The 71,434-nt window shown below is 44.9% G+C and overlaps 1 protein-coding gene across 4 annotated transcripts; it reads left to right on the top strand.

Annotated features, from left to right (window-relative positions):
* Window positions 1-12,199: 12,199 nt before the first annotated feature.
* On the top strand, window positions 12,200-47,961 carry C17H12orf75 (chromosome 17 C12orf75 homolog). Of its 4 annotated transcripts, XR_006776495.2 has the most exons (7): window positions 12,295-12,466; window positions 25,294-25,318; window positions 42,656-42,691; window positions 43,504-43,583; window positions 44,393-44,427; window positions 44,660-44,683; window positions 47,063-47,961. XR_006776495.2 is itself a non-coding variant. In XM_045779800.2 (6 exons), the coding sequence occupies exons 1-5, from the start codon at window positions 12,421-12,423 to the stop codon at window positions 44,395-44,397; spliced, it is 192 nt and encodes a 63-aa protein (XP_045635756.1). In that variant the 5' UTR covers window positions 12,296-12,420; the 3' UTR covers window positions 44,398-44,427; window positions 47,063-47,961. The 4 variants fall into 4 exon arrangements, 3 of the variants coding, with proteins under 3 accessions (XP_087724916.1, XP_045635756.1, XP_087724915.1); XM_045779800.2 differs by lacking the exon at window positions 44,660-44,683 and having other exon boundaries at window positions 12,296-12,466; XM_087868790.1 differs by lacking the exons at window positions 44,393-44,427; window positions 44,660-44,683; window positions 47,063-47,961 and adding an exon at window positions 43,866-44,385 and having other exon boundaries at window positions 12,200-12,466.
* Window positions 47,962-71,434: the final 23,473 nt, after the last annotated feature.

Below are 71,434 nucleotides of genomic sequence, written 5' to 3'. Positions count from 1 at the left end.
GACCTTGTGGAATTTGTATTTGGGGGGGGCGGGGGGAGGGGGAATAAGCAAGACATAATGATACAAGGCGGTGAAGAGTATGTCTAAGGTATAGAGGGAGGAGGAATTATTTCTTCCTGGGAAGACAGGAGAAGATTTGCCAAGGAGGTGACATTTGATGGGCCTTGAAGGTGCGGTGTGAAGGAGCAGGCTGGGGGGTGGAGGAGGGGGAGGAAGGAGTGCCATACAGGGGCAGCTGTGCGAGCCCAGGTGAGCTGTTGAAAGCTGGAGTGGAGTGCTCAGAACACAGTGCTCACGAAGAGGGGTGGCTGCAGATGGGTTTACAAAGCAGCTAGGGGCAGATGACAAAAAGGCTTTGTTCGAATGCCCACTAGAGAGCTTAGCCTTTGTCTCCTTGGCAGTGAGCGGATGGGGCGTGCTGGGAGAGAGCGACCCCCTGGCGGCAGTGTGGGTGCGGCTGCTTCCTCTCCTGGAAAGCCCCTTGACTTCTCCATCTGGCTGGCACTGTTCGAGTTTAAAGATTCAGCTCCAGGGTCCTCTCCTGTAGGGAGCCCTCCCTGATCTCCCTGCTCCAGACGGAACACGGATCATAGCACCCGAGGCACCAGAATCGCACGCTGGTTGCTGGGAAGCGGCCTCCGGCCTCTGCTTCTCCATGTGGTCAGCAGCCGGCACAGTCCCCAGCCTTTCACAGTTACTCGCTGGAAATGTTTACTCCCAAATGAAAGAGAATGAGCATCCCTGCCTTTGTAATTTCTGAAGCAGTAATAGATAGTAAGTACGATTGATTGAATACTTACTCTTGGTCAGGCACTTGGTGATCTCCTTCAATTCCCATACAATTATTTGGTAACAGTGACAATAACATTTCCGTTAGGACTGATCTTATCACCACCACTACTACTACTCCTACTCCTACTCCTACTCCTGCTACTACTACTACTGAAATCACTATGGCTCTTACCATGTACCAAATACTGCTCTGATTTACATACAGTAACTCATTTGATTCTCATAGCAACCTTCTGATGCAGGTACCATTATTCCTCCCCCGCCCTTTATTTTTACAAATAAGGAAACTGAGACAGAGAGTGAGTAAGTAACTGGCTAGTAAGTGATCAATTAGATTTGGACCCAGCCAGTCCGACTCTAGAATCTGGCTGCTGTCTGTTGTTTAGATTGCATACATAGCACAGGTTTGAAGAAGTTAGGGGACTTCAGGCTATTCAGTGATAAATGTCAGGAATCGACCCCATACCAGTCTGGCTCCAGAGTCCTAAGGCTTCAATTCCCTGCCTTGTACCACCGCAGACATAATATGAGTGTTCACCAGGGTTATCACAAAGACATCCAGAAAATTGACTGTCTGCAGTATTAAACAAAGCATTGTGGGGAGAAGTCTGATTCATAGTGGGATTAGAAGCAGTCACTTGTGGGGGCGGCTGGGCAAACTCAAGGTAGGTGGATGGAGAGTCGGTAAGAAATCAGGATTCCGAATGCAGTTTTGATCTGGAAGTTTCCAGCATGAGGCACTGTATCTGAAATCTCAGTTTAAGATCTTCAAGCTAGGAACCACTATATTAGTTTAATAAAAAAAATTTTTTTTGTCTTCTGTTGAAGCATTTAAGATCAGAAAGTGATGTCCTCATTATCTCTCTGTGTCCTGGCAGATTTTTCTCTACTAAAAGAGCTTGAATTTGCAAATCACTTCCTTTAGAAATCCCTTTGAGTCCAGACACAGGAGTCCAAATTCCATGTGCTTTAGCTAATGATTAAATGCCTCCTTTTCACCTTCCAGTTCCCTCTCCCTTTTCCAAGCAATTTAATCTTAACCATCCACGTACACTGTTTAGTTAGTCATGGCAACGAGGCCATCTGATGGACCAATTAACAACTACATGTAGACAGGATATTGACCGTCCCGCTGTGTTGGCCACAGTTTTGAGATCCTAGCATAAGGGTTTGACTGACCTTCATGATGTGACAATGCACTTGGAAATGGTGTGGTAACCAAAGAAGTTTCCTTGGCATATTAGAATACATCATTTTGGCTTTCAAATATATGTGTAAGGCAATTACGGAGAGTGAAAATGTAGCTCGTCTCGTTTCAGTGAAAGCAGTTTATGAAAAACATAATCCAGAGGGGAGAGGAATTCCTCTTGAAGAAAATGACTTTTCAAGAAAGATGTAGATTTCAGACTTTCAATATCAAGCTCCGTTTTATTTTCCTGTTTAGAGAAACAAATATGTAATTGTTAAAATCCCATTTTTAAAATTGAATTTATAAATGATAGTCTGTTGCAATGAAGACTTCATATATACACATCTAAACCATCACTCCTGGTTTTCCCTAAGACTTGATTGTATTTCATCATTTAAAATATGTGATCTTAAGTATAATTTAAGTGAAGGAGCATTTACAAGTTTAACATTAAATTTGAAAATGAATATATAACATTGAAAGGGGCTTTCAAGCCATCAAAGATTATTCAGCCCTGTTTCAAATCTTCAAAAATAATATGTTAAAAAAATACAAAGGGGCACCTGGATGGCTCAGTCGGTTAAGCGTGTGCCTTCGGCTCAGGTCATGATCCCAGGGTCCTGGGATTGAGCCCTGCGTTGGGCCCCCTGCTCAATGGGGAGTCTGCTTCTCCCTCTGTCTACCACTACCCTGCTTCTGTTCTCTCTCTCACACTCTCTCTCTCTCTGCAAATAAATACATAAACTCTTTTTTAAAAATACACAAAGACAATTTCAGGCAAATCATTTCCTGCTCTTTGTTTGAATTCCCAATTGAGCTCTCGCCAATTCATCATCCACTCCACACAGGCCAATAGATGTCTTTCACATTCTGAATGTTCACATATCCAAGGAAAATGCTCTCAGTTGCCCCAAGGAAATGAGGATATTTTAATAATTTGCTTCAGAGAAAAGGACACGACATTATTGCTTCTACATGTGCATTCGACTTTCATCACGGTGCTGATTAGGGACCAAGCAACAGGTATGTCACTTGCCTGCTGTAAATCTTTTCCTGGTTCCTCCTCATTAGTGTAAATAACCACTGACTTCTGAGTAAAGCCTTTTATCCTAGATCTCGGTTAGAACTAGTTAGTCTCTAAGTTCACGGGAGCACACAACAAGGTACAAGCTTTAATACTGTAAAAATACTCTGGAAGAAGCCCCAATTTAAAATGCAGCAACCTCTCATTTGTATGAAATATCCAGAATAGGCCCATACACAGAGACAGGAAGCAGATTAGCGGTTGCCAGGGGCTGGGCACGAGGGTAGGGCATGGGGAGGGACTGCTCACCCATGCAGGGTTTCCTTCTGGGGTCAGGAGAACGAACGGCTTGGAACGAGCTCGTGGGGATGGAAAGACTAAATGCCACCGAATTGAACAGTTTAAAATGGCTTATTTGTGCTATGTGAATTTTACATCATTTTTTAAAAAAACTTAAAGACATCGAGTTGTGAGAGGTAGCAGTGATGAGTGGTGAGGGAAAAGGGTGCTTTACAAGGAGATTGAAGTCACACGCCTACTTTTGGCTTCCATCCCACCACCTCCCTGTGCAAGCAGCAAACTAATTAGATGCCAGTCTGGAGAAAAGGAAGTGGATACATTGTGGGAGCCCTACCATGGGGTCCCACCTGCAGGGCACCGGGCCACATTTCCTGGGGTCCATTCTTGTTCTGAAATCCTAGGAAATGTGCTGAGCACACTTTTCTCTCCACTCTCGGGGGCTCTGCAGTTTCCTTGGTTCCAAGCCCTGAGTCTTGGTGCCCTGAGGTGGCCATGTGTGAGTGAATCACAAGCCAGAAACTTAAGAGTCCAGATCCTTCCTTTCCTTGGGTGTCACCTTAAACGTCACCATGACCACCTAGGTAGCTTCTCTACTTGTGTTTTTAACCTCGACCTGTTGTGTGGATGAATAGCTTCATTTACTCCAAATGGTAATTTTGGGGCATCTTTTTGATTTGGTGATTTTCTTTTTCTTTTTTTTTTAAGTTTGTCTCCTTTCTCGAAGGTCAGCTCCACAGTGGCATGGTTGGACACTCACATGTATTCCTGGGGCCCTGCTTTGGTCCAAACACTGAGTGAAGTGCTGGAGAAGCAATGATGAAGCCAAACCAGGCCTGGTCTCTATGCTAATGAACAAATTCTAGTGAGAGAGACAGATGTTAAGCCAGGAATCACATAGAAACCTAAAGCTGCAACTGTCACACTGTTTGGAGGACCCAGAGGTTCTGTAACAGGGACATTTAACCCTGTCAGGGAGGTGAGGTAGGCTTCTCTGAAGTAATGCTTGAGTAAATCTTGAAAGCCAAGAAGAATTAATTAGGCAGAGAGGAGAGAGACCATTCCAGGCAGTGAGAACAGCTAGTGCAAAGGCCCCGTGGCCGAGGGACAGGAGGAGAACAAGAAAACAAAGAAGGCCATGAATGGAGAACAGAAGCAGGAGAAGTGGATAAAGGTCAGACCAGGCGAGGCCTTGCAGGCCAGATTTAGGATTTTTTGTCTTTATCCTGAGAGTAGTGGGAAGCTCTCAAAGATTCTAAGGAAGATGGGAGGGGTTGACTTGATCAGATTTACATTCTGAAAGGACTCTAGTGCAAGGAATGGAGAGGGAAGAGAAGCTGCCTTGATGCCCAACTATGGCCTGGCCTGGCCTTTCCTCACTCTTAGCCCCACAGTCTGGACAGAGAGATGGGGGTGGAGCAGGCCTGGCCAATCAAACTGTCGCACCCTTTTGTCCTCAATGACTGGTTCATGGAGGAGCAGAGGATGGAAAGCTAGCTCAGTCACTGTGACTATGGGGCATTTAGCAGGAATTACTATGGGCTTTCTCTTTGGCCTTGAACCTAAGCACTCAGGAAGGATGCTACAGCTCTCTTGCCACTGTGACGTGAAGAGTCCGAGGCCACCAGGGCTGCCAAATGGGACCTGAGAGTGAGGCCACGCTGAGAGATGGTGAGAAGCCGAGTCCTGCTGGCTTTCAGTATCTTGTCGAAACATGGTTGAAGTTGTCCTTGCTTATGCACTTTTCAGTTGCGTGAGCCAATGTTTCCCGTTTTGCTTTTGCCACCATCCATCCAAAGAGGGAGAGGGCCGATGGGCCGTTAGGGGAGCATGGAAGCAGTCTCCATGTGCACATGCCCATCTCCTGCTTTAGGCCTGTGGGAGATACAGGAACTCCCGATTCAACTACTCCTATCAAGCAGAGGGGGCATCTGAGGGGGAGCAGGAGAGAAATGGCCCCCTTGCCTGGGAAGATGTATTTTTGGGTATCTGAAATTCTAATCTAGTTAGGATAGTTTGTGTAAATTTACCCTTCCCTGTGCTGGAAAGAGTACTTTTGGCCCTAGAGTTCCTAGTAAAGTTCCGTTTGGAAGCTTGGGTCTACTCTGGCTGGTAAAGGGGAAAGGGAGGGAGCCAGGGAACCAGAATGGTCAGAAAGCCCTGGAAGCTGCAGGGTGGAGAAGGAGGGGTGTGTCAGCCACTGAGGCCAAGCTTCATCTGCAGGAAGATGGGCCTGTGGCCGTGCCCAGGGAGATGCGATCATCCTTCTCTCCCACCCAGGATGGGGGTACCGTGCTAAGTACCTTCCAGAACTGCCTCCCCAGCCAGCAACTCTGGGCTTCTCAGCCCACTCTCTAGGTTTCCAGAGCCAAAGCCACCTCCCAAATCAGATGGTTATTTGAGACCCAAAGCTTGGCCTTCCTCAATCTCTCCTTCTTCCAAAGGAAAAAGGGTATCTGCAAGGGAGGAGGACAGTCGGGGAGAGGCCGTTGGCTCAGTCTGCCTTTCAGGATAAAAGAGGCAGAATGGTATCATCGAGAGAGTGGAACAGGAAATGAAAGTTCTGACTCTGATAACTAATAACAGAATGAATGGGGAGCTGGGCCTCTCTGCTCTGTTTCCTCACTCTCGAATGAAAACATCGGGTGAAGTGTCCTTAAATCAAATGCTAAACATGTTACAGTGGATCACTGCCTTTAAACAACTCAGGAAGTGAACCCTCTCTCAAGTTTTGGGGAGATCCCCTGCTGTTTTCATTCACGATGGGAAGCAGAGCTCCCCATTTCTCTCTCAGCTGAAAAGAGGACAGCTTATTTCTATCTCTGACGCTACATAGCATTTGACCTTGGATCTTCCCTCCTGGGGCTTTGGGTCTCAACAGAGGGGCCCGCGGTACAGCGAGGGTGGGGTTGGGTTTGGGACAGCAGCGGCAGTGGGTAGAGGCAGTGGCAGATACGATGGTGCTCGTGGACAGATGCCACACCCTGCGGCTGCATTGTCCCCAGTGCACAGTCTCCCTGCTTCCTGACCGCCTCCCAGGTGTGGCTCCCAGCCTTCATATTAAGTCTGCAAACCATGCAACAGAACCGACGCCCAGGAGATTTTATGAGGATTAAATGAGATAATTCATCAAAAGAGTCAGCATTGTGCCTGACTCATGGGAAGAGCTCAAAACATTCATTATTATTGTTTTCAGAAAGATGATGCAAATTGTCTTGAAAAACCAGCCCTGGGATTAATAATGGTTGTTGAGCTAAAAAATGATTTTATGATTCTGTCTCTTACTTCTCTCTGTTTATACTCACACAAAGACATTCACCTGCTCTCCTAGTGCAGTGGGGAAGCAGAGTGTAGGACACCATCCCTGTCCTCAGGGAGCTACATTCAATCAGATGGGTAACGACTTATACGTATACAACGTTGTCTGTTTAAAAACATCATTTGCAGGCTGAATAATAGCACGTGCCAGAAGAAAACGTGCTGAAACATGTTCAAACGTCAAACATGGAGAATGGCAGGGGAAGTCCCAATGCATTTCAGAACATCACTTTCACGGTAACTCTCTCCAAGAGCAATCAACATCAGTAGTAAAAACATGGATACATTTTATTTTATTTTTAAAAAAGACTTTATTTATTTATTTGCAGAGAGAGAGAGAAATCAAGAGAGAGAGAGAGAACAAGAGAGAGCACAAGCAGGGGAAGTGGCAGGCAGAGAGAGAAGGAGACTCCCCGCTGAGCAAGGAGCCCAATGCGGGACTCAATCCCAGAATCCTGGGATCATGACTGGAGCCAAAGGCAGAAGCCTGACTGACTGAGCCACAGGGGTGTCCCAAAATATGGATACATTTTAAAAAGAAATTCATTTGGTAACAAAAAAGTTCTCAATGATTCATGGATTAATAGGTAACGGAAGTTACAAAGTATTTATAGCTGAACAACAGTAAAATTAATGAAATACCAAAACTCTTGGATGCAACATAAACAGTATTGAGAAGAAAAGAAAGAAAGAAAGACAGAAAGACTTAAAATAATTTGGTGTTTAACTTAAGAAATTATACAAGTAAGAGAGTAATCTTAAAGAAATTAGAAGAAAATAATAAAGACAAGGGCTGAAAATAAACAAATAGAACACAAGGGGCGCCTGGGTGGCACAGCGGTTGGGCGTCTGCCTTCGGCTCAGGGCGTGATCCCAGCGTTATGGGATCGAGCCCCACATCGAGCCCCACATCGGGCTCCTCCGCTAGGAGCCTGCTTCTTCCTCTCCCACTCCCCCTGCTTGTGTTCCCTCTCTCGCTGGCTGTCTCTATCTCTGTCGAATAAATAAATAAAATCTTAAAAAAAAATTTAAAAAAAAACCAAAAAACCAAATAGAACACAAAACAAAAAGAGATGTTCAAAAAAATTAAACGTGAATTCCGAAATGCCAATAAAATGGACAAATCTATAGCAAAGCTAATCAAGAAAGAAAACATGCAAATAAACACTACGGGAAGGCAGAAGGGGGCACAACCACAGATAGGAAAGAGATAAAAATCACCACGAGTAAATACTGTGGTCAATTTGATGGCATTTGAAATTAAATTAACATTAAAAATGTCTGTTGTGGCAGACACAGGTAGCTGCCACCTCTGTGTTCTGAGCCATCGTGAAAGCTGTGCTCTGCTTTTATATGTTATGGTGTCTATGACAACACCACCCTCACATCTCAGCGGCTTCCACACAATGAAAGGTTCTTTTGTCTTCACGCTTGAGGGCTGCGGTGACTTAGGGATCCAGGCTGATGGAAGATGCAACTTCTCATGTACTTCCAGGTTCCTGGAAACTGGAGAATCTAGAACTTTCAGTCAAGAGGTTCTTCTTGGGCAGAGGGCTTGGTGACACACCCCTCAGATCTCCCTTCGAGAGAACCTTCTATGAGGAGTGGAGTTGGCTGACGGCCCCCAGCTGTTGGCACTTGGGTTCTGCTGCTGTGTTCCAGCTGGGTCCCAGCTCGCGCTGGGCAGCTCACAGGCCAGCCACGTTACGAGGGCCTGGCCATCTCTGCCCAACAAGGGGCGACCCCACAAGCAATCCGCATTTGAAGTTCTCCTTGGCCTTGGCCAAGACTTCTTCACAGCGGCCTTATAGTCTGAGCGTCTTCCTACCCAGTCCTCTTTATATAACCCTTTTCTTATTTCTCCCCTGGGTGTCAGACCTGCAAGGCAGCCTGAAGGCTTTCCCTGCCTACTGCTGATCCCGCTCCCCCTGGATCTTCCAGGCAGTACCCCTAACAAATCTCTTGTACGCCTATCTCCTAACTCCCAGCAGAAACTCACAGAGCCTCTGAGGCATATTTCACTTTTGTTCACATTTCACTGGCCAAAGCCAGTCATATGTCTGTGCCCATCTCCACGGGGGCAGGAAGCCTAATCCAGGAGAGAACTAATCCAGAAGAGAGAATACAAAGGGGCACATAGGTACTATGACTGACTAGCTGGTTAAACAGCTATTAATTACCCCCTTTTCCTCCCAGTGCAGAACCCCAATTTTGTTCAGGTGTCTATCCTGCACTCCCTGTCATGACTCATGGGTAAATTGTAACTTACCAGAGCTGATTACAGCTTTCCTATTTACCTTCCCAGTGGTTGAATCTCGAAAAGTCCTATGATCTAAATCCTGGCCAAAGAAATGGGAGAGGAAGTGTTCCTAGTGCCTCTCAGCTTTAAAAAGGGACACCCGAAGGGTGGGGGGGAAATCCCCCTTTTGTTGCTGAGTTCTGCTGTGTGTGGATGAGCTTCCCAGAGCTGAGGCAGCCATCTTGCAGCATGTCAACAGGGAAAAGGAAAAAAACAAAAATAAAACTCGGGCTGCCAAACTTTTTGTGGGGAACCCTTTATGGAAGAAAAACCATGAAAGCTGAGACTTATTTAGCTCCGTGTTCTCCTGTGTCTTGCTTTCTTTTCCCTGCCAGATCAATTTCAGTCATGCATATCTTCTCCCTCCCTCACACCACATCAGTTCTTGTCTGAAGAATGAGAACAACAGCTCAATGGTGTGATTTAACTGGCACAGAGAAAGAAGCCAAACTGACCAGTCAGGAAATGAGACATGCATTAATGATTTTCTTTTGACTCACTGTTTTTGAAAACACCCAAATGCAATTAACTGTTGTTTATAAAAATAAAATGAATTCCTAAAAAGGAAAAAGGAGATGCCAGACTTCCTTCACTCCACATTAGGGAGAGGACCGACATTTATGGAGCACTGACTAGGAAGTTTATTAGGAACTTTGCATACATTGTCTCATCAAATGACTTTGCATTGCCCCTTGAATAAAATTTTAACTCCTCACAAAGCCCATCGTACCCAGTGTTATCTGGGTTATCTCCCCAACTATCCTCCTCCATCTTTGCTCTAGTCCTGCCATCCTGGACTTTTTTTTCTGTTTATGAAACACACTCAGCATGTTCCTGCCTCAGGACTCTTGCACTTGTTGTTTCCTCTGCCCGGGATGCTCTTTGCTTGGCCTTCACCTCTTCGATTTCTTCTCATCGATCACATCTCAGCTAAAATATCCATTCTTCAGAGAGGTCCTTCTTGATGCTCCTACCTAGAAGAGCACCTCTCCCTCTACCCCTCCTCACCTATTTCAGTGCCCTGCTTTATTTTGTTTCCATCACGCTTATAGTATCTAAAATTATTTTTTTATTTGATTTTGATCAACTTCTCCCAGTAGATTTTTCCTCTGCTCCTTGCTCACTGCCCCATCTCAAGCATTTAGAAGAGAGGTTAGCTCAAAGAAACACTCAATGGTGTTTGTTGAAAGAATGAATAGATAACACAGCCTATAACCTTATAAGGCAGAGTACATATCATTTATAAGGGTCAACGTCCTGCCACCAAAGACCACCAGGAACATGCTGGTAGTTGAGCAAGTTGGGTTTATTGCTTTTGCAGTGAAAGAGAATGCACACCACAGAGACCCATGAGGTATCTCAGTAACGGGGTGTTAGAAAAGATTCTATAGGATTTGGGTTCAAGTTAGGTGGTTATGGCTGGTGTTTCAGAAAGCAGGACTTCTTTTTTCCTGGCTTGGGTGTTGTCCGGAAGCAGGGACAATTCTATGGTGGGATATTCTTAATAAATTTCATCTATGAGGCAGAAAGTCGGATGGGGACAAAACTTTTTTTACCGTAACTGGTAAAAAAAGTAGCAGATCATTCATGTTAGCCAGGATTGAGTGAGGCTGTGTTTGTGGTTTGCCAGTGACCCCGTTTTTGTCATACTCAGACAAGAGTTCTGAGTGGTCTTGTTTTTGGTCTGACTTCCTCAGAGTTAGCAAGGGGCCTTGTCTGAGATTGGTGTTCTGTGTAACCGTTTAACAGAAGAACTCAAAGGCCTCACGGTGTCGGGCCGCTGACTGGATGTCAGGGTCTGTTTTTCTCTTTCCTCCAACTGTCCTAGGGCTGGAGTCCAGCAACAGCACAGAAATAAACCAGAGTATTTTCCTTGTGTACTTGATAGTCTTATTCTCCCTGCCAATTCTGGATTTGTAAGGAAGGAGCTACTGAACAAAGATGGTGGAGGCCAACGTAGAGAAGCAGGGCTTCTAGAAGTCAGCCCAATTCAGAAACACCCTCATTTGCTCAAGAATTAATTCCCATCTCAGGACATGCCCAGGTATATCTAATTTTCGAAGGAGGAATGGGGAATCCTGAATGAGAAAATTACCCCATGCTCCCCATTGCCTCAAAGGTCATGTTCAACAGTCCACCAAGGCCTCCGTTCTAGCTCAAGGTTTTCTCTAAATACAATTGTTCTGTTTTAGAGAAATCTTCTAACCAGGATCCCAGATCCTCTGGGCTCCCATAGCACCCTGTATTCCTTTGTTAACATCCCCACTATATTGTAATTAATTTGTTTATAATCTGTCTGCCTGGTTAGACTGTCTCCTACATGTTTGTATCACTGGAACTTAATTTTAACAAAGGACTTGGCACAGGCTAGGCTCTCTATAAATATTAAATGGATTTAAAATGGAGATTTAATTCCTGGCTTCAATTCATCTCACAAAACACTTACTGAGTCTGTACTACGAGCCAGGAGGACGCTATGAGAAATCAGTCCTTACCTTCAGGGAATTAGTATTCAAATCTAATGGGACTTAAGACCAAGAATAGCTGACGTTTATCTGGGATCAGGCACTGTCTTAGGTGTTCATACACGTGCCTGAGTTATTACGGCCACGTTACAGGTAAAACAACTGACACACTAACGGGTTAAGTAACTTCGCTGAGGTCACACAACTATTAAGGGGCAGAGCACGGATTGTAAATCAGACAGTTTGACTCCAGTAACACTTGCCCAAATGTTAGGTTGAAAGGTGCCAAGTGAATTCACAGTTCGGTCAGTAAGTGAGCGAACGTCCTGCAGGCTATCGAAATCACAGCAAACACAATTAAAGGGGAGGAGGCTAATGGGACCGACCTGGGGAAGACTTTATGCTCTTTCCTAGTCCAAGTGTATTGGGGAACAGAGCTGCATTAGTTTTCTGTTAAAGAAGAAATGGATTTCGGTGTTGTCTTCAGCCCTGAATATCATTCAGTAACATTTATTGGGCGCCCACTGTATGCAAAATAGGTGTGTCTGCCACTTCCCCTCCTGCCCACATCCTGAAGCAGGGAGGGGAAGAAAAGGCAAAGAGGGCGTGGAGGTGAGTAGGTGGGCATCCCCGGCCCCGCCGCCTCACCCCCGGCCCGCGCCGGCCACGCCCCCAGCTTCGCCCTCGCCCCCAAACCCACTTTAAACTCCCGCCCCCTCTTCACGACGACCAATGCCCGGCCGGAGAGTCCGAAGGAGGCCGGGGATTGGGCGTCGCCGCGGTTGCCGAGGTGACGGGTGGGTCCGGCGGGGACCCCGACCGCTGCTAGGGAGAGGGGTGCCGGGCGGTTTCCGCCCCAGCCCGCGCCCTGGCCCGCACCCCTCTGTGGCGGGAGGGGGAGGTCCCGCGCGCCCACCCGGCCCCGCGCGCCCCCCGCCGGCCTCCGGTTCGGGGCGCGCCGCCCTCCGCCTCCATCTCCGCCCCCAGGACCGGCGGCCGCCAGCTCCCGAGCGCTGCTTCCCGGGCCAGCGGCGCGATGGGCTGCGGGAACTCCACCGCCACCAGCGCGGGCGCCGGCCGAGGTGAGTGGGGGCGCGGGCCGGGGACTCGGGGGCGGCGGGGAGGTCTGCCGGGCGGGCCGCCGTTGCGGGAGAGGCCGGGGAAGAGGCGGCGGGGCGCAGCGGGGACCGGGGGGAGGGAGGGCACGCAACCCCCTCTCCCCTCCCCATTTTCGGGACGGGGTGGGGGGAAGGGCCAGACCTCCCGCTTTTGGAGGGACGCGAAGCGGGGCATTTCCCCCGCGCGGGGGCGGTCGCACCCGGACGAGGGGAGCCTGCGGGGCGATCCTGCGGAGGGTGCGCGGGGAGGACGCGCGGTGGGGCTCCCCTGCAGCGGGTAGCCCGGTGCCTTTCGAGGGGAGAGGATTCCTGGCCGCGGTCCGCATCCGCTCCTTCCCCTCCCACGCTTGCCCCGCAGACCTCACCGCCAGCCCCTCGCAACCCTGACGCTGCAACAGGAAAGTGCGGCAGTGCAATTCAGTACTTTTTTGGTGGTGGTGGTGGTGGTGCGAGTGGGGTTGGGAAAACTGCTAGCCGGGCTCTGAAAATTCATCTGAGTCTGTACTGATGCCTGAGAGCGGCTGGGCGGCTCGTAGGATTTCTTCGAGAAGCTGCAGTGTTAAGGATGTTTTAGATAAGTGTGACAGAGCAGTGATCTGTTCATATATTTTTCATTAGAAAAATATATTGAAACTTCTTTTACACACTTCGTTTTGTTGATTGGCAGGAGAGATCTCCTAGATTTTCCCCGTCAGCCAGGCTTTGTGTCAAGTGAATTATTCCAAAACTCACCCTTCCCTTTTAACCCAGCTAGTGTCTCCCGATTTAAGAATCTGAATCTGTTTTGAGTAGTATCTGGGGGCCTCTTTTAGTATCCTTTTGGATAAAGCACTCCTATCTCCTCCAATTGCGATCAATCAGATGCCACATCCTATCCTCACCAGCAAATGCAAGCAGCAATCTGATGCTGCAGTATTTCCTAGCAGACTGGCGTGGATGCCCTCTCAATAACTTCGTGACCTTGGGCCTGTCACTTCCCTTAACCCAGACATCAGTGGAAGATGGAGCTTAAGATTCAAGCCTTATTCGTTTAATATTTTAAAGTTTATTTTGATGTTTACTTAGTGGGATCAGGTGTGGAAATCCGCTCTATGAATTGGCCAAGTTTGTGTTTCCTCTTTGTCCGTAACCACACATGGAGTATTCTGTTTTCCCCGAGAAGACACTAAAATGTGGGATTCTAGTCCTAGAGCTGTGAATGAACCCAGGTAATGATTCACCGAAAAGTTGATCTCTTACAGATAACCTTTACCATCTTGAATGAAACTCTCCTCCCACCAGAGAACAAATCTCTGCCGTTCATATAACAGTGAGACGGGTTAGTTATCCTAGTTGGCGTCTTATGCCAACAAGGGCAAACGAGATTCTGAGAGTGGCCAGAAAGCTCTGCATGGAAACCTGGAACAGCATCCAGGCCGCATCCTATACCAGGCGCTGGGGTCTTATGCAGTCCACTGCATGCGCAACCTCTCTTTCAAAAGCCTAAGAACAGTTATCTACACTAAAAAAAAAAAAGAAATCATAGGAAGGATTTGTAACATTTCCTTTCAGTGGAGCTAGGTTAGTTCATTTACATTTTTATTTATTAATGAGCTGTTTGTCAGATTTGGGGATAGGAGGGAGGGCACCGTTGCTAAATCCGAGTGATGATAAGGTAATTTGGATATGGTAATGTCAGAAAATGGGAACATCTGATTGTCCTTACAGATATTTGGTTGACCTCTTTTTTTTCAAGGTGCACATCCCTTTTTACAGAAAAGGAGATATAGTTGTGTTGAAAAAACCACTCCAAGTGCACGCCTTCTTGTCGAGTAGTCTGGGTTTTGTTTATGAAGGACAGTTCACGGAAGAGCACGTTGTTGTCTCCTCTAGCTTGCTCTTTGCTAAAAATTGCTTTTTGTTCAGGGAAATGCAAGATAGTGCAGACTGGAAAACATTAAGGAGAGAACATGACGAGTAGGGACTTATCGCATCAGCTCTTTGATGGATCTGCCCTGGTCTCTGAGAAGTCATTCCCCAAACCTGTCCTTGCTAGAGTCCAGCTGACTGGCTTTGGGATTTGGTCGTCGTTATTTTGAAGTTTTTCGGTCCAATGGTCATAGGACTTTAGTTTCAGAAAGGAAATGTGTAAGATGAAGAAAACTAAACCACCGGGCAAAGGTATTTGAATATTTTTCGGTTGTGAACGTTGACATCAGCATCAGACACGCTGTTGACCAAGTTGCGCACTTGTTGTCCTGAACCCAAGTGGGAAATAAATGCATTAAATAGATGTTGTCCCGGGGCGCCTGGGTGACTCAGTTGGTTAAGCATCTGACTCTTGGTTTTGGCTCAGGTCATGATCTCAGGGTCCTGGGATTAAGCCCCGCATTGGGCTCCATGCTCAGTGTGGGGTCTGCTTGTCCCTCTCCCTCTGCTCCTCCCCCTGCTCCCCCTTTCTCTCTCTTTCATAAATAAATTAAAAATCTTAAAAAAAGAAAAAGATGTTGTTCCTGTCCTCCAGGTACTTAAAATGGGACTTCTGAAATGTCCCAGGATCATACAATTCAATAGTTATCCTTAAGCTTTTCAGCAATCAATCAGTCCACCCAGCCAGCCAGCCATAGATACATAAATAACAAAGTACAGAGAGGAGGTGGGAAGGGCGCTGAACTTGGAGCCTGGAGAGTGAGGCTCAAGCTTGACTTTGGCTCTGTGCTGGTTGCGTTGCTATGGGCATTTCGTTTCACATTTCTGAGTTACAGAGTGAAAGCACTGTGTAAACCGTAATTATCATAGAGTAGTGGAATATTACCATGTTGAAGGTGAAATGGCTTTCCCTGATCATTTTTCTACAAGAATATGGCAAATCACCTTCCAAAGGGTGCATTAGCACATTATAATAATACCCTTAAACCTGAAATCTCCATTCTGAGCCCTGTTCTACTCCGTAAGTGGTTCAGGTAGAACGAGGTAATTGTTTGTCCTCTCCTGGAGCTGTCTGAACAACTGCCTTTCTTGGCTTTTGTCTAGAGAAATTGGTTAATATGACAAATTGATTTTTACTAGTGTGCTGGAGTACATTTGATTCCGTATGTCCAGTTGGTGGGGAAACTGACCTGCAGTAAAATGATCAAACAGCCATAAGAAATCAGCCCCTAGACCACTCAGGCCCTACATAATTCTGGTAAGATTTCTCCTAAAGATTTCTTCCCTTAGTCAGCTTAAACGCACCCAGTCCGCCTTTCCATGCAGAGCACTGCACTTTCCTGGGAACTTGTAAGGCAGGGCTTGGGCAGCCAGCCGTGGGTGGTTGAACGAAATCAAACTTTCATGCTCTTGAGAAGCTGATAGTCTAGGTAGATTAACCCATTGGAGAATAGCAAAGCAAACTATGGTAGAAGACACATGGGACATCCAAGTGCCTAGGAGATGTTGAATAATACAGTTTAATCACTGGAGGCTTTGGGGAGGAGTGGAGCTGTCGGTCCAGATGGGGGTCTTGAGAACCCTTTCGATTGCATGAGAGCGCTCTCCATTTTCATGTATTAGTAAGATCACTCTCTCCATGCAGGAATTTGATTTTCCCCTACCTAGAACTGTAGTAGGACTTCTTATATTTTCCACTAAGTGAAGATTCAGTATATTCGTCCTGCATAGCCTGGAGTCCAGCCCCTAAACTGTAGAGAAACATCTGGATTAAATAATCCATTTTAAAAGTGTTGCATTTTCTATAAGGCAGGGAGCTCTTGCTCTGTTTCTCTCTGCTCTCCAGCCCCAGCTCTCTCTCTCAGCCGTCAGATTCTCTGTCCCCTTGTTTTTCCTTGAACATTGTAAGTAGGCAGAGAAATGAGCAGCCCTGCATTTGAGCTAATGATCGAAACAGGTGGGCCATTCCCTTTTGTACACTCATACATATAGATGGGTAAGCAAGTCTGCGATGTAAGCCAGGCAGTTTCTTTTCAGGTAAACCAGAAAATCCCTTAAAAAGTTTGGATGGTTCCAAATATCTACAATAACTTGTGTCAGTGCAGGCTGTAGAAATTCTTTGCAGTGGAGGACTTATTTCAGAAGTATTCTGCTCATGATAGCTGATTGAATTTTTTAGCTGTAGTTTTTCTACCGAAGGTATGTAACTGGCAACTGTCTGATCATAACTCCGTGGCAGTTTATTATCCGAATGTTTCTGTAATGGTTCTTCTGCTATTTTTAGAACAATAGTCTGAAGAGGAGGAGTTTAATAATTATTTATCCTATTTTGTCAGTGTACCCGGGGAGTTAATGCAATCCTTTTGGGTCCAATTGTTTAGATTAGTTTTCTCTTCATCCTCAATTAGCTAGATAATTGCATTCTCTTCTTTTGATGTAGCTCTGTGGTCCAGCCTTAATTTACATCTATAAATGGTTTGGTAGGACTGAGATGTTGCCCTTGTGCTTAGCATGAGCCCAGGTCGCATCGGGGAAAGAATATAAAATTTTGTTGATAGCATCCGAGAGGTCACTTATGACTCCTGCTACTTCCCTGCCGTTGCCCCCGACCCCAACCCCACCATCCTTCTTTCAATTCCTTAAACAGTCTTATTTGTTTATTTATGTATTTATTTGACAGAGAGAGACAGCCAGCGAGAGAGGGAATGCAAGCAGGGGGAGTGGGAGAGGAAGAAGCAGGCTTCCCAGCGGAGCAGGGAGCCTGATGCAGGGCTCGATCCCAGGACCCTGGGATCAGGCCCTGAGCCCAAGGCAGACGCTTAATGACTGAGCCACCCAGGCGCTCCTCAATTCCTTAAACATTCTGAACTGACTTTTGTTGTTTTCTCTTTCCTGGAGAGCTGATATTTTGTTTATTTATTTATTGCCTCTTCTGTTCCCTTCCTCCAAATGTAGGCCTCATGAGAGCCTCCTGTATCTTGTTCCCAGCTGTACCCTCAGCCTCTAGACTAGGACCCAAACTTTCAATGGGATTTTTGGCTCTCAAAGAAATTTTGTTGTTGTTGTTGTTGAATGAAGAACATATTGGGGAAACAAAGAAGATGCAAAATTAAGTCCTAAATTGTGTGACTGATATTGCGATTGAGAGAATAAAATAAAACCTCAAGTAGTCAGGGTAGCCTGCTTGCAAGAAGTGGCACTTGATTTGGTTCTGAAGAATAGGTAATGTTTGGATAAGCAGATAATGGAAGGGAGGGCATTCTTAGTGCTGTGTGAAATCATAGGGACAGAAATGGGCTCCGTGCATTTCAGGGCAGTAAGTCTGGCTTGACTGGCTTTAGTAGTTCGCATTGGTTATAGGGTTTTGAGAAGGAAGAGTGGTTAGAATGGAGGGTGAGGAGGACAGACAGGCAGGAAAGCCAAGCCTCAGAGTTGAGGGTGGGCTCTGGTACCAAAAAGCCCAAGTTTGAATCCTGCTTTTGTCATTTATCAGCTGCGTGACCTTGGGCAATTCTCTTAAACTATACCTTGGTTTTCTCAACTGTAAAATGGGGGAGTAAGAATAGAACCGACTCCAACATAAAATGAGTTAATGTAAGTAAAGTGCTTAGAACAGTGCCTTGTATGTTGTGAGTACCCACTATGCTATTTATTACGAATATAGGGAAAGACTTTTGTAATTGGTGTAGAAGGAGAGAGGGGGCATACAGCAGTGGCTGTCTGGAGTCAGGGCAGTGAGAAGGGCCTGGAGACATTGATGCCAGAAACCCCTGGGACAGCCAGGCTGAGGATGGGCTGCATGGGGAGGAGAAAAAACATGAACCCAAACTAATGCTGGGTAACTAGAAGATTCTACTACCTCTAAAGGGAAGGTAGGAAGGTGCAGGTGATCGGTACACTCTTGGAGGTTCCATGTTGGAAGTGATGGTGCATGATGGGAGAGATGTGGAAATACCTCTGTCCAGGCACTTACCACCGGTGCGACGGACTCAGGACATTCATGCGCTGCAGCTCCCTGGAAGTGACCTTGTGGCCATGTGCAGGGGTTGTGAAGGTGGCCTCAGTGAGGTATTCAGTTCTGCCACAAGCTGCTTACCGCTCAGTATAGACATGGCTTTAGTTACAATATAGCAGCCCGATGTCACTGCCTTACCTTACGTCTGTCCTTCTGTGGCTGTCTTTATTTATTAATCTTTAGTTCCCTAACGTGTAGTGCTCAGCAAGGACAACCTGCAAACGAAGAGACTTTCTGCAAGACCTTCCATATTCGTGAACAGAATTTTATATTTCTAGAAGACATTGGCCTGAATTTTTTTCTCCTTTATTGAAAAAAATGACTTACGAATCTAGTTCTTTTATTGGCTTCTTGAAAAATAACATTGTTTTGGATGAACTAAGAGCTGTTGTTCTACTACTTTTGGCCAAACTAAGACTATGACATAGTTTTGGAACTATTACGGGTCAGAGGAGACATCACGAGCTGTCAAAATTAAAGAGAATTTTGTTTATTTTTCTGCAGTGATGTTTATACAGTTCTCAGAGGGCCGTTTCTTTTCTTTTATAAAACAAAGAATAAGACATTCCTGCATATTTTTATTATTTCCCACAAGAGCCGCAATCATTTATGTTTCTGATCATTTAGGCTGAGAGAAGAGTGATTTGAAAATCTTTAGTGCTTTTTAGAAATTCTTCGTGTTCACAATTTTATTTTTTGGCACGTGTGTTTAAATTGTCACCACTAAGTCGGAAGATAGAAATACGATTTAATATGTAACTTAGCAATTCATTTACTTGTGACTATTTCCAGTCTATGACATAAATTCTATAGAGTGCAATAGGACCGTGATGAAAAAAGGTGTCAGGAGGCTAGTTTTTCAAATGTAGACACGTATGTGGCCTTTCTTTTAAGAAATAGTCTTTTCTTTATGTTAAAATTTGGCACGTGGGAGGAAACTCAAAATGGTAAATGTACCAACCTGAACAATGTTGAAAAGCATACTGGGCATTACAGCTCACTCTTCTTAATTTGTACGAACGATTAGATGGGAAAGGAGCATCTGTCTATAGAAACCAAGATGTTCTGTCTACCTACCTTAAACTCGTGGGCCTGTGTGGTGTCTTGCCGCTGGCTGGCTTTACAGTTGCCTGCATTTGTGGGATGTATGACGTTACATTAAATTTAATCCCTCTCCCCCCAATCTTAATTTTGCTATGCATTTCTTTCCAAAAGAAAATTTCTGGTTTTGGAGGGACGGGAGAGGACAGGGATAAGAAGGTAGAGTGGGTTGAATGGTGGCCTCTAAAAAGATGTCCCTGTCCTAATCCTTGGAATGTGTGAATGTTATCTTCCTTGGAAAAAGGGTCTTTGCAGACGTAATTAAGGATTTTGAGATAATCTGGGTGGTAAGTGTCCCTATGACAGAGAGTAGGTGATGCGCGGACATGAGCGGAGCAGAGAGTGTGTACGACACAGCCACAGGCCAAAGAATGCCAAGGAGCGAATGCTCACTGTCGCCAGGGGCTCAGAGGGGCGGGGCAGTTTGGATGCGCGGACACCTTGATTTTATGCCTCTGGCTTCCAGAATGCGGAGAGCATTGGTTTCTTGTCATTTTAAGCCGCCCAGTCTTTGGGGATTTGTTACAGCAGCCCTACGAAACTAATCAGAAGGTTTTCCTGTAGTTATTCGGGGGCGGGAGGTAATTAGACAGTTAGGAAATACAGCTCACAAACTCTGCCTGGCGTGCACATCGTTTTTTGCTGAAGCAAGTGCGGTACGAGTCAGTCTTGATGTGTGAGTGAGAGGGCACTTCAAGGTTGTTTAGAGCCTCAGTTACTTCTTAGGACAGCGCATGTTTATAAAACATGTTAGGAAACAGCGAGACTCTCTGAGAGGTTTTTCCCCCCCCTGATACCATCCAGCTTTCCGATTCTCTGACACGCACTGGGGGTCATACAACACACTTCACTTCTGACCCTAACTGCCTGGCGTCTGTCTGTGGCCACAGGGTTAAGGGCAAGGTTGCACAAGATGTCCTCACTTCTGGGGCACCTGGGTGGCTCAGTTGTTAAGCGTCTGCCTTCGGCTCAGGGCGTGATCCCGGCGTTATGGGATCGAGCCCCACATCAGGCTCTTCCGCTATGAGCCTGCTTCTTCCTCTCCCACTCCCCCTGCTTGTGTTCCCTCTCTCACTGGCTGTCTCTCTCTCTGTCAAATAAATAAATAAAATCTTTAAAAAAAAAAAAAAGATGTCCTCACTTCTGACAGCAGTCGTGAGTATTGGGTCCTCAGATTACTCCCACTTCTATCCAACTTGGCCACAAGTTTGGGGTTCCCCCAGCACCCTTTCTCATATTTGATAATTTGCTAGAAAGGCACGGAATTCAGGAAGGCACTTTACTTATGGGTTTCAATTGACCAGTTTATTATAAAGGACACAAATGAACAGCCAGATGGAGAGGTACATAGGGTGATGTCTGGAAGGGCCCCGAGCATAGGAATCTCTGTCCCCATGTAGCTGGGGTGTGCCGCCCTCCTGCCACGTGGATGTGGTCACCAACTCAGAAGCTCTCAGAGCCTCATTGCTCAGGGCTTTTTACGTGAGGTTCATTACATAGGTGTGATTGAAGGAATCATTGGCTGTTGGTGGTTAACTCGATCTCCAGCTCCTCTCCCTTCCCTGGGGATGGGGATGGAGCCAAAGTTCCGAGCTGCTAACAAGGCTTGGCTTCTCGGGTGGGTGACCAGTCCCCATCCTGAAGCTATCTTGGGTTCCGTGAAGAGTCCCTTCATTAGAATGGAACTGGCTCCAAAGTTTTTAGAAGTTTCGTGCCAGAAAGAGCGGACAAAGTCCAAATATCTTTCTATAACCCCACAATATCAGATGAAGTGTTTCGAACGTTTGAATAAAACGTTGGGTTTGCTATGCTTTTTTAAGTGACTGAGACTTTTGACTTTAAGACTCATGAACAAAATATTAAAATCTCTTGAAGTGTGTGAAGTAAAAGGTATACACAGTCTTGGTGAAGTGATGTTTTGAACAACCAACAATGTTTAACTGTTTCCCACTTTCAGAAGGAAATGTCCTTCCTTACAGACCCCTAACCATTTAGAATTACTTTTTTTGTCATTGAAACTGCATATAATACTGTTGTGAGAGCAAACCTTCCCTCCTTTTTCTTTCTTAGGAAGATACTTAAAATTATCATCCTTTATACGGTTTTGGAAAATAGTCATCAAGTCTTTAGTCTTATGGACTTTGTGGTGCTTTCATTCTACAAGAAGCATTATTACCTTTCCCCCATCACAGCTTCTTCTAAGCCGTGGTATTAGTACATCAAGGCTATGTTTAAACAGTAAAGTGTCATTTTGGCAGGAAATGAAGTGGTGCTAACAGGAATCAATGCTCTGTCCCAGGTGCCTGGAAAGAATTAGATACCATTATAAATATTTGTTTAGCAAAGGATAAGTCACGTGGGCCATACACACAACTTAAAGCAAATGGGATTTTACCACTACCTGAGTTGTTCTAGATAAAGTGTTTTTTTGCATAAATTCTCTAGAGTAGAGATCTCCATCTGGTTAATTACAATCAATATAGGATGAAGTGTGATTATAAGGTTGCAGTGAGGGTAATAATGATTTTTCTTCTATTTATTAATTTTATGATTTTATACTTTTGTAGAACAAAGAGATATTTTACCTTTTATTTATTATTATTTTTTAAAGATTTTATTTATTTATTTGAGATAGAATGAGCGAGAGAGCAGAAGCTGGGGAGGAGAGGGAGGAGCAGGCTCCCCGCTGAGCAGGGAGCCCGATGCGGGGCTCGATCCCAGGACCCTGGGATCAGGACCCCAGCCGAAGGCAGCCGCTTAACCGACTGAACCACTCAGGTGCCCCGATATTTTACATTTTACATACCTATGTATTCCGATAGTTTTGCCGAGGGTTTCCAACAATTACACACTTTTTTTTCCCACTCTGAGTTGTATGTTGGGGAGTCTTATCTACCTGTCCTGGTTATAAGCTTATCATTAATATCACGCTACCTTGCTTCTAAGATGCACATTTTCTTCCCTTAAAAAAAAAAAACAAACGGAGCCTCTTATTACAATCACGTGTATACTGGATGTAGTGTTTCTGACGTCTTTGCCTACCCCACCATTGCACGTATTAAAGAGACGGTACCCTTTAAATGAGGGACATTTGCAAACTGAAGAAATGGTGTGCTGACTTCCTTTTGGAAGGTAGCACCAGGCATCTGCTGCCGGCCCCGCTGGGATGCTAGGTGGTGATCCCGGCAGGGAAGCGGCTCGGAGAGTGCCTGGCGCCCGGAGCAATCAGGTGAAGTGTTTGGAGGGTTCCTGGTGGCTGATTAAAATCAGTACTCATTAGACAACATGTTGCTGTTTTGAAACTAGTTACACACACATTACTGTGTTTTGTCTTCTCAGCTGCCTTTACCTGCCCAGTATTAGAAACCGAAGCAGTGATTCGTGACCTTTGGAAGAATAATCTGAGCAAGGACTTTGCCTTCCTGTTCCCTGCTGTTCTTTCCCTGCCACCCGGAGTGCTCCCTGAGATGGAGCGGGACCGCCTCTGTCCCCTCCACTCTCCCTGTGGATTGCGTTCAATGGCCCTTCATCTGTCTGCGGAGGACTCACGGTCCTCATTACGATCTCTGCCAGCTTCTCTAAGACTTTGCAGTTTCAGAGTTTCTGACCCCTCTGGCTCTCCCATCCCCTGTGCCCGACAAAACCCCAACACATCCTCTGTACTTTTCCATGAACCTGAAAATACGAAAATCAGGATATTACTTCCTTTCTAGACTTCCTTCCAGATTCTCACGCTTGTTTTGACTCTGGAATAAAACATTCATCTGTACGGGTTTTTGGTGGCACTAACCCTTTGCTTATGTTTTCCTATTAAGACATTCCTCTGTTCTTATGTTAAGATTTTTCTTTTTAATTTTAGGATTTTGCTTTGTTTTATTTTGTGTTCTCAGATTCCAAAGCAGTTATTTACTTATTTATTTATTTGAGAGAGAGACAGACAGACAGCATGAGTGGGAGGGAGAGGGAGAGGGAGAGAGAGAATCTCAAGCAGACTCCCCGCTGAGCACAGAGCCCGACGTGGGGGCTGGACCCCAGGACCCCGAGATCATGACCTGAGCCGAAACCAAGAGCTGGATGCTCAGCTGGGCGCCACCCAGGTGCCCCATGATAGTTTTAGTTTATATGATTTTAATGAAAGCTGTGACAATCTTCCCTAAAGAAAGGAATGAGGGTTTGTCACGAAGTTAAGGTTTGGCCAGAGCCATACAAGAAATTGTTTGAGGCGTAGAGTTGATTATCTTTACCCGCTGCTTTGAATTTGCAGTGCTGCGGATCTTACACTGACATCACCAGGGTGCAGTGCTCGCCGTTTGGGGCAATAAGGTTTCCTGCAGGCTTATTTGCTTACTTTGTAGCACCTCTTTCTTTATTTTCACATCTCTGTGACTTGGGCAGAGGTTAGTTTAATTCCCATCTCGTAGATACGGAAACTGAGATATTAATTTCTAATTAAATTGACTGCTAATAATGACAACTTAGCTATTTTTATGTACCGGACTTTGTGCTACGTGTTGACATGCATCTTTAAAAAAACCAAATCTTCACAGTAATGTCAAGTAACAAAAGACAAACCCCCAAGCTGCAAATTTACATCCGTGCGTTTATTTGGGGTCTTAGGGATTGCAATCCAGGAGACAGGGGATTCCACCGAAGTTGAAAACACGCTCTGGACGGACAAAGGAGGTTAGAGTTTTTACAGAGGAAAAAGAAGACTTACATAAATCGTTTTGAAGGACAGGTGTGTGGTCCTGGTTTAAGTACAGTTACATTCAACTACGTGCCATGGGTTGCTGGTGCTCGGGTCAGAGAGAAAGCCCGTTTATGTCCGTTATGACAGAAGTAGATGCCTTGGCTTTCAACTGAGTTTAGCAAACAAATTCTGAGAATTTGGCACTGAAGATATGCGTGAGTCCGGCCTCCTCAGTGTCCTCCCAGCTCCATTTTCGATAACTCTCTTAGCAGTGCCCATTCCATTTATTCTCTCTGTCGTACGTTAACTTTTGAGAAAGAGCCTCTTATTATCCTCATTTCACTCAAGGGAGGGAAGTGAGGTTTTAAAAGGTTAAAAGATGTTTAATGCTATGTCCCTAGTAAAGTTGGAACCAAGGTCTGTGTCACTCAGATGAGGATAGTGGGAGGAGGAGGTATGGAAACGAGACCGACCATGTTGGGGCAGAGAATCTGTGATGAATGGTAGAAATGGGTCCAAAAGAGATGGGTTGTGTTTGGCATGTGGGTGGGAAGCAGAGATGGGGGGAGATTCAGTAGCAAATAGGAGCAGAGTAAGAAATGCATGTAACTCCCTTGGGAGCTAGGCTGGTGTCCTTGAGACTTCTAATTGACGGAGGATATCACCCCATTTTGTCTTATAATTTCGCTTTACTTTGTGACGAGTGCACCGTGTGACTTAGAACAAGGCCATGTGGACACCAGCTAAGAAGGCATGTGACTTTGAAATGAAAATATTTCCCAATTGTTAGTTTATCTGTAAAATGAAGGGATTGGATTAGGTGATCTGTGAAATCCCTTCCAGAACCGACACCTTAAAATTTATAGGAATTGTTAAAAATGCGCAGAATAAATTCAGAACTTAAGTTTTGAATGTAATAATTTTTCTACTCTCTTTTTTCTTTTTTCTTTTGAAATGACCTTTTTAAAAGGCGTATTTTCAACTTGTCTTTTCTAGAACATTATTTTAGATGGGTATTGGGTTTCACATTTTTGTTGTAATTCTATCACAATAATGCAAACCTTTTTTCCCCCCTAGGCCCTGCAGGAGCAGCTAAAGATGTGTAAGTAGTTAATATTATGATTTTCTAAACTCTTTTGGAGGAAGACCCTGTTTTTCGTGAGTGTGACCTTCTGACAGATGCAGGTGTGCCTGAAAAGATACGGGAACACACACTGTATTATGCAAAAACCAAGACAGTCATCTAGTTTATAACCTAAGTGCTATTTGAAGAATATCATTGTGTTATTATTTATTCTGTTGTTATTTATTCTGCCTTTCAGTTGCCCTAGCACCGTAACTCAGAACTTCAAGCGCGGGAAACGTTTAATTGTAGTTCCTTCCCAACTTGTGCTGAGATTTCTTTTAATTGAAAGCAGGGGGATATGGGAGAATTAATTAAGCTCAGCACATAGCTCCTGTGACTATGTTAGAGGGAGCCAGTGGGGAGAAGCTGGGGCAAGCATGTGTCAAACACACATTGTATTGTTTTAAAGCTGATGATTAGATATCTGAGTGAATGTGTATGACCATTCAATGTAGTCAATATTGACTTGGTATTTACACCACAGGACATTTAATCAAGGGGCAGCTGTCTCCCAAGGAGATGTTTCTGGAGCTCAGGAGCCCTTCCAGTATTTCCATCATGCCCCTTCTCTGCATCTTTCCACACCTCATCTAGGACCGTAAGGACGTTGCTGTAGTTCACTATTTAAGAGTGTTTGTGGTTACTCCATGGAGAGTGGATGGACCCGTGCCCCACCCACCCACCCACCGTTGGTTTGGATGTTAAGACGGATGGTGCCACACGCGCACACACACACACACACACACACACACACACCCCAAGGAGGGCATGAAGATTTCTTACTCACATATAATGAGGATTTCTGGGGGAGCAGGGTAGGCACCCTACTGGCCCATTCATCTTGAGTGAAGGAAGGGGAGCTGGAAGTGGCTTTGGTTTTTATTGTGGTTGGGAGTGGGGCTGGTGGAGGGATCCTGTGCTTGGGGAGAGGTTTGCATGGTTTTATCATCCCCACCAGCACAAAGGAAGGAATCCCCTGGCTTTCTTATCAGCTTACACTGATGTGAGGCAGAAGGGGGAGCGGTTGGACTTGAAAGCTGTCAGTGGTCAAACATCAAAAATAGAGTCAGATTTTATTATTATTATTGTTATTTTAAAGAGGAATTCAGAGAAGATGAGAATGGAATTGTAAGGTTTTTCAGGAGTTAAATATGTATTTTCTATGGGACTTTAGGTCCCCAAGAAGCAATATACATGGTTTCAAACTCCTGGTTGCAGTACTTGAGTTTATTACCGAAGCAAGTAGCAACAACCAGTTCAGCCTTAACCTCGTGTCTTTCACTGCAATATCTAGGTCTCTCTGTGAGCCTCCTCCTTCCCTTTCTATACCTTGTTGCCAGATTCATTTCCTTAAGCACCCCCTTGCCCTTGTAGGACCTCTGCTCAAAAACATGCAATTATTCTCCATCACCCTCTGGACTGAGCCCAGAACCCTTTGGGAACAGGAAGGCCATTTATGTTTGCAGCCTTTCTTTGACGGACTCTGCGTGAGGTGGAAGGGGCACTGCAGTTGGGGTGAGCAAGGCCAAGGCTGAGAAGGGAGCTGACGTCCTGCACTCCGAGACCTCTCGCAGGGGCCCAGACTGACCTCCCATGTTCGGCCTCCATTTTTGCTATTCCCTCTGCCTGGAATGGCCTTTTTCTCAATTCCTTTTGCAATAAATAAATAAATAAAGCTAGCTATTCTTCAGGGCTTCTGTCTTCTTTGCAAGATGAATTTCTTGGATCTCTCCATTGGATAGAATGTCTTTTTCTTCTGAACTTTTAGAGCATTTTCCACCTTTCTTATGACACATCATATGGGGCTATATCGTAGTTATTTATCTGCTTGTCCCTCTTGGGCAGCGGGGGAAGTGAAATGTCGTACTCATCTGAATGTCTCCCAGTTAATTAGTATCATGTTTTGAATGTGGTGTTTAATGAACAGGTGCTAAATGAATCCCATCATATCTATTCAAGGAGAGATTGATGTCTTGACTTCTTTCTTTCAGAGGCATGGACATTTCTAATAAAATTTAGTGATGCCTTTGTCAACAAAATGAACTCTTCCACGATGTGAGATGCCACTTAATGGCTTTTCAAAATCCTGAATTCTGTAGATTTAAATTTTCTGTGACTCTGTATACCTCATTGTATGTCCTAGGAGGATATAATTTTATTTAATAGTTGACCCTTTTAGAAATAAATGTAGTAAACTAGAAAAGGTTAAAAAGAGTATAATAGAATTATTTTTTCCTTGCACAAAAGGTGTATTCAAACATGTTCTTTTGCTTTTTTTTAAGATGAAGGTATAGATTTACAGGTCTTGACTATGAATGAACAGGGAGCTAAGAAATTTAGACAATTTAAACTTTTTATTATAAAGATCTAAAGTTTTCTTTTTTAATCTAGAGAGACTGATCCCAAACCAAAAGAAGTGGCCAAAATCACATAATGGGTGCTAAGAAGTACACAACTTCACATAGGGGCAGCCACCAAATTATACAGGCCACATAAGTCTTTTGTGGAGGGGGGGGTGGGTTATGGTTATTTTTAGAAGAGAGAAATACTGTAGTTACCCTCTTAATATAACACAAAATCCATTCTCTAGGGAAGGTTTGTGATTTTTACTCTGTCTCTCCTCTTTCCTATTTCTTTGCCGATTTTCTAGAGGCAAGAAGCCAGGATATAATAACAGATAAAATGACACTTCTGCCCTTAAGTAGGTTAGTGCCTACTGGGGACCAAAATGCAGTGTAATAAGTGCTAATTATTGAGATAGTCAGAATTTAATGCTGGTTTGGGTCTTGAGGGATGAATAAGAGTTCGTGCAGAGAAGGGAAGAATAGCAGCCCAGAGCAGAGGAAAGAGCATGACAAGAGGTCATGGCTGTAAGAGAGCCTCAGCTCTCCTGCGAGGAGCCTGGTGGTTGGTTCTGGAGCCCGCGGGGCATGCAGAGACAAAGGGTGAGGCCACCGGGCTGGAGCTGGCTTGTGAAGGGCATTTGGTGCCAGGCCAGTAATTCCACTCGATATTGTACACATTCAAGAGCCATTGGGAATTTTAAGGTGGGGGGACGCAATGATTATGTTTGAGCTTTAGGGTGCTCAGTGAGGCGTGCGAGGTGGGGGAAGGGTGGAGGCACAGGAAGGGAAGGCCGTGAGGCCACCAGAGGGGCAGAGCTCAGACAGTAGCAGTGGGGCAGAGAAGAGCCGAAGCTCTTCAAAGTACGCTTGGAATATGATGAAGATTTGTTGAATGATGGACCGGGGAAGAAAAGGAGAGGAAAATCTGAGGATCACGCTGCGGTTTCAAACCTGAGCCGAGGGAAGGGATGGCTGATAATCCAAAGAGGTCAGCCGGGCCAAAGGGGGAAGAGAAGCCACCTGGCGTGGTGCGATGCCCACACCGGCACCTGGGGGACTGTAGTTTCCATCGGGGGGTGTGAGTAGTAATTGAGCGAAAGTGGAAGTGGGCGAGGAGCGGGGAAGTGGTGCGCGGCCTCTCATCTCACGGTGTTTGGCAGTAGGGAGGGCAGGGTGTTGGCAGGTTGCAGACGGTGATGTGCGGAAGTGCTGAATCACCGTATTGTGCACCTGAAACTCCCTTTACACCGTATGTCAACTAACTGGAATGTACGTAGAAGCTTTAAAAAAGTTACAAAGAAGAAAGAGAAAGCACTTTTAAAAATATATTTCTGTTAGAAAAGGAATACCTAGAAAATTGGGAAATTTTTTTTTTTTAAAAAGAAAACATCAGCCCTTATCAATACCACCAGAGACAGCCACCATTAACATTTTACACGCTTTTCTTCCATTTCTTCATTTCTTCTGTTTCTGCCCAGTTGTGTGCATGGATGATTTTGCCTGTGGAAGTTGGTTTTGCTTTTTCTGTTTATTTTTTACACACCCGTGGACTCCAGGGTAGGAATCAGCGGAGTGAGACGCGCCGGGGGTGGCTTGGGGAGAGGGTCATCTGTGAGGAGGGGGAACTGTGATGGAAATAAATTCCAGAATAGGCGGGAAGGCTCAACAACTTACAAGGTTAACCTTAGAGACTTGAGATGAGGAGGGAAGCAGGGGTGAAGATACACAGGCACAACGCCCTTTTTATTGTGTCTTGCTTTATTGCCCTTTGCGGATAATGCATTTTTTACAGATTGAAGCTTTATGTCAGCCCTGTGTCAGGCAAGTCTGTTGGAGCCATTTTTTCCAACAGCATTTGCTCTCTTTGTGTCTGTGTCACGTTTGGGTAATTCTCACAATAATTTCAAACCTTTTCAATGTTAGGTTTGTTATGGTGATATGTGACCAGTGATTACGACTTGCTGAAAGTTCAGATGATTGTTTTGCATTTTTTAGCAATAATGTATTTTTAAATTCAGGTAGATACATTGTTTTTGTAGCTATAATGTTATTGTACACTTAATAAACTACAGTGCAGTGTAAACATAATTTTTATATGCACCGGGAAACCACAAAATGTATGTGACTCGCTTTATCGTGATATTGATTTTATGGCTGTGGTCTGGACCCTAGCCTGCGTTATCTCTGAGGAATGCTTGTATAGAAATTTATTCACCATAACACAGACTCATGCCATCAGCGAGTGACTCTTTCTTATTCTCTCTCCCTCTGTCTCTTCAAAATGAAATCACAGTGCTGTAACATGCAGAATAAAATAGACGTGAATTCCATGTGATGACATCTGGCTGCTTTCACAAACCTGGAAAAATCAACTATGCTTTTATTTTATTTCAGTGAATTATCTCAGCTATTTGGCACAAACAGTTTGCATTGGGATATTTTTGGTTGGAAATGGCAGAAGTCCAGCTTAAACTGGCCTAAGCAAACAAACAAACAAGAAAGGAATTTATTGGCATGTGTAGTGGAAAAGCTCCAGGGGTTTGGCCCCAGTCACGGCTGGGATCCAGGTGATCAGATGACAGGAAGAAACTCATTTCTGCTTTCTTGTTTTGGGCTCCATTTTTAGGATGCTTTCCCCAAGTGGCGATGGAGATGGTCATCTCTTGTCTCCTATCAGCTTCATAATTCCTGTGGAAAAAGAGCTTTTCTTTCCCAGTAGCGTGATCAAAAGTCCTAGGGCTCTCCCTGCTACAGCATGAGGTCACGTGCCTCCCTCTGACAACCAGTAAGCCAGGGGAACATGGGCTTCTCATTGGCCAGGCCTGGGTCACGTGCCAGACACTGGGGCCAATCAGCATCGTTCGTGGTGCCTGGCCACGTGGTCAAAATCTGGGAGAGTGGCTGAAGACAGATGCGGAAGCTGTTACCCACGTGGAAGGCCCTTAAAACTGGGCAGGCAGAAACGAAGTATGTTCTGCAGTAGGTCGGTTAAGCAATACGTATAGAAATATTACAAACACGTTTTAGTAAGAACAGTATGAAACAAGTTGGCACTAATTTAATGTTTGCCGTTGAAAATAAAAGAATAGCCACTCAGTTTAAACAAGGTAATTCAAATGCGTCTTTCACTTAAAGCTCGTGGCATTTCGTGAAGATTGCTTTCTTGACAAAGCAATTTTACTGTTATGAAAGGTAGTGACTCTAGAGAAGACTGTCTCAGAATGAGTGAGCAAAACACGTCGAAGCGCCACCTTTTAAGATGAAATTATGAGTCTTTCATCTTGAGTGTCCTTGGGATCCTTTACGGATTTCTCATGCCCAGGGCACCTGTCAGCTGAGCCCTCGCTAGTCCTCGTTCCAGACCTGAGGGTATCTGATGGGCTTACTCCTCTGCGGAGTAGCCGGAGGTTGCGGAGACTGGCGGGAAGCAGCATTGGAAAAGCATGCGTTTTGGCAGCAGGGAGCCCTGCATTTGAATTTCCTGCCACCATTTACCAGCTGTGTGATATTCTGTCCCCAGTAATCTTGGCCGTAAAATGGGGATAATAATAAGTGTACAGGGCAACCATCTTCATCCCTATCATCATTACTCTGTTATGAGAGCTCCGCTCTATTGAGGACTGCATGCCCTATCATGATTTCCAGCACTCTGCATTATCTCATTCTGTGCCCATGACGATCTGATGGAGACAGTAATGCTGTTTCATTTTACAAATGAGGATATGGGGCACAGAGAGGTTAAGTAACTGCTCAAGGGTTGTGATGGTTATTGGTACAGTATATTTAGTACCCCGGGATAATACTTGGCATTATGCTTTCCTGCTGCCCTTAAATAGTAGCTAGGATTGTTAGATGTTTTAAGTGTCGTTGAAAAGACTTGGCAGAGGCTCTGTCATGACTATGACAGTAGAAGAACCAGTGCATAGCTGAAGTTAGGAAGTACACAGTCCCATTCTTGGCCCATCAACGCATGGTCGGATTCTCCTTAGGCAGGGCCAGTGCAGTAGGAACAGGAAGAGAGAAAACAGATGGGCATGTTCATCCCGGGACAGAGAGAGATGGGTGGTGACCAGCAGGTGTTGCCAAAATGCTTGGCTGCAAGGGACGTGCTAGGGAGGGGGAGACCGTAAGGGGCTGAAGAATGGGGAGAGCGGAGAGTTTGGCTGCACTGGAGGCTTCTTAGGATGGAGGGGAGGAGGAAGAGCGGAAGGATGATTTTCCCCCCCTCTAGGGAGTGAGATTGTCTACTGTAAAATGTCAGAGGTGCAGTAGTTCCAGGAACTAAGCTCCTCAGAGCAGTCCTGGGAGTGAGTTATTAGCGTAGCAATAAAAGTTGTTGGAATAGAGGAAGTCAGCAAAATGTGAAGCAAAGGTCGATTGGGTGATTTTCATGGAATTTAAAATTATCCAAGATAATGATGGTTCAAAAGAAAACCTTTGGGTCAGGGCCAAAAATCTTTAGGGTATTTGGGGCTGCTGTCGCAGGATTCCAATGCCCAGAGGAGAGGGTTTGAGTGAAGGTGAAATAGGCCCCATCTGAAAGAGCTCTGTGGAGAGGTTGGGAGCCTGCTGGCTTCATCTCCTATTGGGAGACACTGGGATATTTTGAGCAAAGTGATACCATGAGGGAAAAGCAAATTTTCTTAAGGTGGGCAGGTGGGGAGAACATTCCTGTCTTTAGCAAATGATGCTTCTACAGCCAATGTCAAAATAATCCTGAGCGCCGTGTGCTTCTTAGAAGGAGAGCAGGAGGAGGGTAGGGAAACCGCACATTGGCTCTTGATTCATTACTTCCAGACAAAGAGTGAACGTTATTCATATTTTCCAGTAATACATTCTGGAAGAAAGAAAGGGACCCATATTGGCCAAGGGGCTCACAAGGAGAGAGATTTAAAGATAACCGTCCAAAGGAATTTTGGAATTTTGGAGAAATGAATGAGACGACATAGAATCCAAAATAGGCAATGATAAAATATTAATCCTGTCCAAAATCATATGTAACTAAGTTGTAGAATTGTTTGAAATCACCCTAAAAAACAGGAGCCATCATAAGAACATATTATAAAGAAAATTAAATGATCATACTTTATCTGGAGAGCTGTAGTGTCGAGGAAAGAAACATTGTGAATTAATAAGCCTATTCCAAAATATTATTGTTAATGGCAGCTAAAAATAGGTAATTAGAGTTACGCACATGGTCTCCAGGGGTTTCCATATTAAATTTTCTTGTTTACAAATCAAAATAAGTTTGGCCTCTTTAGTGACACTGCAAATATGAGAAAAGAAAAGAGTGCATGCTGTTTTTCTACTTCTTAGATTATCACTAGTAAGAATAGTTCTATATTTAGAACTTTCTTCTTGATAAACAAGTAAAAAATAAATCATCTCTTTGCCACATAACTATGTTCACTCTGAAAGGCTGGGGAAATGAGAACTTGGTGAATTTTAAGGCAAGCGGTAGCCGGGCTGAAACAGGAGATGTTAATCGGAGCGGCCGGCTGCTGGCCAATATTTATCACGTGTATTTGTTCTTGAAAGCGCACAGAACGTATCCGTGCCACGGTTCCATTATTTTACCTTTGAAACCTTTTTTTTTTTTTAAGGTCCCTTGGGATAGCTATTTTATACAACCCAGAGACCAAGCAAATACAGTGACAAAAATATTTTGAGTACCAGGTATTACTGAGGAAGAAAAAGTAGTGGCTTGTATTTGATAGAGTAACTCTAAATAAGGTTTCTCTTCATTAAAGTGATAGTTAATCGATAAGATGAAAATCACAGTAGAATAATCGAAAAGGTTGAAGTGTTCTGTTTGGGTATTTGGCTTTAAACAGGCATTCACAACTCTATTCGTGCAGAACGGAGAGGCAGAAGGGAGCCAGCCTGCCCCGAAGAGCCACCACAGACACGTAGCTGGTTTTGAGGCAGCTCATTTTCTGGAAGCTTGACTGTAAAAAAGTCAGAGCTTATTTATGTGTAGAGAGAAATTCAGCCTCTCTTGTTCATTCAGCAAAGGTCTACATAGCTGGTGTGAAGCAGATGGCTGTGCCGTTCCCTGGAGACTCTGGACCAGTGTAGACATTCCATCTGAGAAGGGTCGGGAGAGCGCCATGCCGGGGCTGACGAGCCCCCCGGAAGTGGGCTAGCAGTCTGTGACGGAAATGCTGAGGTAGAAGAGAGCAGTTGTGAAACCTGAAGTCATCCGACCGTAAGCTGAGCTGTGGTGGTTGCTGTTGGTCGGTTGGTTTTCTTTTTCTTCTTTTTCTGACATGCCTGTGGGAGGGCCATGGGTTGGGTCCATTTTGGTGAGATAGACATCACCGAACAGTCTGCCACTCCGCAAGGGTGTGTCATTTTAAAGGATCCACGGAGCACTTATCTTTTCACCCATCTCCAAAGGGGGAGAGGTCTGTTGACTTGTGGTCCACCCTCAGTCACACTTGTCTCAGCAAACGTTTTTGATGCCGTGGCCAAGATCCTGAGTCAGAGCCTGTGAGCATGTCCTCTTACTCGAGGAAATTATCATGAGTCTCAGGGGGCAGCTTTCCCCTTGACGCACGCTTTCCCTGCGAACATCTTAGTCTTTGATGAAAGAAGCTCAATCTTTGCCAACAAAAGGAGGCCCTATTTGAATGAAATGCCCACTGTGTTTCTTAAACCCGGTGCAGAATTGTTCGTACATGTTCCACGTGTTGGTTAGAATGTTTCTTGTGGCTTCAAAGGTTTTTTCCTCCTAAGATGGGATGTGAGTTTATGGTTAAGATGATTTCATTGTTAACATTTTGTTTTGTCAATGATGATATCACTTTCCACACATTTTCATGAGCTGTGTATGATCAGAAATAAAACACTGTCTCGGGACCAGAGAAAGCCACTTACCTGCAGACCTTCAGCCCTGCTCGCTCTGGAGAAAACAAGTGCATCTGCGAGGGTGCTCTGTAGAGAGCGGCTCACACGTAACCGGAGAGTGGAGTGCGTACTTCTTAAAAATAATTCCAGTCTCTTAGCACTGCTTTACTCCTTTGCTCTCGGCATGACAGAAGTTAAGTCTTCCTTCTAAGACTGGTCCTGGGCACAACTGCGAAATGCACCCTGAACCCCAGCTCCTAGTTCTAGCCCCTTCCCTCTGATCCCTTTCTGTTCTCTCTCCTGTGCCTCCCCCATCAGTGAGAATGAGGCCCATGTGACTGATCATTGAGAACTTGAAATTATAACTGGAGCCAGTAAACGAAACTATATTTAAATCTTGGCCTTTCTAGACCCTTAAATGTATTCAAATAGGTGTTTGCTTACACCACTGAATAAAAAAAATCCTCTTCACACTCTTCCTTCCCTCCCATTACTCTTCACTGAGTTGGGGAAACGAGGACCGAAGGGGGCCGTGACTTTCTTGTCTCGTTGCATTGGGGCATTGAAACTGTGTCAAATGAAAGGACTTTTTTCTGTTAGTTGTTTTAGACTCAGTTCCACACTGTAGGGAGCACTTCATAGCTTTTCAGTTGCTGGCTTGGCTAGAGATGGCTGGTGTGGCCTCTTCTGGTTCTCACTCCTCTCGTGAGGGCACTAGACTGGCCTAAGTTAGAATTGCGATGAAACGAAGCTGACTTACTTTCCCCATCTTTGCCAGCCAGAAACTTCCAGTTTTCCCAGGAGTGCCTTTGGGAGAGGGGTGGGCCACAGGTGGGGTGGCGTGGAGTTGGGTCCCCTCACCTGGGGAGGTGGCCTTGTTAGGTAACGTTTGTACTCCAGACCTACTCCAGCCACCGCTTCCTGCCTGTGGATACACAGATAGAGTCAGAGCTCCATGTGCTCCCAAGGGACAGACACATGCAGTCTGACCTGAAAGCAATGAGCTTATATTGCAAAATAATTGCAGGATTTTGTAGTTTTTATTACCAGAAACCAAAGGCATGCATGTGGAAATGGGATTCCAAGGGTGGGAGGCCAAAGAGGAAGGAGTATATAGACTGAGTTAGACTGAATTTATTGATAGTATTGTATTTAACAGAAGTTCTGGATTTAATCATTTAGGTGCATGGAAGGGACTCTAAGAGGTTAATTACCCTGGTTGGTGAAACTCAGATGCAGTGAGCTTACACTCTAAACGGGGGTGGAGTAGGCTAGAACTTTCGTGCGATGCCGGAGAGGAAGGAGTCCAAAGGCTTAAGGAGAAGAGAATGTTGGTGTCAATTTCTCAAGGATGTCCTGCTCCCCACCGCAGAGGATACCCTGTCCACTAAGGCTTTGAGAAATTTGAGGAACGCATAGTGAGAGGGTGTCCCCGATGAGCTCTAAGGTGGTGGTCCTCTGTAAGGGGGCTGACAGAGGAGACACTGCTGCTGAGATGGGCTCTTTATCTCACTGGGCGTAACGGGATCCCAGGGGACAGGATCACATTTCTACTAAGCAGTAGAACTTAACCACCCGAGACAAGATGGGCACACTTGCTGTCATGGACAGAGTTGGGATGAAGGGGCAAAAGGGCTCATCCTGGAAGGAACTTTGATGATGGCTGGTTGACTACGGTCTCCCTAGGGATAAATTAGAAGGACAACCTTCTACTTTTTTTTTTTTAAGATTTTATTTACTTATTTGAGAGAGAGAGAGAGAGAGAGAGAGCATGAGCAGAAGGGAAGGGGAGAGGGAGAAGCAGGTTCCCCACTGAGCAGAGAGCCCAACCTGGGGCTTGACTCCAGGACCCTGAGATCATGACCTGAGCTGAAGGCAGACCCTTAACTGACTGAGCCACCCAGGCGTCCCTGAAGGACAGCCTTCTAAAGGTTCATTTTCTCCCTCTCTCTATTTTTATAAGAAGAAAACTTTTGGTTTGTAACCAGAAAACTAACTTGAGTCACCACAGTGGAAGGGCATAGCCCCTGAACCTAGTTTCCAGACCCAAGTCAGACTCCCAGTGATTGAGGCCATGTTGCTTGAGGGAACTTTCAACATTGCCTCCTGAAGGTATGGTAGATATTTCTCCACATCGTCCTCAGAGGGACTCGTGTCCATTTACTGGAGCAGTTGTGTCCAGAACAAAAGGAAGGACCTGAACCTTTTAGTCCTTTCTAGATACTGACTCTGAACTGATGTTATTATCTGAGGACCCAAAATGCCACTGTGGCCCACCAGTCTACGGGTGAGCTTATGATAGTCAGGAAATTTGGCTACTGTTCAAATAATACTGTGCCCAGTCGTCTGGAGACCCATGCTCTGGTTATTCCTCAGTTCTTGAATTCCTAATCGGAGGAGACATGTTTGGCAACTGGCAGAAGCCACCCATTGGCCCCTTGACCTGTGAAGTAACAGCTGTCATGGTACAAAGGGCCAAGTAGAAGTCCATGGAATTTTCCTTCCCTACCAGAATAATAAGTAAAAAGGGATACAGCATCTCTAGGGGGAGTTGCAGAAATGAGTGTCAGCCCCGAAGACTTGAAAGAATGAAAGCACACTATACTTCTCACATCCCCATTTGACTTGCCTCTGTGGCCCGTGCCTAAGGCAGGTTTATTTCAGAAAGTGACTTTGATTATTGTAAACTTCATGAAGGGGTGATTTCAGCTGCTATTCAAGGTGTGGTGTCTTTATTGAAAATAATCAACATAGCCTCCAGCTTCTGCTGGGAACCTTTGGTCTGGCAGGTACTTTCTCTCTGAGCCAGTTTGCAAGGATTACAGAAGCAGGTTGCTTTTACCTGGTGCGGCCGACAGTACACGTCCCCGTCTTACCTCTGTTCCATAGACTCCCCCTGCTCCCGCTCGTCCTCTGTTCTGCAATATCTTGATCTTACTGATATCCCTCAGCCCATCGGACTGGTCTAGTACCTTGACCTGACGAACAGCAAATGATAAGTACGTTAGATGCTTCGGTAAGACGTCTTCAATCCCGGAGGTGGGAGATAAACCCCATTCTTGCTACCAAGTAATGTATCGGTTAGTGTCCAGACAGAGAAGAGAAAATACATTAACTACTTTAACAGAGAGAATTCACTGTGAGGAGTTGGTTAAGCAGGTCTGCGGGGATTTGAGGATGTGCGGGAGGGGGATTGAGAGATCAGGGACGGTAATAGCAGGAAATGGCTACCATGCCTCAGGCTGGGGTGACAAAGGAAGGAGGTTGGGGTTATCAAAATCTAGGAGTTGGAGGAGAAGGAGAAGGGACCCAGACTTCCGAGGCGTACTGTGAGGTCAGGGCTGTCACATTTGAATTCAGGGCTTGTTCTGGAAACTGGAATCATCTGCGGGGGTGATGCAGACGGGGGCAGCAAGCAAAGCTGGAAAGAGCAGCCCTCTGTCCCTCCTTTTGTGTTTCTGTCTCTCTAACCCCCCTTTGATGGAACGTGGTAGGGAGCGCCGTGGCAGAGGACTCGGCGGTGGGAGACCATAGCTGACAGTTACCGTTCACGTTCTGTTTTTAGCTGATTTGGTTATGGTGGCTGGTCCATTACCTCCTGTAACCCTGTTTTGGTTCTCCTGATAGAAACCTTATTCTCGAGGTTTCTTTCCTATTTCTGATACATTTTCCAGTTTTCGGTGCCTCTGCTTGTAGGTGTCCTGGCATTGACTCCTGAACTGTTTCACAACTATTCTTTGGGAGTGGCTTACTATCATGGGAAGCTTATCCTGGTTGATGTGTGTGCATTTGCTCCTTTTCTAAGGGAGCAAGATTATGGGTCGGCTGAGTTTATAGAGATATTTGGACCAGTTAGCTCCTGAGGGGTGTTTGTTTTTGTTTTATGAGAGAGAGAGAGAGAAGAGAGGGAGGGAAAGAGTGTAAGCGGAGGGGACAGGCAGAGGGAGAGAGAGAATCGCAAGCAGGCTCCATGACCAGAGTGGAGCCCTATGTGGGGCTCGATCCCACGATCCCCAGATCATGCCCCCGGTGGAAATCAAGAGTCGGACACCACCCAGGTGCCCCCTGTTGGGTGTTTTTAAGTGCATCAAAGCAGACTGCCCTCTTCCCCAGGTCATGGGCCATGCTTTGGCCTTGGCTTCACTGTCGATCTTTTCCAGAAAGTGACAATTCCGTCTGCAGCTCTTCTCTCTAAGGGAGGCTCCAGGGTGGAGTCATTTCAGCCTTTGCCCTTCCTACCCTGCATTAGTGCTGGCAGAATCTAGGGTAGTGATGCCTATTTCTGAGGACCTTTTAGACCATCTGTCCGCGGCTGCTGTTCTCACAAAGCCGGGGGAGGTGTGGCTGCGCGTTCTACCCTTCCTTTCACGACCGGCCCTGACTTGGGGCACAAATTTAGCAACTGAGCCGCGGTCACAGCTGCAGGCCTCGCCAGAGCCACTGCCCCGCCCACTTCAGCTGTAGTGACCAGAAAAGAAAAATAATCAAGTCGTCCGTGAAACCCAGAAATCCTCTGTGGTGGGGGATGCTCTGGCCTGAGCATGGTTCCCAGCCTGGCCTTCCGCATCGGTCGGGTTGAAGAAGGACCACAGAGCGTTCTCACTACTTCAGAAACCAAATGAAAATCGGTATGTGCTGGAAAGGAGATGGCGCAGGCTTCCCAAAATGTAAATTTATTCGCCTTTGATTCAGAGGACACAGGCCCGCTCCTCGGTCATCCCAGGCTCATCAGAAGCTCTCTTTGGCACATGTATGTCTAAAACAATACCTGCCAGGGAATTATTAAGGCAGTTTGATAAGAAAATGTTTCAAAATATGTTTTATGAGGAGGAAAAAAACCCATAGTGATTCCTTAAACTGGTGTACAGGTGGGGCAGCCCAGATATTCTGACAGCCAGGGCATTCTTCCAAACTGACAATTTCCCCAAGGGTGAGAATTCGGAAGGCTTGGTACTACTTAGCAGAATGCTAAGTTCAACAACACCCCAGGTTTCAGCTGCCCCAAGATAACGTCCACTTCCCTTACCAGTAAGAAATAGCCTTTCAGGGATCTTTACTGCTGCTCGGCGAACCATTTCTTCTTCTAACGCAGCCGGGGCAGGACCACATCACCCCAGCTGGTAGGACGCTGTCCTCCTGGACATGCGCAGAGCAGCATTCGGTCCCCAGGCAGCTAAACACACCAGCTTGGACCTGTCTGTTCACAAGGAGATTGGTTTTAGACCAACCACGATTTTCTGATTTAAGCTCAGTCTGGACTCGGTTGTCTGGATGAACACTTTCTAACATAACTGTCCATCAGAACAGTTTTTTGGTACTTGGGTACAAATGAGCTCTATAGCAATTCAACAAGGTCTATGAAGATCAGTTGTCCGTGGAACAGCTAGAAGTTTCTTCTAATGCTAACAAAATAGCGACTAAGACTCTTACTTAAGTCTTGTTTCCCTCTCTCCTCCAGTGGGATGATAAAAATTGGAGGGATCCAGCTTGGGAGATGGGGGTGTTTCTCTGATACACCTGGATGTGGGCGCACAGGTTATAAAACGGGAGTCAGAATCACACAAACTGGTTACCTGGCTATGTGACCTTGGCCATGCTACTCAACCTTTCAGAGCCTCAGCTTTTCATCTTTAAGATGTGGCTGGGGTGCCGGGGTCGCTTAGTCAGTTAAGCATCCGACTCTTGATTTCGGCTCAGGTCATGATTTTGGGGTCCTGGCATCGAGCCCCATGTCGGACTCCATGCTCAGTGCGGAGTCTGCTTGGGATTCTCTCTCCCCCTCTCCCTCTGCACCTACCCCTGCTCTCGCTCTCTAAAATAAAAAGAAGTTTTTAAAAATGTGGCTCATCCCCGCTGTGCAGGATTGTGATGAGGATGGAAGGAAACCATGTAACAGGACTAGCACGTGCATGTCCAGCTCCCCAGGAGGCTGTGAGGGTGCCGTGATGCCTGGAGTTTTTGCACGAGTGGTGTGGAGGCTGGTTCTGGGTCAGGAGCAGCCACCAGGCTAGTTTGGCACTCACTGGCGGTGTTTTTACTTTTCCATCTTCCTATATGAGAAGCCAGTGATGAGTTAGAGCATGGAGCATTGCTTTTGGTGTCAGATGGGGTTTCACTGTCCGTCTTACCTGTCGGTCTTGCATATTTATTAATTACGTGGCTCTGTGGACCTATTTTCCCAGGTCTAAACTCTCAGAGCTGTTGTGAGAAAAAGCACTGATGCCATGAAGCCATGAAGTCCTGTATCTGACACGCTGGAGAGACTCAGTGATGCCGCCATTTTTACCCACATGGTCTTCCTACTGTAGAATAATTGCTTGTGAAAGGAACGGATGAGGGAGCAGTCTCATACGTGGGGGCATAGATACAAAGGGAGGCATTGTAACTTATTTGGAGGCTTAAAAGAGTAGACATCCAATAAGTCTTTATAAAAGGTATTGTTAATGATTTAGTAATATATCTGAAGCTTAATTTATGATCCAGGACATATGGTGGTTACATTATCATTTCCCGCAAGTTAGGTATACAGGTCGTTGATTGACTTTGTAATGGAGAACGCAGATTGGGTTTCAGGGTATTGAATACTTTATAAGAGATAGTAGATCAAGAAATAATTTACTGTTTTCTTACATTTGGGAAAAGTAAAATATATTTTAAAACCTTTAGTATGTCCTTAAGCAGAATTAGGCGAGGGGAGAAAGAATTAGAGTTGGATATGAAAAGAATAGCTGTGTCAGAAAATGAGACATTATATGCGTCCCAACCTACCAGTAACATGTAGCTTCAGAAGCAATGTCATGATGGCATTAGCCATTTGGGACCGAGGTAGACAGTTCTAATTTACTCCAGTGAGTTAGTCACCATCGTTCTCCTGTTATCTGTACTAACGGGTTATAAATCCATTTTAATTAAAAACAGCGAGCAACACTTTGGGATACCACTTCAATAAGCATAACCCCATGTCTAATGCAGTATGACTTTGACACCTTTGAATGAAAAAACGATCCAGCTTTAGCAGGAGATGAATGAAGTTGACCGTTATCTGGTGAATTTAGGTTGTGTTTTCAATTCGGATGAGTTAGATCTCAAGGTGGATTTTGTATCAGAGTATTAGCTGTGGGCGCGGCCAGTGTACAGTGGACGATTTCCAGATCTACACCTCCCTTCTTTACAGGCTGGAGACTTACTGGAGGATGCAGTGAAGCAAAATCTCCCGTCCATACACATTGGAAACATTCACAGAGTTTAAATGGGTGAAACCATGATTAGACAATCCCTAAAATTAGAAGATTCAGAAGCTGTTTAGATGTTTTTGTTTTTTTTCTTTCTTCTTGGCTGAAGCCCTTTAGAATTACATGTTGGGTTCAGCCAGATACATTTGAATCATGGGGGATTTTTCATTAAAAGAGTAACTTATGTATGCTAACTAGTGCTTGAAGCAAAGTTTCCCGATCCTTTTAGAAATATGCCAAGGAGCATCAGTAGAATACGAATTCCTCTCATGCAAGGAAAGAGGCTATGCGTTTTAAAATGGTGATTCCCTCTAAAAATTTCCTCTTAAACATTTCCTCCTTCTCTGTGCAGATCATGTATAAAATGGCTTTTTTTAGGCAGAAGGAAGTTAACTGGACATGAGCTCTTCTGCACTAAAGAAATCTTTCATACCTCAAGCTGTGCCGCTAAGTGGCACGAGGATCACGAGGAGGGGACCTTCGGAATCATCTGGTCGACCATCTTATTTTACAGATGAGATGGGGGCAGGCAACTTGCCCGCAGCCTGTCTGTGCTGATGGCACACCCATGACAAGAACCCAGGCTTCCTGATGCCAAGTTAATGTGCTTTTTGCAATCTTGGTTGCCCTCTGTATGTCCTTTTTTAAAGCAGTTGGACTTTTTGGCATTTGCTGGATTTGCACATTTTGTTAAGTAGAAAATGACTAATTTTTTAATACATGAATGACTGAGGTGGAAACGATAGTGTGTTACAAAAATACTCGATGGCAGAACCTGAATAAACAAAATTGACTCCAAGTCGGTAGCCTGCTTTTACTCATAACGAAAAATGAAGCGTCTGACTATGTGTCCGAATGGCTTATAGCAAATATTTTTGACCTTTTAGAACAGAAGAATCGATAACGGAAGATGACAAGAGGAGGTATGTCTAGCATTGAAGCTGGCTTTAATTTGAATAATTTTGGCCATCCTCCATGGATTAATTTAACACACGGATATCATTTAACACTGTATATAGTACATTATCTGTAACATAGATTATACCCGGACAACTTCTGGCACAGAGAATACAGGTAGGAGCATATGATCTGAAAAAGAACTTGCCTCAGGTTCATAATCTTTGCTTTCAAGCAAGCTTGTGTTTTGTCCTGTGCACATGGCCTGTGCTGGTTTCTATCCTGTGGCCTTTGGATATGCTGTTCTCCATAACGGATGACTTCATTCATTCTCCCCGCCCACTCCACCCTCCCTCGCCTCCTCTGGTGGACCGCAGCCTATTCTCATTACTCATTAGCTCTCTCCCCGCTCCTTTTGTGTTTGTATCTACCTCCAGGGAAATGTTCTGCGTGTCCGTAGCACCTGCCTCCACGATGACCACTCTGAATTCTTGATGAATGTTGACGGAGTAACTGTAACATGTTACTCTGCGGATACTTATTACTGTACTAAATTACAAAAATCCCATTTCTTTTCCTCTTTCTCATTCCAAGTTAAATATCTAAAAATTTTGCTCACTCAACATAGCTTTCTTTTTTCATCTAGAGCTTCTTTTTAACATAGAAAAAATTATATTTCCAAGGGCAATAATGTTCCCAATTCTACTTTTGAAAAGTCATGAGTTATTTTAATAGTTCTACAATTGTTGGCAGTACTCCATGCTTCTGTCACTTTCTGCAAATATAGAGTATCATTGACATTGGTCTGATTTTTCTCTCTCTGCTTCTTTTCATTAAGAAACTATGGAGGGGTATACGTAGGTCTGCCATCTGAAGCTGTCAATATGGTATCCAATCAAACAAAGACTGTACGAAAAAGTAAGTAAAATCGTGAGATTTATTTTCTCTAAAGATTTATTTTTTTTGTTTTGTGAAAAATATGAAATTTATATTTCAGCTTGCCTGACTCAACCTACACATTACTCAGTTGCAGTTAACCATGTAGAAAAACCATTATCTGCTCATCGTAATCATTTGCTGAAATTGCCACCTACCCGATGAGAGTAGTACAGAACAAAATTTAGCTTCTATTTGTGGCTATGTTCCATGGATTAAAAAAGTTTTTTGCCACGGCTAATTTAAATTTATTGTTACTTTCAGTGATGATCGGTGTGACAATGAAAGCAAATGTTTCAGTAAGTTTATGGAGTTTTTGTAGAAATAAAGGTAAATTCTCATAACATCTTCCTGTAATACACTGATAGCAGTCTGATGATTAGAGGAAAATCAATTGCATATTGTATAATTTAATGAAGTGAGGCCCCTTTTTGTTTCAATACGTAGTAATTGTGGGGCTAATGTTTGGATAATAGGCATGGACGACAGCAGCCTCAGAGCTGCCTTCTTGCTTAAACATGTGGCTCCTGGTACAGACTGCTGGTTTCCCAACCGCTGTACAGTTGTCTGATGCATTGTTTTAAAGAACTGTTAGTATGTTTCATTTATGTACAGGCTCTATTGCCTTATTTGTAACGATATCATAGTCATTTGTCCCTCATTGCTGTTTCTCTGCATTCTGATCTGGACTAGCAAATACATATACGTCACTGCTATTTGTCATTTTATAGGGAACTAGGCTATGTTCTTTATAATCTGAACTTTTAACGTTTCTTAATTTTCCCTTCAAGATTAGAAGAAAATACCATGACTCCATAATCAAGAGGTACTGTATTTTTTCTAAATAATCGTATGTATTTAGCCTCGATGATGAATGAATGATAGATATTGTTGCTAGCTCTTTCTAAGAAATCTTGAACTTCAAGATTAAGAGGGGTCTCATCTTGTGGTTAAATCTATGAAATGGAGCATGTTATACTGTAAAGGGGTCTTTGATAATGAGGTCAGTTTTCTTTGCAGTTAATTTTATTTTTCTTTTCCTTTTGGTTCAATTGCAGCCTAACTCATTTAATAAAAGCAAGGTAAGTGCTTGTTTAAAACATGAAGGTTTCACTCTTCATTGCCAAAAACTGAGGGGCTAAGACTTTGGACACGACAGATAGGGAGGTAGAATTATCCTGAGACAAGCAAGAACAAGGACAGGAGAAAGCACACGGTCCTTTATTAACCCTCTGTGTGCCAATTTCTACAAGATCCCGTGCAGCATTTCCATAGAAGCAGAAAGTCTCCGTTCACCTGGTCCAACGACGCACAAGATGCTTGGATCCCCACTGCCTCTCGGTCTTGCTGATGGACAGCCGGCCTCTTTTGAACGTCCCATGATCAGGAATGCCCCATCTCCTGAGATAGCCCGTTCTCTTTAGGGAGTCAGACAACCTTGGATTTGAATTCAGGCTCTTTCACTTACTAGCAGGGCAAGTTACTTCCCCCTCGTAGCCTCCATTTTATAATCTGTTAAGGACTTGAAGGTGTTGTTAGGATTCAATATGAAATAGGTGGTTGGTTTTGTGATGTTGTTAGGATTCAGTATGAAATAAATGGTAGTTCCAGTGATCGTTGTTTTCATTGTCATACTGTTCTGTTCTGTAATGAGAATCCAGCCTTTGGCAGACCCAAAGCAAAACTGACTTGATACAGAACCCACTTCTTGCTCAGAGCCAGTTCCTGGAGTTGGTGTTTGGGATGGGGAGGGGTCACAAAATAAGCTTACAGATGAAGACAGATAAGCTTTCACGCTGGGGGAGAGGGACACAGAGACTGTAAGCAGTTTTTTCCTGACAAGAAATACAACAATCTTGGGTAGCCCCTTCTTCGAAGACTTTCTCCTCAAGGTGAAAGCATTACGGGTCTTTATTCCCTAGTGCCCATGACCACATTATAGAGTGTTGAGTTTCTCTTTGGGAATTTGCTGGAGATTTTCTGTTTCTAGTATTTTTAAGAGTTCTAACCCTCCAGGTTCCCTTTCCAGTTTTCCACTGTGGAGAAGTACTTTTGTTATTTGCCACAAATAGAAAAGATAATCTAGCTGAAAGCAAGCATATGTTACCCTTCTGGAAAAAGGTTGCATTTCAAAAAGCATGGGAATAGAGTGGAAAGAGGTGTCATGTAGATGGGTATCAGGAGGTGCGGTGGCTCTGTCACTAACACAGGACCTCAGAGGAATCCCTGATCTTCTCTCAGGCTTTCTCAAATTCGGTTTTCTCAGGAATGGTTGGACAACATGGTTGTTCATCTTTGTGCGTGGATCTAAAATTCCCCGATAACAATTTAGCAGTCTTGCTGGTCAACCAGCCCACAACCTTAGACTGCTAGCTAAAGCATCTCTTTATTGCTCATGACTATAAGTTTATATTATTTTATTGCTATCCCTCTCCCTTTGAATACCCTGAAAAGTGTTCTCAGTTGAAAGGCTGTTCTTTTTCCATGGTTGCTAAGTACTGTGGTAGTTCACATGTCTGAGCTCATGGCTTTCTGGGCTGAAGTTATTGGACAGAGGGGCACCTGGGTGGCTCAGTCAGTTAAGCATCTGCCTTCAGCTCAGGTACGATCCCAGGGCCCAGTGGGGAGCCTGCTTCTCCCTCTCGCTCTGCCATTCACCCTGCTTGTGCTCTCTCTCAATAAACAAACAAACAAACAAACAAACAAACAAGTCAATAAAGTCTTTTTAAAAAAGTTATTGGGCAGAAACCCTGAGGAGAAGACTGTCCTTTGCAGAGGAAGCTATTTTTTGGAAAGGGTCGGAGACACTTGTTTTGACCTAACATGTCAAATCTCTCAAAATAATGCCACCGAACTCCCTCAAGGACCAGAGTTCAAAGTTATTTTGGTGACTTTCTGAAACAAATTGAGGAATGACTGCAGAATCTCTTACAATACCTACATCATGGTACAAACGTGTAGTTTCTTCTACAGATGACTCTCGGGTGAGCGTTAGGCCCACCTAGATGTGTGGGCAGGGAGGAGCTGACGTGGTGCTCCCAGACGCCCGTGGAGGGACTGGCTGGCGCGGATTCCCTGGGGAGAGCTGGAGAGAGCCTGGATGGCGACCCCTCCCCCAGCAGGGGCTGACCCAGTAGCGGAGGGCTGACATCACAGCCTGAGCAGTCTGTATCTTTAATTTGGGTGATGTCGGTCTGGGCATTATCACATCATATTTTAATTCTAAGTTCATCAGTCTCTCTCCCCACTGCCCCTTGTCTCTTAATATAAAGTGTCATCAGTGCTTAGCGCTGTGCCGGCCATGTATTCAGTCTTAAGTATTGAGTGAATCTTGAATGTGTGTTTTACTGAAAAGAAAAATAGTAAATAATTCATAGGCTTAAAGCTGATTTTTTCCCCCTAAGTTGTCCTTTGTTAAGTTTGCTAACTCTTTTCCCTCTTGCTGTCTATTGTCTTCACAGCTTGCTCATTAAGATTTGGAAGGAATTGCACTCCACGGGCCGTCATGATGTGCTCAGAAATTTCCAAGGACATTCTAAATAGTCGCCTGCTCCGCCTCCCCTCCCCACCCAAATTCTCAAGTCTGTAGTTGACACCGTGGGTACATGTTGAATGTTGTGGTACTAGAAGGGAATCGGGTAAACAGTACACGGGTATCTGGAACTTTCTGGGGTCCTCCTGCAAGAGACAAGCTGACAAACCGTTGCTGTCTGGAGCTGGCCTGCTGTGTCTGGTGGTGTTTTCTCCCTGGCCATTCAACACAGCTCATGAAAATCATGTCTTTTCACTGATACTTTTTTGATAGTTTTTATATAATGAAATCCATATTCTATTTATAACTTCAGCTAAGAAGGCACTATAAATGAACTCCCTAAAGTAATATATTTGTGGGTGACCTTTCACTATTTCTACGTTACATTAATTTTTAGCTGTAAAATGGTTAAATTGATTCTTACTGTTCTCTTTTTCCCTTTTTTACTTTTTGGTTTTCAGCTTTCTGTAAGTGTCAGAGAATGTCTTCTATTAGGAACAATGTATGACCTTGCAATGTTGAAAAATAAGCCACCAAAATTTGCATGCCCTACACACATTTTGATTAACTTTCCATTTTCTTTAGTCGAAGGCCGATGTCAGCACGAATCCTTCGCGGTCATTGATTCTCTCCTTCTCCTTTGTGGGATCCCGGCATCCCCATCGTGTTAATCCTATACTATTTTCAAGGACTTGTGACTGATGGTTAGTGGGGTATTTGGAAAGCTCTTAATTTGAGGATAATCACGTGTAGCCATTTAGTACTGCAGCGTAGATTACTCGATTTACCAATGTATTTCAACAATTAAAACATTTTTATCCCTCTTTACCTGGATTTTGTCATTGTTTTTTTTAAAAGATCACTTTGAAAGAAGTCGCACATGGCATTGTGGTATCCAGATACTATAGCAATATGTAAAGCTAATGAATAAATAGGTTACCTTGAAAAATCAAAATTTTTCATGAGAAGATTATCTTATAAATCTGGTCCATATGACAGCCATAGGGATATCAAATTGGGAAAATATCGAGGTGATTTTCTGAGCAGGTGGTGAGAGCTGAGCCTCGGATCTTGCTTGGAGCGGTTGCTGGCTGTACCCGGGCTGTGATGAGCCATGGGACCCAGCTCCGAGGAGAAAGTAAAGCAAACCTAGGAGACCTGCTTGGTCCTAATCACTGTTGTCAATATTTTATTAAGACAGTTGATCGGGAGGATGTTCAATATGGCAATGTAAAAGGCTGCTGGCCTCATCTCCTCCCACGGACACGACACAGCTCCAGCTACATACGAAGGGCCTGCAGGCTAGCTGGACAGCAGCTCCACAGCAAAGGGTAAAAGGGCCATCTTGAGATGGGTGGGAGGGGCGGGGGCGTGATCGCGCAAGAAACCCCAGTCTAGGCACAGAGACCAGCAACTGGGAGGGATCTCATTAATACAGAGCTGGTCCCTGAGGAGTGAGGGGTCTGTGCGCCACATCAGACACCCCAGCCCTTGGCAACTGCATCGGAGGGATGAGCCCCCGAAGCACCTGGCCTTGGAAACCCACAGGGCTTACCGCCAGGGGAACCACAGGGCTTTAGGAAATGGAAAATCCACTCTGAAAGGGCTCACGTATAGACCCCCTCATCCCAGGACCCAGCACAAAAGTAAGTTTGAAAGATGCCCAGAGCACATGCTTGGAGAAACATTTGTTAATCTTAGAGTGTCTGCCAGAGAGACAGGAACCTGTTGGGACACTCTGGGGACAGAGGTGCTGGCCAGACACCATTTTTGCATTCTCCTTCTGCCTTGTGGGACTAGTGCTGGTAGGTGCTGGCCATTTTTGTACACCCCCCCCACGGAAGTTTCCTGCCCGCCCCCCCCCCCCCCATGCACCACAGCCAAGGCTAACCCTGCCCTGGGGCCGGGGAGGGGAGTACTTTCCCCCATGGCCCACCCTGCCAGCCACAGGGCATGTGCAGCCCACACCGGGGACACCCCTTGAGCCCCTGGCTCTGGTGGCCAGGGAGGATTGTGCTTCTGGAAACCCTGGGCCTGAAACAAACAGAAGTCCTTGACAGGTTACCACCCCCAGGCCACTGCACAAACAGCAGGCTGAAACAACCCCTCCTCCCCAGCATTCATGTGAAAGAGGCATATTTTCTCGTCCTGAGCTTCTGCCTGAGGGGCAGGCTTCAGGTTTGCCATATATTCCTAGGCCACAGAGGCGTCCGCAGGGAAGATGGGCAGGGAGACAGCCATATTAGTGCTCTCCCGCAGCCGCAGAGCAGCTCACTGATGCCTCCCTAAAAGGAGCTTATATACATCTAAAGCCACAAGCTCTGCACTTGTCGCCCTGGGGACACCTCCAGATTTCTTGGTCTGGAAGTCAGCAGGGTTCAGGACTGCAGACCCACAAGACTGTGTCTGTTTACATACCTTGAAAGCTGCTGCCTTTGGATCTGGCTTACTCCATACCTGAAAGAACTAGAAAAAGAATAAATGAAGCCCAAAGTTAGTAGAAGGAAGGACATAATAAAGATCAGAGTGGAAATAAATGAAATGGAGATGAAAAAGATAACAGAAAAGATCAACGGAATAAAGAGCTAGTTCTTTGAAAAGATAAAACTGATGAACCTTAAGCCAGGCTCGCCAATTAAAAAGACAGGGCTCGAATGAATAAAATAAAAAATGAAAGAGTAGTTACAACTGATACTATGTAAATACAAAGCATCATAACAGACCACCACAAACAGTTGTATGCCAACGAACTGGACAATCTGGAAGAAATGGATAAGTTCCTACAAACATACAATTTTCCTACAAACATACAAACAGACTGAATCTTGAGGAAGTAGAAAATCTGAATAAACCAATTGCTAACCAGGAGATTGAATCAGTGATCAAAAACCTCCCAGCAAACAGAAGTCCAGGACCAGATGGCTTCACTGGTGAATTCGACCAAACGCTCAAAGAAGATAAAATACCTATCCTCAGACGAGAACGCCACAGAGAAGAAAATTAAAGACCAGGCCAATAACCTTGATGAACATAGATGCAAAACATCCTCAACAAAATACTAGTAAAGCAGGGACGCCTGGGTGGCTCAGTGGGTCCTGCAGCTGCCTTCGGCTCAGGTCATGATCTCAGGGTCCTGGGATCGAGTCCTATGTTGGACTTCCTGCTCAATGGGGAGTTTGCTTCTCCCTCTCCCTCCATGCCCCCTCTCTCTCTCTGTCTCTCAAAGAAATAAAATCTTAAAAAAAAACACAAAAACTAAACAACAGTACATTAAAAGGATCGTACGCCGTGATCAAGGCTGCTTGATCTCAGAGATGCGAGGATGTCAACGTCCACACATCAGTCAATCTGGTATATCACGTTAACATTAAAGATAAGCTGTTGTGTGGAAAGAAGCACGAATGATTGGCCAGGAGACTCCAGGGCAAGTGCGGAGGGAGAGCTGCCTTAGTCCCTCACGACTCAGCCCTGGCCCCCAGTCTGCACAGGCAGTGTGACTTGGTTTCTCTGGAAGAAATTCATAGCCCTGTGATAAATTCCCCCCTTCACTTTAGCTTATGTTGGTTTCTGTCCCTGGAAACCAAGACACAGTCTCACTCTTCCATTTACACTGCCTACCACCCTGGTCTCCACTCTCACGGACATAGAATTTTATAAAAGCCTGTGGAACTTTAACATGAAAAAAATATATATTGAAGTAAGAGTCGGTAAGACATGGTCCTAATACACACAGTCCTGTCCCATAATGGCATTTAGGGGGGACATCAGCAGCTTATCCCATTAGGGGGAGCAGATTACTTTTGGAAAACTTTTAATTTTGAAATAATTTTAGATTTACAGAAGAGTGCAAAGTTAGCACAGACCATTGCTATATGCCCTTCACCCAGCTTCCCCTACCGTGAACATCTTACATAAACTTGTCAAGACTAAGAAATGAAACATTAATGTAAACCAGACTATAGCCTTTCATTGGATTACTCTAGTTTTTCCACAAATGTCCTTTTTCTGTTCCAGGACCCAATCTGAGATTTCATCCCATTCCCTTGTATTTGGTCGTCCTGTCTCCTTAGTCTTCCCGTCCTGACGATTCCTCAGTCTCGCCTTGTTTTTCGTGACCCTAACCCTGAAGCCTCCTGATATTTTGTAGTATTTCCCTCCATTTGGATTTGTCCGATGTTTTCTTATGATTAGACTGGGGTTATAGATTTGGGGGAAGAATACCACAGAGGCGATGTGTCCCTTCATCACCTATCCCATCTCACGATTTCACCGTCACTTGTTGCTGGCGATATTAACCGCAATCACCCGATAGGTTAGGGGGATATCTGTTAGGTTTTTCCGCTGTAAGGTTTCTAGTTTTTCTTTTCCAAACTCTGCCCTTTATAAGTGAGTCACTAAGTTTATAGCATACTCAAAGGAAAGGAATTTTTAGACATTTGTTAAAAGCACTACAGTCATAAGTATTTTGAGGGAGATACTTGGAGACCCCAACGATGTCTGGTTTCTCCTTAAAGGTTTGCCCACGAATTTGAGCATTCACCCTCGGGTGTTGCCTGCAGCACTGATTACTGTGGTGGTCTGGTGGCGATAGTCTGCTTCCCTCGTGCCTTCACGTGTCTTCTCTAAGGAAGATTTACCCTCTCCCCTATTTACTTACTTATTCAATCACTTATTTATATCAGCATTGACTCATGGGTATTTAATTTGTTCTTTAGGTTATAATCCAATACTGTCACTCTTGCATTGCTCAAACTCTTTGAGCTTTGACCGTTGGTCATTTGTTCAGGTTGGTTCTTGACATGGCCCGAACGTCCTCCCAACCCCCCACCTTAGATTGACTTTAATAGCAAGCTGGCCTGTAAAATAAAAATCCAATTAAAAAGTTAAAACATATTCCTAAAACTTCATCAAATTTTATTATAAATGAATAGTGTTTTCCGTATTATGACAAGTCAACATTTTCCTTCAACTAGACGTTATTTAAATTTAGAACCTTGTGATTCTTAACATGCTAATAATACTTGCCACCCACTTACCTCTGTCTTAAAGCTAATGATTATAATCTCGATTAAGTACTTTAAGAATCTTGAGTGAAAGACTTAAAGAAGGAGAACTATTAACATTTAAGATCTTTCAAAAGAAAAGTGAGAGATTAGCCAAGCCTTAAAAATGCCTGAAATTTAAGAGGTAACATCTTTTCAAACAATATATCCTGGTTCTTTGCAAGATTATTATTAAAAATGTATATATATCAGGAGAGGTGAGTTTCAGAGAATTTCTGATTAATAGATTAGAGAAGGTTTTCTTAAGCAACTTTCTAAGCTAGGAGACATTTATTCCTAGTCTTAGTTAAGAAAGACTGCTTGAGTTTGGTTTTGGAAGATACTGCTTGAATCTGGAATGGAAAAGTGGGTTTGGCAAGTACAACCAACTTCTGTGGTGTTACGGGAGAATGGCAGGCCTATAAACTGAGTTCTCGAAAGTGATCTGGAGGGGGCTTTGGGGAGAGAGGCAGAATGATACAGGAGGCTAAGTCAGCGCAAGGGAGAAGCTGTCTTTGGGTGTTTGAATTGGCAAGAGCTTGAAGAGGAAAAGAAAACAGTTTCAGTTTTGCAAATGGGAGCAGGGTTATGGGGAATTTCAGGAGGGAGAAGTTATGTAAGAGACCTTCCCAGGAAGATATTTGTTTCTTTATACTTGATACATGCGATACATTTAAGCAGTACAAAGTGATGTGCTTTTTCCATAGATTGCGTTCCAATACCCGGTTCTGATTTTCAGTTGCTTATCAACCATCACCGGTCAAGTTCTTGCTGTGTCGCAGGTGGGTAGCGGTTACTAAGTGTGTGGCTGAAAGCCCCAGTCCCTGCATCGTTGGCTCTTTAGAATAGTGGGGGGTGTGCTGGGTAACCTGCGATGTACGTACAGAGCAGTGCCCGGTGTTGGCGTGGATTACACCGGGAGCACAGAACAGGAGCAGCTGAGTCAGACGGGTGGGTTAGGAAACACTCCCCAGAGGGCAGCCCCTGCAGAACCATGTGGGAGAGGGTGAGTTGGCCGGCTGGAGGTGGGAGAAGAAAGAGACTTCATGCAGAGAAGGCCCTTGGCGTGTCCTGGGAACTGCTAGGAGTTCATCTAGGTGGGAGCTGGTGGTAATAGGGTGGGAGGGGTGATGAGGTGAGCTGGTGAGGTGTGTCATGAGCCGTGCTGGAACTTCGGAAGGCTGTGGGAAGCCCCTGGGGAGAGAAGCAGTCACGGAGCTTCCGTCTGGGTCCATTTACCCATTGTCTGGGGCCACCGGAGGGTTTGCTCTTGCTGTCTGATCCAACTCCTGGTTTGCGGGTCTCTGTGCGGGAGGCATGAGTAATACTGTTAATAATAGCATTTACTATCATAGTAATTTATAGTACTATAGGTCTCTCTGGGGGAGACCACAGAGTAATACTATTAATAGTATTTACTGTAGTAGAAAGTATTTACTATAATAATTACCAGTAATAGTAATACTACTAGTTGTATAGGGTGAAAGTGGGGCTTTCCCATTTAATCAATAAGACAAAATACTTGGAGTTCCCAGACACAGTGCGATTTATGGAAAGGTGGGAGAGAGAACTGAGAGTTTGATAAGGTTTGTCTTCTACAGGAGACTGCATCTTCCAGACTGGGAGAGGCGGCTGTTTATCTGATGCACAGGAACCAACACAGAGAGTCAAGGAAAATGAAGACACATAGGCATCCATTCCAAATGAAAGCTTCCATCAAGAATATCAGAAACACTGGGGCGTCTGGGTGGCTCAGTCAGTTGAGCAGCCAACGCTTGGTTTCGGCTCAGGTCATAATCTCCCCGTTGTGGGAACGAGCCCCACGTCGGGCTCTGTGCCCAGCGGGGAGTCTGCTTGCGATTCTCTCCCTCTGTCCCTCTCCCTGCTCTCTCTCTCAAGTAAATAAATCTTAAAAAAAAAAAGAATATCAGAGACTTTGCTTTAAGGCGGCACCATGCCCCTCCCAGCACCAGGTACAACCAGGTGCCTAGTCATTAGGTTTTTGATAATGTTGAGGTCATCCTGTTGTTTCATGAATTTCTCCCATTTCTTTTTCCACAAAACCATTCCATTCAATGAAGTCAAACTTCTTTGTCCAGTGGAGACATTAATACTTAGATAACTTTGCACTCGGTCACATATTTGGCTTATTCTCTAAATATTTAATATTAAAGTACTGCAGATGCCTTAGAAGACAGGTATATTCTTGTACATGTATATACGATTGTATATTCTTTTCCATTCTTCTTAGAATTGGGCCCCATAGACCCACACTATGAAGACATGGCCTTACGTTGGTAAGTGAAAGCAAAATAATCTGTGGCTCTCTCCCAGACAAGGAGCAACTGGGGGGTCTTCTCTAGAGCAGTAGTGCCTTTGAGACAATTTGAAGGCCTTTGGCAAGTCATTTGGTTTTTCTGCACCTCGGCAAATTCCAATGAATGGGACAAAAATCTATTCTAATTCTCTTCTAAAATTGTTAGCAGAATTCATTCATTGCTTGTTTATTTACCCAACAGTTATTTTCTGAGCCTCCGCTCTGTCTGTCATTGTTTTAGGCATTGGAGATGCAGCGGTGACCACCACCACCACCAGAACCCCCCTAACCCATGGGGCTTATGTTTTACCAACGGGAGACACACTCAATGAGTAAATATTATATATGCAGTTGTCAGAGTAATAAGTTCTACGGAGAAGAGTAACCCGGAGAAAAGGGAATAGAGAGCTCGTTGGGAAGGTGGGAATTGCAACTTTACTCTTAAATAAGATGATCAGCAGATTTCTCACTGCAATTATGATGCTCGAAGGCAATGACCTGAAGAAGAAGTAGCTACTTACTGTGTGGGTATCCAGAGGAAGAAGATTTTAAGGAGAAGGGCGGGGCAAGTTAAAATGCCCCATGCAGGCGTGCATCTGGCATATTTGAAGAGAGCAAAGAATTCAGTGTGGCTGGGCAAAGACTGCAAGTGTGAGAGAAAAAGGAGATGCTGGAGGGCTGCTAGAAAGAGATTTTGGAGGGAGATGAGATCTATTGTTGACCAGTGGCTTTGTAAGTTATCTATATATTTTAGAATAACAATTGTATATATTAAAGGTATACAACACGATTTGATATACACACAGTCAAGCTAATTAACACATCTCATCTCTGCAGATAGATACTTTTTTGTGTGTGTGATGAGATGAGATCACTTGAAATCTCTCTTGGCATATTGCCAGTAGTTAATACAATATAATTAGTTACAGCCATGACACTGTTCAGTAGAACTCTAGACTCATTCCTCCTACACAACTAATTTTGACCAACATCTCCCCATTTCTCCCACTCTCCCAGCCCCTGGCAACTGTCATTCTACTCTCTGCTTCTATGAGTTCGACTTTTATTTTTTGATTTCACACATAAGTGAGATCATACAGTATGTATCTTTCTCTGTCTGGCTTATTTTACTCAGCAGAATGTCTTCCAGGTACGTCCATGTTGGTATTAGTGGCAGTGGTTCCTTTTTCATGGCTGAATAATATTCATTTTTATTTATTTATATATAACCTATATAATAATATAAAAACATGATATTAGCATAATATATCATGGAATATTATATATCATATAAACTATATATATTACTATATATCTTCTTTGTTCTTTATGCCCTGACTGTTGATGGACACTTAGATTGTTTCTATGTCTTGGCTACTGTGAATAATGCTGCAATGAACATAGGAGTGCAGGTATCTCTTTGAGATACTGATTCCATTTCCTTTGGATATATACCTGGAAGTGGAATGGGTGGATCATATGGCAATTTTTAAAAAAATTTTTTTTGAAGAATCTCCATATGTTTTCCCATAGTGGTTATGCTAATTTATATTCCCATCAACAGTGCACAAAGATTCCCTTTCCTCCACATCCTCACCAACACTTGTTATCGCTTGTCTTTCTGATAAAAGCCATTCTAACAGATGTGAGGTGATATTTCATTGTGCTTTTGATTTACATTTCTTTGACGGTGTTGAGTGTCTTTTCATATATCTGTTCGTATATCCGGTCTTCTTTTGAGAAATGTGTATTTGGTTTTTTTGGCCAACTTTTTTTTTTTTTAAGATTTTATTTATTTATTTGACAGAGAGACAGCCAGTGAGAGAGGGAACACAAGCAGGGGGAGTGGGAGAGGAAGAAGCAGGCTCCCAGTGGAGGAGCCTGATGTGGGGCTCAATCCCAGAACGCCAGGATCACGCCCTGAGCCGAAGGCAGACGCTTAACGACTGCGCTACCCAGGCGCCCCTGGCCAACTTTTAAATTGGGTTATTTGCTATTGAGTTGTTTGAGTTCCTTATATATTTTAGATATTAAGCCCTTACCAAATGTATGATTTGCCAATATTTTTCCCATTCTGTAGGCCCTCTCTTCACAATGTTGATTGTTTGCTGTGCAGAAGCTTTTTAGTTTGATGCAATCCCATTTGTCTATTTTTGTTTTTCTGTGTGTAGACCGTTGGCTTTTATTCTGTGACATGGGAAGCCCTTGTGTGGTTTGGAGCAGAAGAGTCATGTGGTCTGAGTTTTAACAGAATTATAGGTTGTTGTGTTGTGCGTGGTGAGGATGGAGGCCGGGACATCAGCGGGGAGTGGTTGGACTAATCTCGGAGAAAGATGATGATATTTTGGAAGAAGGTGATAGCATCGGAAGTAGATTCTAGATACATTTTGCAGGTAGAGCAGAGAGAATTTGCTGATGTGTCAGATGTGGGATATACGAGTGGAAGAAGAATTAAGGAGCGCTCCAAGATATGGGCTGAGCAACTGGGAACATGGAGTTGCCATTGGCTGAGATGGCGAAGATCGTGGGAGGAGCAGGTTTGAGGGATAATCAGGTGACTAGGCACATTAACTTTGAGATGCCTCTTTCGCTTCAAAGTAGGGACATGGAAAAGGAAGGTAAACTGGCAGAGGGAGGATGCGTGTATCCAGTGCACTCATGGAACGTACAGCCACGGCGCGATGGGATCGCCAGCTGAGTGAGTAGGTGGAGAAGAGACTGAAGGGCTGAGTCCTGGCCACTCTGTTTGGGGCTCAGAAGATGAGGAAGGACCAGCAAAGGAGAGTGAAAAGGCAGAGACGCGGCAGGGTTGGGAGGTGAGAGAAAATGTGGGCGAGTTTGGTGTCCTGGAAATCACAGGCAGGGAGCACTGAGTGGGGTACTCTAGGAGAAGCCCCACACAGTGGTAAATGGTGAGGACAACCACGCTCTCACAAGCACAGATTCCCATAGAAACAAAGCCATTAGGATCAGAGAAGAGAGTCTGAAGATCTATTATTTCATTTTAAGTAAATGGTCTGTTAAATAAACAAACCTCTTTAGATCTATTATAATTGTTGACTTAGGTATATTTTCAACTGATGTACGTTCTGTTTGCAGCTAAAGAAAGAAATCCGTAGTTTGAGATTTCCTAATTCTGTACACGAGTGTGGTATATTGAGAGGGAGCGATCGAAGGAGAGTGTGTCCTTTACAGACGAGTTATTGTCTTTCCATAATTGCTTGTAGCTTTAGTACAGTTACAATCATAAAAACATGTAAACTGGGGAAGTGATGAGTGGACCATGAACATGACCTCCTGGATCTCAGAGCACTAATTAAGCCACAACTGCCACAAGAGGGCTGGTCCAGGAACAAGTAGATTGATAGAACAGAAGAGAAAACATATACAGATCGATCTAAATTTTGCATATAATAATGTCATTATACATTAGAATGTAAAGGGAGATTTATCTTTTTAAAATGGTGCTGAAAACAATTTACTAATTGGGTGGAGAAATGGCAAGAGCCACCAAATAACCGATAAATATATTTGAGTGCATGTATGTAAGTGATAAAACCATACAAAAGGAAAATATTGGTGACAATTTATCTGAACTGGACTGGAAAAGAGATTTATGTGAATGACACATAATGTTGAGTCCATAAAGTATCGTCGAATCTGACTATATAAAAAATGAAAGCACATGTATGTTTTAAAAAAAACAAGCCTGGAAACATTTAACAAGCAAATAACTGAAAAAACACCCCAGCAACATTTGTGACAGAGTGCTCCGAGATGAAGGGCTTAAGAAAATTATGAACAAAGGAACAAAAAGGCAATTCACAAAAGGAATACAAATGGCTAGTGAATCACTGCAGGGGTGGGGGTGGGGCAAGTTCAGCCTCACTAAAATCAAATGTTGCAAATAAAAATAACAATTTTCACCTCTCAAACAGTACTCCCCCCACCCCCTTGTGATCAACGGCTGCACTGCAAGCACGTGGGGCTCCATTAAGAGGGCTGGTCTTGGTCACGTGACTCTCCAGCTTTCCTCCTTGCTTTCAACATCCATGTGTGGCCTCTGAGCTCCTTGACCTTATCTTCCCCAATTAACGTGTACTCTACCCAGCCTCTGACACTCACTCCCACCTCACACCCCAACTCTCTTTACTTATAACTGCAACTTTTTTTTTAAAGATTTTATTTATTTATTGGACAGAGAGAGACACAGTGAGAGAGGGAACACCAGCAAGGGGAGTGGGAGAGGAAGAAGCAGACTCCCAGTGGAGCAGGGAGCCCGATGTGGGGCTCGATCCCAGTACCCTGAGATCATGACCTGAGCCAAAGGCAGACGCTTAACGACTGAGCCACCCAGGCACCCCTAACTGCAACTTTTTTTGCAGTGACACCTCCTAACATCCCACACTTCACTCACTATCCCCTCTCTTTCCACCTCCTGACTCTAACAGTCTTTCAACCCCAGGGGGACCACTCATTGCTGCTTTCAGTGCTGGCCTCTCTTGGGCCTTCACGTCCCTCCTTACCCAGCTGAAACACCGAGGTCGATCAGTACCATCACTCTGTTGCATACGTCATCAGCACGCTGTTCCTGTCTTTTTGCTGCAATCACTTGACTAATGATGACCCGGCTGGAGCCATTGCCCATAGCTGCATAAAAATAGACAATCAACCAATCAGGTCCACAGCACTGCCGGCCCTTCACCTTCAATTTCCATAGTCCATTCATACTCCCATCCTCGTAGATGGCTATTTCATATTTTCTCACTTCTCAAACCTCTACCACATCCTCCCCCATCCTCACTCTTAGCGGACACGATTGCTTCCTATTCCACCAAACAAAAGTAAAAACATAGAAACAATCAAGCCCCCTCCCCCCACCTCGTGTACCCCATCTCTCTGTTCCCTGGCAACTCCAAATGCTCCTGCTGGAATGCACTGCACCCCTGTCCTCTTTTACCCAATCAAGGGCTTTGCTCCCGCAAGTCTCTCCAATTCTCCAACAATTCCCAAATCAATTCTCCTCCTTTTCCCAGATTATTTCCATCATCATAAAAATGGGCTTTTATTTCTCCTACGTGAAGAAACACCCCTCTCTTTGGACCTAATACCCCTTTCTCTCCTTCCTTTCCAGCAGAGCTTCTTGCAATATTGGTCTCTACTCACTGTCGCCAATTTCTCTTCTTACTCTTGAACCTACTCCATCCAGACGTTCACGCCTCTCTTTCCAACTAGGGCTGTTGTTCCCACGGTCGCCAATGGCCTCCTTGTTGCTACATCTCATGGTCAGTTCTTGGTCTTCATCTTGCTCTTGATGTTCCCAGCCTTCTTGAAACACTCTGCACTTGGTTTCCAGGTCGCCACCTTCCCCCGATTGTCTTCCTGCCCTTCTGGCTGCTCGTTCTCAGTATCCTTTGCTGATTCCCTGTAATGGTCCAGACCTCTCAACCTAGGTGTGCCCACCAGCGCGGTCTTTGGATTGTTCCTCTTTTCTGTTTATTCTATGTGCTGTCGATTCCTAGGTGTTTGTCCTCAGCCTTGACCTCTCCTGAAACTTGAGTCCTCTATGCAATTGCCTGGTCCGTATCTCCACTTGGATGTCTTAAAACATATCTTGGACTTAACAAGTCCAAATCTATATTCTTTCTCTTCCCTCCCAGTTTGGCCCCTGCTGTGGACTTCTCCAACGCGGTAAAGGGCAAATTCATTATTCAAAAAGCTGAGTGTCATCCCTGATGCGTCTCTTTCTCATCTGTCTTCCTCCTGCTGCATCCTCAAATCTGGCAGGCAGCGGCACCACCTTCGCGACATGTCTACGGTTCTATTTCTTCTCTCCATCACCGTACTGCTGTCCCGGGTCATATCGTCAGCTCCCTCCTGGGTTATTGCAATACCTTCCTGAGTCCTGCCACAGCTCGGGCTTCTTTCCTCAGCCCACTCCAGCCTCTTGTGAACACAGCATCCAGAAGGGTCTGGTTAAATGCCAAGTCAAACCCTCCAGTGTTCCCCGTCTGTTCCAGGGAAAGAGCCGAAGTCCATACAATCCTGCACAACCAGCCCCTGACATGACTCCTAATTCCAGTTGCCCTTCTGCCCTCTCCCTTTGCTCTAGCCACACCAATTCTGCATTACCTTGAACTTGCCAACCATTCTCCTGTCTCCCATTTTCACACTTGCTGGCCCACCCGTGCCTTCAGTCCTGTCCTCTAGGTGGTTGTATAACTTCCTTCTTCCTTCAGGGCTTAACTCAAATGCCTCCCCATGAAGGTGCTCCTTGCCCACCCCACCTAAAACTCACCTCCTAAAACTCACCTCCTCCTTCTTTTTTTTTTTTTAATTATGCTATGTTAGTCACCATGCAGTACATCATTAGCTAAAACTCACCTCCTTCTAAAAAAACTCATCTTCTTCCTACCCATGCTTCTAGTCCCACTCCCCAGGTTTATATTTTTTCTATTTCTAATTTTTCTCCTTAGCATTTCTAACTAACACGTTCTACACTTGGCTATCTATTTTCTTTATTGTTTGTGCCCGGGCTCACTGGGCTGGAAGCTCCAGGAGGCGGAGATCTCTGTCCTTTTCACTCACTGCTCTATCACGGCACCCAGCACCGGGACTGCACATAGTAGATGCCATAAATATCTGTTTGAGTGACAGAGATGTCAAGTGTGGTAAGGCTGCACCTCGGCGTGAGTGTAGTGAAATGCACACTCTCATCTTTGCTCGGGAGCTTCAATTAATAACGCCTTTCTGAGGGCAGTTTGGCAGTTTGGATCAAGAGCCTTTGAAAATGCCCGTATCCTGGATGCAGAAGTTCAACTTTAGGGTTTTATTTTAAGGAAATAATAAGGGATGTAGAGACTTATATGGAAGGAATGTCCATCAAAATTTTTATAGTAGAGAGAAATTGGAAGCAATATAATGTCCAACAGTAAGGGAATTGTTTAAAAATAATGAATCAGCTCTTCAGGAATATTACGTAGTCACCAACATGCATTTGACGAATCTGTAATTTCATGGGAAAATGTGCACAGTATATTGCAGAAAGCAAAGGTACAGAATTGTATACAGAATTATCCCATCTATATGTACACACACACACACACACACACACACACACACACAGAGTTGCCCTGTCTATCCCAAAATAGAGCATTCCTACGAAAGCTTTTGTAAGGTGAAATGGCATAAAACAAAGAAGTAATTACTATTAATTTGTATAGAAATATTTTCCAGTGTTCCCAGACCTAAAAAGTAAGCTCTCTTAGACTTTTCTGATACCTTAGGACACACCTTACTAATGGATGCACGAAACAAATCGAGATAAAGCACCGATGCTCCCAGACACGGTTCGCAGCACTGGGGGCCTGAGGCTGAGAAGCTGAGTGCAGTTCCTGGGGAAGGAGCCTGACGGGGCTCCCCTGCTGGGGGTCCACGCTGCCTCTAACAGCTTGGCTGGACCGCAAAACAAATGCTGACTGCTGTTTTCCCTTTTCGCCTTTTTTCATAAAAGGAAACATCCTCTTGGGATTTCTTTTGATTAGCAAAAACAGATACTAATGGAGATCTTTCGTAAAAGCCAAGTGCCCTAATGTAAATTTTCAAAAAGCAGGGGACGCCTGCATAAGTAAGGTGTCTATAAATGAGACAATAAAGAAACATTGCTTTTCTGTGAGTGACAAAACGTGTGTTCTTTATACATTTCCCAGAAATGTTTGTGAGACTTTTGTAATCAGAAATACACACACTTTATTTGTAAAGGCAGAACGTTACTCCCCCACCTGTCTTGGTGTGTCATTTTCTTACTTGGGGGCAGGGGAATGGAAATCTCTCCTCCTTCCCTTCCTGCTCATCCCACGGGGCTCGCGGAGCATCCTCTAAAGGCACAAGGACCTTCTGTGCTTTGCAACCTGTGTCCAGAGTATTTCTTCTTGGACTATCTCCCCATTTCCCTCCATCTGACTTACAAGCTCTTTTGATCTTAATGCTGAGTTCCAATGTCATCTCCAGGCAGAACCGCTCGTCACCCCCCCCCCCCCCGCACTCCCCCGCTGCTTGGCATGCGCGCTTCGACACAGTACTTACTACAGTATTTTCCACATTCAGTTTCTTCTAATTGCTCCAAATACACACTGAGCCCACGGGCTTCCTTCTCCGTTGCCACACTCCACCACCATCGTGAGCTTGGACTATTGCTATCATCTTTTCACACAGGACAAGGGAGAGTGGTACAGTGGTGTGGCCGGTCCTCGTCTCTCCTTGTTCAGGAAACGTCATGCCTGGATCACCCTGAGCCCCAGAAGTAAGCAGCGCCCGTCTCATCAGCGTGAGTAACAACGGTTCATTGAACGTTGATGGAAGGAGTCCTTTCATTTGCTTGACGGTTAACCAGACACATTATTTTAATCCTCACAGAAGTATTTTTCACTTTAAGCTAATAGGGAAATAATTTGAATCAATTTCTTCCTTAACAATCAGCATAAAATCTGTGATAAAACTTTTCAGTGTTTAAGGTCTTTAAAAAAAAAAAAAAATCCCATGGCTAAGTGTCATGTCTGTATAATGCATGCGTCTCCTGCCCCCTGGTGGACCTATCTTGTAATAACAGCTTTATCGGTGGAAGTAATCTGGTATCTTTCCTTAAAATATTCATGGATTCCAGGATTCAGCAGTGTCTTCAGAACAGCAGGGAGTTTATATCCTGGCTTTGCCACTTGTTAGCTGCGTATTTTGGACAATTTACGTCTCCGTGTCTCAGTTTCCTAATCTATGAAATGGAGACAGTACCAATGAGGTCATTAAAAACTATGTAAGGAGTGCTTACAACACGAGGTGCATGATTCACTGAATTTCCACAACCACCATATTATATAAGAACAAATAGTACTTCCACTTTACAAACAAGGAAACCAAGGGCCCAGAGAGAAATAGCTCCTACTTCTCAGAGAAGTGTGAGAATTAAAGAAGTTAATACATGTAAAGTGATCACAGATCACAAGAGGGTTGGACACGGTGTAAGAGCTCGGAAACATCATCGCTAGTACCACAAGACCGCGTCTGTGACAAGGACACCGCTGTACACTACAGGGACCCTTATTTGCATGCGAGTTGCTCTCATTTGTAACACATGGCAGTTACTTGCCTAATGAAACATACTCCATATCAAACGGCAAGCTCTGTTGTTCATACACATTTTTCTAGACATTTTTCTTAAGTCCATTTCTGATATGAGGTTGGCCTATTTCACTCTTGACTGCACAGGGGCAATACTGGGAGAGGGTAAGTAAGAGTAAAAGGGTGGATTTAGTATTTATTAGTTTGCAGTCTCTGGAGGTGAGCGCAATCCCCACACATTTCTCCGGGTCTGAGTCTGGGGAGTGAGGATGAGAGAAAAAGATGGTGCCCAAAGCTCTTCATGGAGCTCCTTAGACTGTCCACTTCTTCAATTATCTACTCAAAACACAGGTTCTGAGGCTCTGCAGGTCTTACGTTGTTCTAAGCGCAGACCTCTCTCTTGGTTCTGCCTTATGACACCATGTGGCTGACGCCAACCAGAAACGCAGACTAAGTTGTGAACACTGTCCATGCATGGATTTGCTCATAGACACATTTTCTACATGGCATTTTAGAAAGGAAAAAATAGGTACTGTGTTAAGCAATTCAATAGTGTGAACATGTGGAATTTCCCACGTCCGATACTAAATTTGATTCTTGATCAAAGGGCTAATGACGCCAGATTAAATATTGAACTTCCAATGAATTAAGTTTACATAACCAAGTTCAATATTTATGGAGGCTGTTTACTGGGGGTGGGACATTTTGGAAATTGATTTAAAAAAAATATGCCACTAGAGGTCAGGGCATGGGAAGCTGAGGAAGAATTAGATAATGCTCCAGGGAATGACCAGGACACAGGTGTTCCATGGAACGATGGGCTTGGTGCCAAGTTCAAGGTGAAGATCAGTCGTATACGGGTAGCCGGGCTGCTTCATGGGACACAGGCAGCTGCCCCATGAGGCCCTTTACCTAAGAGCACCAGTTCTCGCCAATGCTGACCCTGGGAAAGTACACTCAGCGCAGTGGGGGGCAATTTGTTGCCATCCAGGGTTCTACCCAGCACAGAGTAAAATTTCATCCTCGCTCATTTAACTTACCTGATCGCTTCAGAACCTAAGTCCCAGATACAATTCGGGTTCCGCAGGTGTCTTTTTATTGAGCACTCACTATGTAGGTCAGGCCTGTGTTAGATCCTTTTACGTACCATCTCATTTAATCCTTACAGCCACAAACAGGGGCGCCTGGGTGGCTTAATTGGTTGAGTCCAACTCTTTGATTTTGGCTCAGGTCATGATTTCAGGGTCCTGGGATGGAGGCCTAGGTCAGGCTCTGTGCTCAGCAGGGAGTCTGCTGGAGATTCTCTCTCTCCTCTCCCTCTGCCCCTCCCCCAGCTTGCGCATGCACGCACTCTCTCTAAATAAGTAAAGTCTTAAAAAAAAAAAAGCCACGAACAGACTTATCAAAGCTATAGAGGTCGTCATAATGCAGCAGGGTAAGCCTTCTAGGCAAAGGGTTAGGAAGAATAAGATGACCCCCCTATTACTGATAAGACGGATTTTAGAAACGGTGGCTTTTATCTGGGGGCTAGTCGGTTTCCTAATTCTGAACCCCACCCAGAATTAGAGCTGCTCGCTCACCCAGCCACAGGCAGTGCTGGACCCCTAGGGGCCTCCATTCATGCTGGTCTGTCCCTGCAGAGGCTCTGGGGTGGAAAGGGGAGCAGAAAGTAGATTTCCCGCAGGCAGTCACATCCCAACAAGAGGGGCCACAGGGGGGGCCACAGGGGTGAGTGTTCCTGCTGTGATGGCGGCCTGAGTCAGGGGCACCGGCCTGTGTACGTCTCCGCCTGACTTCATGCTGGTAGCTTGGAACCAGCCGTGGTGAGGTGGGCGTCTCCATGCCACGGACATCGTCAGGCACTAGGAATTAGGGCCTCTGCCCCCCAGAGCCAGGGGCTAAATACACACCCGCACACCCCTGCCTGCTCCCCGGGTTTCCGGTCGGAGGTTTCTGTTCTTTCTCGGCAGCGCGGTGAGTGAGGAGGCTGGTTGGACCACATACGTCCATCCAATGAATGGACAGCATCGCGCGTGGAAGGAACGTCGGGAGAGCAAGTGGAGTTAAGTCGATCTCAGGGGTTCCAACGTGCGGTAGGCTTGAGAAGGACCCCCCAGCGGGTGCTACTTCCCCAGTCCCTCTTCAGAGTTGCCTACACTCTCTGTCCTCAGAACTTTCCTCAGGGCCAGACCATCAATGGGGGAGATTAAGCTGCTTACCCCACTGGGAGGCGCTGTGAAGTTACTGGCTAAGGGTGGGGGTATCATCCTTTCCCTTCCTTCCTTCCTTCCTTCCTTCCTTCCTTCCTTCCTTCCTTCCTTCCTTCTGTCCTTCCCTCCTTCTTTCATCCCTCCTTCCCTCCCTCCCTCCCTCCACCTACCTACCTATCTTCCTTCCTTTCATCCATCTTTCTTTCTCTTTCTTTCTTTCTTTCTTTCTTTCTTTCTTTCTTTCTTTCTTTCTTTCTCTTTCTCTTTCTTTCTTTCTTTCTTTCTCTTTCTTTCTTTCTTTCTTTCTTTCTTTCTTCTTTTTTCCTTTCTTTCTTTCTTTCTTTCTTTCTTCTTTTTTCCTTCTTTTCTTTCTTTCTTTCTTTCTTTCTTTCTTTCTTTCCTTTCTTTTCTTTCTTTTTTCTTTCCTCTTTCTTTCTAATTGTTGTGAGGATGCTTCATCCTTTTAGAGAGGAATGAAGAAATGGAGACCAGGATCCATTCTCTCTCCCACAGCCCTTGAATTCACAGTCCATCACACTGTTCAGGACAATGGCCACCTGCCCCTCCCCCCCCCCCAAGCTTTACTTTTCAAGGACATTTTGTTTTGAGAGATGACAGGTAATAATTTAATTGCTGGATTTACCACGAAATGCCATGTGCTGCCAGAGCCCCATCCTCCAATTTTAGCCATTTTCTCTTGGCTTCTGACCCAACCAAGCCAGAAAAGCCATTCTGGGTACCCATGTCCTTGCATGTCTGCTGCCGGGGACCATGCTGATACTAGTCACTGTAACAGGCAGGCCTGGTGTTGAAGCAGCAGAATTTGCTCCAGCTACTTTCGGGAGAGGATGCATGTACTAGGGGGTATTAGGAGCACACGGATCTCGGGGGGAGAAGGAAGGCAGAGAGTGTCAGGCTCCGAGGCCATCAGCCGGAGGCAACAGCCAGTCCCTCCCCCGGCGGCTGTCCCAGGGAAGAGCCCGCCACGCTGCTGCTGCTCAGCACAGACACTGATGGTGACGTTGGCGCTGGACACCCAAGGCCCTGCCTCTGCTGCCCGTCACGTGTTTTCTCGTCACCGAGCTTTCACACGAGCTTCTCCCTTTGCTTGAGATGCTCGGCTCACCTCACCACTGCTCCTTCATCTGAGTTACCCTGAGGTGGCCTTTGGGGTCAGTTGTCACCTCTTCTGGGAAGGCTTCCCTGGCCCCACAAAAGCCAAGAAGAATCTTGTGTCCTCCATGCTGCCCTTCCCTGGTAGGCTGTGTTTATGTCACTGTGGCATTCGTCACCATGATGGTGTCTCCGCAGACACACAGTGGCTGTCACAGAGCTCCGTAGGCAGGGCGGCCACCTCCCACAGATGTTCCCCCAGCCTCACCCTCACACTTCCGCTTCACTCTCCCCTCAGGCTCTGGTGCTGCAATTGTGTCCATTTTCTCCTTGCTGTGGCCTTAACGGAGAAAGGTCACTTTTTAAAAAAGATTTATTAATTTATTAAAGAGATAGAGAATGTGGAGGGGGGTGAGGGGCAGAGGGAGAGGGAGAGAGAGAATCTCAAGCTGACTCCATTCTGAGCAGGGAGCCCGATCCCAGGACCTGAGCCGAAACCAAGAGTCGGACGCTTAACGGCCTGAGCCACCCAGGCACCTGAGAAGGGTCACTTTTAAAAAACATCCAGAACTTCATTGAAAGCAACACATATCAACCAATTCCCACTTCAGTGGCTTTGGTGAAGAGTCAAATTGTTTCTCAGGAGGGCTTTGAATGCCCAAAACAACAGCACTTAGAAGGTTTGTGGTTGGGAAACCAGGAGGCTCGGCCCGTGTGTGGGAGTGCGGAGGGCGCTGGAGGCAGGCACTCAGGCAATGGGAGAGAGAGTGAGGGAGACAGACACAGGGAGAGGGAGGGAGGGAGGGAGGGAGAGCAAGTGAGCATGCGTGCGCTGCAGGAGGAGCTCCTGGTGCTGGACCCAGCTTGGAAGGTCTTTAGGGCGGCCCTATTCATTATGGTAAAGCTCTTGTGAGCTCCCTTGAGACCTAGAACCATTCACCAAATGACATCCTGCTTCCTTGGCCCCGCTCTCACAGAACTGTTGTTTCATGATGAACGGTCTCTTTCTTCAAGCACAGGGGTGCTCCCCCTGTGATGTTTGTTATAATTTCCACATTTCTGATGAGGAAGCGGAGATACAGGAGAGCAGGGCGCTTGCCTCAAGGCCTGTCATTCAACAGCAGATTCCGTCCACATATTTACTGAACGCTATGAGGAGTCAGGACCCAAGGGCTAGTGAGTGGTAGGGTGGAATTTGAATCTAGGTTTGGGCGACCCAAAGCCTTTCCACGACAGCATGGCAACGTTTGTCAGAGCCCTAACCAACACAAGAGTGGTTAGGGAGGATGAAGGTACAGACGTGATAGGAGGAAATGACAGGGAAGAAGAGAAAAAGGACTGAGGGGAGAAATGACCTAATCATGGCGTCCTTTCAAGATTGCACACTGCTAACACCCATGAATGCTGAATATGGCTGTTGGAGTTTGAGATAAAGAAACAATAGCCGTTGTTTTCTCTCCCAAATGGAACCGGTTTAGAGATAGATGCAGGAATCAGACAGGTGGAGATTACCATGCAATTCTTTTACAACAGAACCTCTACTCTTGAGTTGAATCGTGTTCCTTTCCTCCCTGCCCTCCCCTCACATTCATGTCCACTCAAACTGTGGCCTTATCTGGAAATAGCGACTTTGCACACGTAATTAGTTCAGATGGGCTCATACTGGATGAGGTGGGCCCTAATCCCATATGACCAGTGTCCTTACGAAAAGAGAAAACAAAGACACAGAGACACAGGGAGGCCATGTGGAGACGGAGGCAGACGTTGGAGTGATGCAAGCCAAGGATCGCCAGGAGGTACCAGAAGCCGGAAGAGATAAGGAAGGATTCTTCCCCAAAACCTTCGGAGGAAGTATGGTCCTGCTGACCCCTTGGTTTTGGACTCCAGCTTCGGGAACTGTGAGAGGGTTGTTTTAACTACCCATTTGGTGGCTCTTCGTTACAGCGCTCACAGGAAGCTCATGCTCCAAGAAAGCCATCTGGAGAACTTGGTCTTCTGTTCACAGGGAAGTGGGTTTGCGGGTGCCTCATCCCGGAGTAGATGGGCTCTCCCACCCACCGTGAGAAACAGAGGCGGTGCACTTCCGGAGGCCACGCGGGTTCCCAGGAGGGCGATTCCTGCCCATGCCCAGTTCTTCCTCTGACAGTCACCAATCAGAGGAGACAGAGGGGAGGTTGAGGGTGGCCTCACTGAAGTTCCTCCCGCCGGAAGCATGAGGAGTGCGAAATAAGAGTTCCTGTCTAATGGTGGACATCAGATGCCAGATTTTCAGCCTGCACAATGTTTTCTAAAAGTATTTGAATCAGTGCCCCACATTTAAAAGTTGGGAGATTTCGTATAAAGACCAGATTTCAAGCTTCTCTTTGGAAAATGGAAACGGTGGTCACATTCCTACAGGGCTGTGACTGGGTGTTGCAAGTGTGTGCCTTCCCCAGATGGGGTGCAGGCTTTCTGCCTCACCATTCTGTTCACCACGTCCCACGTCTTCCTCCTGGTCTGCACCGCGCCTTTCTGTTCCTGCCTGGTGCCTGTTGACATTTTGGTGTCGGATTCCCAGAGTGGTGGTTAAGAGCAGAGACTCTGAAGTCAGATGAGCCCTGGGTTCAGACTGGAGCTCCTAAGTGTGTGTGGACTTGGGCAATTTATTTAACCTCTCCGAGCCTCAGTTTCTCCATTTGTAAAATGGAAATAATAATAGAAACTACCCTAAGGGACTGTTGTGAGAATTCCATAATGTAATCATGGGAGTCTTTTTTACATGTGTGAAGCAGAGGACAAGTGCCGGGTAGATAGGAGTTATTGATACTCCTTGAAAAGCAATGTAGGAGGGAACCTGGAAGAGAAAGAGCCTCTGGCCCGAAGTATGCTGGGTCTGGTTTTAGCGCTACCCCCCATCTCACCAAGTTTCAGAAAAAATATTTTAATAAGCCAACTTCCAAGGAACCTTCTTTCTGTAGTAAGGCATCCAATGGCAGTTTGGGGAATTGAGGTCCAATTAAGGTGGTTTCCCTCCTCTCCACAATTTCATTCTCTTCTGGAAGGAGGTTGCAGGGAGGCAGGAAACTCTGGATCCCATCCAAATACTTCGATGTCTGGGTTTTAAAATAGCCACGATCTTAGCTGGCTTCGGAGACTTCCTAGTGGCCCTCAAAGGACAGCTTCTGCTTTGACCAATCACTTCTTCTCCGCGGCCCCGAATGATGGAAGATGCAGTCTACTTCCAGGTAGAGGCGAGAAACCAGATGGAATTGGGAAGGAGGCAGGATGACAGAGAGGAATTAATTTTTTTTTTTATGAAGAACATATAAACTCACTGTGTAAACGAATGCCCAGTTAGGAGGCCATCAGTCTCTGAAATGATTGCATGTTACAAAATCCAACTCAAAGCCAGTGCTTGCAAAAAAGGTGAATTTCTTTGGAAGGCTACTAAAGTATTCCATAGAACCCAAGGACAGCAGGACCTCCCTGCAGACTGGAACCAGGAGGTGGGAAGTGATCGGGTGTAGGGTGAAGTATGGATGCAACATAGTTAATGATGTAATAAGTGGTTACCTGATTGTTCAAACACCAAGTACAGAGTAATCTATCTTTTCTCAACTGGTTTGAAATGCCACATTTATCACCGTCTAATTTTTGGTGTGTGTTTGAGTCAATTTCTGGTAAAATTCTGCTCCATCTGCTATTCATGGGTGTTAGGGGTTGAGTTGTGTCCCACAAAAGAGACATGTTAAAGTCCTAAGTACCAGTACCTCAGAATGTGACTTTATTTGAAAATAGGGTCTTTACCGAGGTAATCAAGTTGAAATGAGGCTGTGAGGAGGGCCCCAGTCCAATATAACTGGTGTCCATATAAAAAGGGGAAATTTGGGCACAGCAGCAGATGGGAACAAAGGGAAGATAGCTGTATGAAAAAGGAAGACTGGGGAGATGCATATATAAGCCAAGGATGCCGAAAGTTGCCTGCAAACCACCAGAAGCCGGGAAAAGGCAAGGAAGGATCCTTCCCCCAACAGTGTTCAGAGGGAGCACGCCCTGCCGACACCTTGACTTTGGACTAATAGCCTCCAGGATTGGGAGACAATAAATTTCTCGCAGTTTGTGGTACTTCGTTTTGACAGTCCTAGGAAAGTAATGTAATACTCCAGTACCAAACTGTTTTAATTATTAGGGCTTTATAATATTTAAAAAGCACGTGGTCATATTAATCCCCGGGAGGGTATTTTTAAGACGGGAAAGATTAGATCCAATGTAAATGCTGAAGATGACAATCTAGAATATAATTTTATTATTTTATTTTATTGTTTATTTTATTTTATTTTTTAAATGTTTTTTTTATTACATTATGTTAGTCACCATACAGCACATCCCTGGTTTCTTTTTTTTTTCTTTTTCTTTTTTTCTTTTCTTTTCTTTTCTTTCTTTATTTTATTTTATTTTATTTTATTTTATTTTTTAATGATTTTTTATTATATTATGTTAGTCACCATACAACACATCCCTGGTTT

Source organism: Ursus americanus, chromosome 17 (genome assembly GCF_024610735.1).
Source record: "Ursus americanus isolate L20-20 chromosome 17, mUrsAme1.1.p, whole genome shotgun sequence".
In the NCBI taxonomy this organism is placed as follows: domain Eukaryota; kingdom Metazoa; phylum Chordata; class Mammalia; order Carnivora; family Ursidae; genus Ursus; species Ursus americanus.
The sequence above is the reverse complement of the archived record's forward strand: the minus strand, read 5'-3'. Positions and strand labels throughout refer to the sequence as shown.

What these genes read in the sequence shown, in the direction of transcription:
- C17H12orf75 (XM_087868790.1), top strand. Translation starts at nt 12,421, where the DNA reads ATGGGCTGCGGGAACTCCACCGCCACCAGCGCGGGCGCCGGCCGAG. An exon ending in CAGCGCGGGCGCCGGCCGAG is followed by an intron (nt 12,467 to 25,293) that starts GTGAGTGGGGGC and finishes TTTCCCCCCTAG; the next exon opens with GCCCTGCAGGAGCAGCTAAA. An exon ending in GCAGGAGCAGCTAAAGATGT is followed by an intron (nt 25,319 to 42,655) that starts GTAAGTAGTTAA and finishes TTGACCTTTTAG; the next exon opens with AACAGAAGAATCGATAACGG.